This window comes from Musa acuminata, chromosome BXJ1-3 (genome assembly GCF_036884655.1).
Source record: "Musa acuminata AAA Group cultivar baxijiao chromosome BXJ1-3, Cavendish_Baxijiao_AAA, whole genome shotgun sequence".
Lineage (NCBI taxonomy): Eukaryota > Viridiplantae > Streptophyta > Magnoliopsida > Zingiberales > Musaceae > Musa > Musa acuminata.
In genome coordinates this window covers 38,378,510-38,448,768 of record NC_088329.1, presented here as the reverse complement: position 1 = coordinate 38,448,768, position 70,259 = coordinate 38,378,510, and the positions used below count along the sequence as shown (strand labels likewise).

At 41.0% G+C, this 70,259-nt stretch overlaps 5 protein-coding genes, 4 long non-coding RNA genes and 1 pseudogene across 12 annotated transcripts in view; 7 read left to right on the top strand and 3 right to left on the bottom strand.

The window, feature by feature from the left end:
* LOC135628422 (uncharacterized) overlaps window positions 1–783 on the top strand; it is a 2,738-nt gene extending 1,955 nt beyond the window's left edge. The window contains exons 2-3 of one of the 2 annotated variants that reach the window (XR_010492847.1): window positions 1–7; window positions 544–783. The exon at window positions 1–7 is cut by the window's left edge and continues 493 nt beyond it. This is a non-coding gene — a long non-coding RNA (uncharacterized LOC135628422). The other variant, XR_010492846.1, reaches the window with a different exon arrangement.
* A 1,390-nt stretch (window positions 784–2,173) lies between these two features.
* LOC135584709 (oxysterol-binding protein-related protein 1C-like) lies at window positions 2,174–19,100 on the top strand. Its single transcript, XM_065135051.1, has 10 exons — window positions 2,174–3,025; window positions 3,123–3,479; window positions 7,757–7,856; window positions 11,417–11,865; window positions 13,203–13,358; window positions 14,811–14,978; window positions 15,054–15,194; window positions 17,501–17,731; window positions 17,801–17,914; window positions 18,711–19,100. Exons 1-10 carry the CDS (start codon window positions 2,399–2,401, stop codon window positions 18,876–18,878), a joined length of 2,511 nt encoding a protein of 836 aa, XP_064991123.1. The 5' UTR covers window positions 2,174–2,398; the 3' UTR covers window positions 18,879–19,100.
* Window positions 19,101–22,647: 3,547 nt separating this feature from the next.
* LOC135628411 (phosphatidylinositol 4-phosphate 5-kinase 1-like) lies at window positions 22,648–27,750 on the bottom strand. The gene is made up of 8 exons (XM_065135047.1): window positions 26,300–27,750; window positions 26,061–26,222; window positions 25,696–25,861; window positions 25,006–25,116; window positions 24,681–24,874; window positions 24,463–24,593; window positions 24,293–24,368; window positions 22,648–23,729 (listed from the first exon to the last, which is right to left on the bottom strand). The coding sequence occupies exons 1-8, from the start codon at window positions 27,481–27,483 to the stop codon at window positions 23,441–23,443; spliced, it is 2,313 nt and encodes a 770-aa protein (XP_064991119.1). The 5' UTR covers window positions 27,484–27,750; the 3' UTR covers window positions 22,648–23,440.
* Window positions 27,751–29,324: 1,574 nt separating this feature from the next.
* LOC135628402 (uncharacterized) lies at window positions 29,325–34,962 on the top strand. Of its 2 annotated transcripts, XM_065135037.1 has the most exons (6): window positions 29,325–29,479; window positions 29,556–29,635; window positions 29,716–29,804; window positions 29,910–30,004; window positions 31,424–31,573; window positions 33,252–34,962. In XM_065135037.1, exon 6 carries the CDS (start codon window positions 33,298–33,300, stop codon window positions 34,600–34,602), a length of 1,305 nt encoding a protein of 434 aa, XP_064991109.1. In that variant the 5' UTR covers window positions 29,325–29,479; window positions 29,556–29,635; window positions 29,716–29,804; window positions 29,910–30,004; window positions 31,424–31,573; window positions 33,252–33,297; the 3' UTR covers window positions 34,603–34,962. The 2 variants fall into 2 exon arrangements, with proteins under 2 accessions (XP_064991109.1, XP_064991102.1); XM_065135030.1 differs by lacking the exons at window positions 29,325–29,479; window positions 29,556–29,635; window positions 29,716–29,804; window positions 29,910–30,004; window positions 31,424–31,573 and adding an exon at window positions 32,909–33,166.
* A 1,201-nt stretch (window positions 34,963–36,163) lies between these two features.
* Window positions 36,164–39,336, top strand: LOC103979225 (uncharacterized). Of its 2 annotated transcripts, XR_010492841.1 has the most exons (5): window positions 36,164–36,726; window positions 38,320–38,424; window positions 38,497–38,571; window positions 38,676–38,800; window positions 39,205–39,336. It is a non-coding gene; the product is annotated as an uncharacterized LOC103979225 (long non-coding RNA). The 2 variants fall into 2 exon arrangements; XR_010492840.1 differs by lacking the exon at window positions 39,205–39,336 and having other exon boundaries at window positions 36,165–36,726; window positions 38,676–38,924.
* Window positions 39,337–39,363: 27 nt separating this feature from the next.
* LOC103979226 (AP2/ERF and B3 domain-containing transcription repressor RAV2) lies at window positions 39,364–40,758 on the top strand. The gene has a single exon (XM_009395293.3). The coding sequence runs from the start codon at window positions 39,686–39,688 to the stop codon at window positions 40,709–40,711; it is 1,026 nt and encodes a 341-aa protein (XP_009393568.2). The 5' UTR covers window positions 39,364–39,685; the 3' UTR covers window positions 40,712–40,758.
* Window positions 40,759–42,984: 2,226 nt separating this feature from the next.
* LOC135637752 (uncharacterized) lies at window positions 42,985–45,217 on the top strand. Its single transcript, XR_010496365.1, has 2 exons — window positions 42,985–43,977; window positions 44,072–45,217. It is a non-coding gene; the product is annotated as an uncharacterized LOC135637752 (long non-coding RNA).
* Window positions 45,218–55,621: 10,404 nt separating this feature from the next.
* On the bottom strand, window positions 55,622–57,999 carry LOC135628388 (transcription factor NIGT1-like). Its single transcript, XM_065135013.1, has 5 exons — window positions 57,463–57,999; window positions 57,181–57,383; window positions 56,765–57,074; window positions 56,606–56,682; window positions 55,622–56,108 (listed from the first exon to the last, which is right to left on the bottom strand). The coding sequence occupies exons 1-5, from the start codon at window positions 57,581–57,583 to the stop codon at window positions 55,755–55,757; spliced, it is 1,065 nt and encodes a 354-aa protein (XP_064991085.1). The 5' UTR covers window positions 57,584–57,999; the 3' UTR covers window positions 55,622–55,754.
* Window positions 58,000–58,714: 715 nt separating this feature from the next.
* LOC135587065 (large ribosomal subunit protein uL24y-like) lies at window positions 58,715–65,479 on the top strand (annotated as a pseudogene).
* Window positions 65,480–66,716: 1,237 nt separating this feature from the next.
* Window positions 66,717–69,008, bottom strand: LOC108952274 (uncharacterized). The gene is made up of 3 exons (XR_001976991.2): window positions 68,871–69,008; window positions 68,123–68,272; window positions 66,717–67,569 (listed from the first exon to the last, which is right to left on the bottom strand). It is a non-coding gene; the product is annotated as an uncharacterized LOC108952274 (long non-coding RNA).
* Between the last annotated feature and the right edge of the window lie 1,251 nt (window positions 69,009–70,259).

Genomic DNA, 70,259 nt, shown 5'->3' with positions numbered 1-70,259 from the left:
TGTTCAGGTAATACATCTTTCTTGCTTTTCTTTCCATCTTCTATGCAGTTTCGATATAATGAATTAGGCTCATCTTTAAATATTGGATATTTGAACTCACTGCTTTGTTTAGCACTTGAATTAATTGATTATAATCTCTGCAAATCATCAGGAATGATAAGCATTTGACACGGGAAACAAGTCTAGCATTATACTTTCTTTAGAATCTCAAGTTGTATCATCTCATGATTTTATGATCCTACATACCCAAAATAAACCAAATATTGATTATAATATCTGGACAGGATCTATATCGAAATCTTATCATACGGTAGGGAAATTTCTCTCTTTTTTTTCTTTTAGAATTATATGTTTCTTGATTTGTTTATTGCATACTTAAGAGACTCTTTGTTCGAGCACTCTCAACATCCTGCCTTTTTTTGGCTTAGCTGTTGGTATGGTGTCACTCATTTGACATCATGATTTATGCATCTTATTTTATGCTGTATGTTGTGATTCACTTTCTTCTGCATTTGGACTAATTTTATTATGACAACATGATAGATGTCGGTACACAACAATCATGCATTTTGTTATTCAATCAATACATGGAAGCTGTCAAGGCGCAGACCAAATTATCATCACTAAGCCTTCTTTTGTATCCTCTAGTGTTGCTCAAGTTGCTCCCATTATTTATTTTCTTTTAGAAGGTTGATCGTGACATCCAGCTTATCAAAGTCCCAGATATTGTAATCATCAACAGTTTGTAATGCCTCACTAAACCCCATCAAGCTTTCATTTTAATGTCCTTTCCTCTATAGTATTAAATATAACATAATGATCAACATCCAATAAGGCTACATTTAGGAACATATTTTATTGAGGGCCCAATATATATTTTAAAATATAAATTGGTATTTGATAATTTTTTTTAATTGCATCTAGTTTGGATGTCAGATTAAAAATACTTAAATATTGATGCTACCTCTAGTTAATATTATTTTTTTTATTGTTATATAAAAATGAAAATGAATGAAAATGCTTTTATTTTAAAATTATTTTTTACTATTTATAAAAATTTTATTTATTATAAGATTACATATATTTATTTATTTAAATAAATATATATATATATATTATTTTATTTTTAAATAGGTAAATTTATTTAAAATATTGAATACAATTTTAAAAATATAAATTTATCAAGTAACACTTGCATTAATCTACAATTACTCAAATATTTTTTTTATTCTAACTGCATATTAAAAATATAAATATGTTTTCAAACGTAGTCCAAGGAATGGTGTACGATGTTGTCGTTGGGTCCATGTCATTTCAGAAAGTTGCATGTGATTATTGAATTCTCTCTTTAATAGAAATTAAAGGCCTATTCAGCTATTCTCGACCCCACATAACGATGAAAATATAGAAGACCCTTTTGTGCCTTTATTGATATGATCTAAATAGTTTTATAGTCTTTCATTATCTTTAAGATTGTGCAAATCACTCCACTAATGTGACTAATTGTAGTTAGCAATGTATTTATTTTCAAATTGACTGTCTTTTGGATCCCAAGTTTGGTTTTAATTCCCACCCGCAAGAATTATCTTCCCAAGTATTTTTAATCCCTGTAAATTGAATTAAGTACATGCTAATCCTTATTTTTATCCCACACTATAAATAGGTATAGCGTTATATTTCAACTCTTTACTGTTTGATCTCTGACACCGTAAAATGACGCGCGCTGTGAAGTACACCAGAAATAAGGGCCCACCGAAGGTGAAAGGAAACCCACCATGCATCTCGCCACGGACTCGGTCCTTCCCCCCTTTGACCGAGCTCCAGCTGTCAACCGCCGTCATCGACCAATGAGACGACGCCACTGCCGCATATGCGCATCGGATCTTTGTCGTACGCGTGTCTGAGTCAAACATCTACTTAGGCGATGAGTAAAGCCCTTCTTTGTTATTGGAATTTTCTATGAACCTTATCTTCTTCAAATAAAATAAAATATTTTTGATAGACGATCCTCGTATTATCACCTCAGAAGCATCCAACACACGTCATCATCAGCAGAAGTTCCAACAAATTTCACCCATCAATTCCATTCGATAATAGCAAATCAAGAAAAAATAATTGTTTTTCATATATATATATATATATATATATATATATATAAAGGCCCCTGCCAAATAATTATTATCATTGAGCACCGGCCGCCTCTCGAGTCGGGTCGACTCCTCGGTCTCTGCATCGCTGGGCAGAGGAAGGAGAGAAAGGTAGACAGCGAGATGAAACAACAAAAGGAACCAACCAACTCAACCGTATCACCCGCACGTGGCCGCCGCGATCCCCGTCCACCTCGCCATCTCCATCGCCCCTTGCCATTCTGTTCTCTAATAGTCGATCGGTAGATCAGATGAATCCCTTCTGCTGCTCCTCCCTCGTTCCAGTCTCACCTGCCGGCGCGACCGCCCCCTCTCCCTCCCCTGCCGCACGCCATCCCCTCGCGCAAATGCCCCTTCCTGCTCCTCCGCCACCCCCTCCCCCTCGTAGCTCCGCCGCCGCCTCTGTCGCGCCCGTCCAGAGCCGCGACCCCTCCCCCCTCCACCGCCGGAGCTTCAACGACCACAACGGAAGCCTCCGCTGGCCCTCCACCCCTACCAGCGCCTCGACCAGCCAGCAGCATGGCCACCACCACCGTTCCGCCACCCTCCCGTCCGATCTCTCCGCCTCACTTCGCTCCTCCTCCCACGACGCCCTCGACCACCGCGAGGTCCGGCTCAACAACATCGTGGGTAACGGGATCGCTGGGATCCTTCACAAGTGGGTCAACTATGGGAAGGGTTGGCGGCCGCGCTGGTTCGTGCTCCAGGACGGCGTCCTCTCCTACTACAAGATCCACGGTCCTGATCGCATCGAGGTCAGCCGGGAGACCGAGAAGGGGACCAAGGTCATAGGCGAAGAGTCCGTCCGCCGGATTTCTCGTCGCAAGAATGGTCGCTCCCATCTCCCACGCAAGCCGGTCGGCGAAGTCCACCTCAAGGTCGGAGTCCTACCACTCTCTGATCCAATTTGGATGTCTCCGTAATCTTCCGCTTCTTTCTTGATCAGATTCTTGTCTCTTTTCTTGCTTTCTGTAGGTTTCATCGATCCGGGAGAGTAGATCGGACGACAAGAGGTTCTCCATCTTCACCGGGACCAAGAGACTGCACCTGAGGGCGGAGGCGCGGGAGGATCGGGTGGCATGGATGGAGGCGCTGCAGGCGGTGAAGGACATGTTCCCGAGGATTTCGAACAGCGAGCTCATGGCGCCGGTGGACAACGTGGTAGTGTCGACGGAGAAGTTGCAGCAGAGGCTACACGAAGAAGGGGTGAACGAGGCAGCGATACACGATTGTGAACAAATCATGAGAAGCGAGTTTTATGCGATGCAGAACCAGCTTGTGCTTCTTAAACAGAAGCAGACCCTCCTAGTCGACACCCTCCGCCAATTAGAGGTGCCTCTTTTTTCTGATTGATGGACCTGTGTAGATATCTGATACATTTGTTGTTTCTCGTAAATAACTTGTTGCCTTTCAATGTCCATGAACTTAAAATGATAAACAACAGTAAACATGTTCAAAGTAAGGCAGCTTTTATGGCACTTGTAGCTCTGTGTTTCATCTCAAACAAAAAAAAAAGAGTAGCATCTTGCAGAGACTATTGAAAGCAATCTCCTTCTGGCTAGATATAGTCACATTGCTATCAAGCAAGTATGCGATATTTGGATACATGGTGAACAAGTTATTGAAAGCACTTCAGGAGTGGGGTATGCTTATACTTGGGAATCTTTTCCATTTTTCACAGTATGGACATAAATTAAGACACCCTCAATCATGAGTTTCTTGGATGGGCATAGGGAAGCCTGTCAATTGATCTTGTGCTTTGACATGGTACAGATGCACTGCAACTATCAGGCCTGTTACAACTATACATGGGCAAAACTCCTTTTTTCTGCACCCAACTGGTACTGTACAATGACCAAACTAGGACAATATGGTGTATAATGCAATCCATCCATGCCTGAAGTTTGTTAGGGGAGTAGGAATTCTTCAAAATTAGATTAAAATTATTCCTTCATCAAGGTTTGTTTGGAGCCAAAGCTGGTCCGCTTATTTTTTTCATGATTATTTATATTTTGATGCATCTTACTATTTTAATTTGTTTGGTGTTGGTGTACTTCATTTTAATTGGACATGTCTAGCTTTTCAGTAATAAGAATGACTTTGTTAGGGAATCAGGCCTTTGTTTGGAAATGATTAAGAAGTCGAATCTTTGTGGGTGTCTATAGGTCAAGTTGTTAAAGTTTGAGGTGACCTAAATTATTTCATGTGGAGTCTTGCCTTTATTTGACAAACACAAGCAACATCCAAGCACTCATGACTTACGACAGATAACCATATGGGTCAAGCCCTTAAAAACGAGTACCCATATATGAGGGTCATTGTACCGCAGTATATCGTCTGGTGCGGACAATATGTATCGGTCCAACAGGTGATTGATATGGATGGTACATATTGATTTGTTAGTATGGCCCACCGTATCATGTGTTAATATGTCACTACGATTTGATATGTATTGTACCGATAGCTGATCAGTACATCGGCACGGACCAGTAAAGTGAACCATGCCCGTATGGTGCTCTTTGAGGCTGTGACAAGAGCCTAGCCCATAGAAATGGGACCAGTCGGATCAGGATATTACTTAGACAACATTATTATAAGCTGATCTTTTTCTTCTTTTTATAAGTTCACCTGGATAGTCCAAAATCTGGGACAGGTTTTTTCTGTCTTGATGCTAATGGTTGAATCTGAAAGGATTTGTAGCTGGTATTGCTGCAGTGCTATATGACTTAGTTATGCTTCTTGTCAGTAGATCATCTTTAATTGTCATTTTTTGCTTTAGCAGGACAGAGATGAAAGTTCCTGAGTCAGTGCTGAGCAGTTAGGGGCTTGTTTGATCCGATAGATTGATATGACAAGGGTACCCATCAGCAAGTAGAGTTGCATTGAAGATAATACATAAGGATTAGGACAAATTTCACTGTCCATGACTCGCTGGAAATCGAACTTCCCCTATTTGGATCAGCAGATAACAAAAGGAATGAGAGAAGAGGAATTAGGAAATAAGAAAGTAAGTTTTACCACCAACTGTTCGGTTCTTCTTCTCCTGTAAACCATCAAACACTTGTTGAATTCAACCATAAGTGTACTTCTTTTCCCACCTAACAAGAACTCCTAGGACCTAGACCTTTAGGGTTCCCAAGGCCAGATTAAGTTAACAGCCTGTGGACTCTTGTTAAATGGAGTCCTTTTAAACTTACATAGTCCCAATTGCATCCTAACTGTTCTTTTAACATTTAAATAGAAGTGATGGGGGATCTCTTGGGGGTATGGAAGCGGCCCTAAACAATGTGTTGGACTCAATGTAAATCTATATGGTCTCAAACCGGAGTTGATTTGGCCTTTTTCATTTCTGATAAATAAGTTATTTTAATTTTCCTTTTTCGACTATCTATCTTTTCCTGATCATGCATTTCATAAAGTTACCTTCCTGGTGCATTTAGAATTGAATTTAGGTGCTTTTAGAGTTTGCGGTGATTATAAAATGGTTAATATTAAGAAGTTGTACTGACTCATTACCAAAGTCATGCCTTCAGTAATTCTTCATCAGTCAGTCTCAACATTTAGTGTAATGCTTAAGAAAATGTCTACCTATGTGGAGGCACCAGTTTGCGAATAAGTGACCACTTTGCCTTGATACTTTTATCTGAAAATAGCCAAATCATGACAACTCATCTTCTGATGTCAAAATGTTCTTGTGGGTTGTTATTCTTCAATATTTCTTGATATTTTTGAAGGTTTAAAAGTGATTCGAGCCAAAGAGCACTATAAAGTTAATGAAATTGGTGTGGTTTAAGATGTTGCAGCATGTCATATATGACTACAAGATAATGGTTTGGCATAAAACATAGATGTAGATCACACTCTTTAGTCATATATCACTCTCTTTAGAGTCTTCCCTCTACCTAAAGGTCACTTCACGCAAGCCAAAATAGTTACATGATTATTTTGGCCAAAAAACAGGAAAAAAAAAAAGATGCCTAACATAGTGGGTTTAGGGTTGGGTAAAGTAATTCAAAACCTCCATGATAAAAGATCCCATCTTATCAATTCATGCTTCAGAAAAGAAAAAAATACAAAATGTCAGTTTACAATATGTAAAATGAATTAATTTAATGGAATTTGGTTGCTAGCACCAGGGGACGGGACACGTTGTACTTTTATGGTTATCAAAGAGTTTAAAATATTAATTATTATATGATATATCCTCATCCACTTCCACTAGTAGATGAAAATTTTTTCTCTAACTTCGCAGCTGAATGGAGATTACTTTCTACTTTCTAGTTGCTGCTTCTTTATCAACGGATATTTCACATATAAGCATTTCATGGTCTATTCATCTATGGATACAATTGTCTCTGCATGTTATAATTAAAGTGGAGGTGGGGGCACAGAAAATGGCTGACCATTCTACTCATGTAAACAACGCAAATTGCATGCTTTGTGTCCTCATTATGAAGTTGAAAGATCCCCTTGCAAAATAGAAAAAAACACACACACAAATAAAAAGAACAAAGAAAACAGTATAAAAAATTGACACATACAGCTGAAATATTATGAAGGAAGGGTTTTTTATGCTTAAAAGTTTTTCAGGGCTAGTCGTGATTGATTGTGGTTGGTCAGAATTGGCAGGTCAATTTTATCATGGAACTAACCAAGTCAGACCAAATATGGAGTCTAGATCAGAATATCACGAAGTGTAAAATTTAAGGTTCCTGATGCAAGTTATTACCCATGCTTTAACATGTGAAGTAAATCTGGTTCCATGGCATCCAGATGACTCATGGTGATACAGATGTGAAGTTGAACTTAATATCCTCCCTTCTAAAGAACTAAAGAGCTTTAGGGGGGAAAATGAGAAAACATACTTTTGTATCACTTTCACCTTTTTAGTGACCTATTTGTCCTTTTTCATATGAAAGGAAAATGAGAACTGCATTTAGGTAATAATACATCATATATTTTTCCTACAGTCACTTTCTTAATGAATTTATATCTAATTTACTAATATTATGGCCTGAAGTTGGAAAGAAAAGCAAAAATAGAAATCAGTGCAACAGTTTATCTTATTAAGATGAAGGGAAAAGATTTTTGAGATCATAGAAAAAAATACTCAGTGAATAAAAAATTTCAAGAGAAGAATATAACAAGGTATTGTTTGTGAAAATCAAAAGAACCATATCTGAAAGTTGAAACAGAACATCATTTATTAAATAGTTTTTATATGTGATTTCTCATTTGGCAGATGAACAATGTTTACTCTTCATCTTACTATTTTATGATCTAGATCAGCATTTTAACAGCATTGCATCCACTTTGTGCATTAACATTGTGGCATTGTTAATTTTTGTGATCTCTGTAATCTACACCAATGACATGCTGAAGCTTGCTTCATCCTGGAACCTATTAGCTTTGAAACTTTACTGCATGGATCATTAGTCCTGATGACTATTCATAATTTCATACCCTACTAATTATTTCACAATTGTTAAATTACCATTGAATGACACATAATGTTTGTTACAGTCATTCTGAGTTTTAGTTTTCTGAATTGTGTTTTCTATTGCCATGAATTTCTACTTAAAAAATGTCCCTTCTTTCTTATCGTGTAGACAGAAAAGGTTGACTTGGAGAATACCCTTGTTGATGAGAGCCAAAGACAATTAAAAGAGCATGGGCCAGTGTCTAGATCAAGATATGAGAAATATAGTGGTATGATGTACAGTATGCTGACCTGTAATTCCATGTTAATGTTATTCACTCTAATTGTTATTAGTTGATTTCTGCAGGATTTATTTCTTAGTTCAATTTTGAAATTTGAACCTCATCTATGTTTTTCTCTTGCAAGGTCCAACATGATTCGAAGCTCTTCTTATCTCAATATTCTTGCCCTTTGAATGAACAGACATGTCCTACACTGTTAGACTTATTGCCTTTTTAAAATAACTCCATATGTCACATCTTGGATTATTATTTTTTTCATATCTGTTCATACATTCAAAGCCAAGTAGATGAACATCACTTTATTTATCATTTATAAATATTTATTACATTTCATTTATTCATCAAATCATAAGTAGAAAAATAAACATAGTGATGTTAACTTCAAGAATCATCCAAGTGGCTCTACCTAGCGGTAGAGGAAGGTCCGCTCTTCACTAGAATCCGATTTAGTACTAGAGGGAGGTTGCTCTGAAAATCAAAAACAAAGAAAATTCAGCAACGCTGAGTAGGAATCCCAAAAGTCAACTTAAAATGAATACATGATCAAAATTCAATCATCCCATTGGCGTATATCAAATACCCGAAGGAACACTCCTCCAACAGCGGATGGAGAGGCTTTATCCTACAGGATGAGTTTGTGTTCTCCCAACAGCGGATGGAGGCAAACTCATATCGCACTCCCAACAGCAGATGAAGTGGTGTCCCTCACCCGCCAAAGTGAGGGACACATTCCTCCTAACAGCGGATGGAGGAACCGTTCAGTCGTCACGTCTGACGGCCCGCTAATCCTCGAAGGGAATTGCCCTACCTGCTCTCGGCAGGGAAATAACATAATCTCAGATTGGTCATGTCCATATCGGGATGAAATAACACATTTAAAACATCTCATTTAAATATCATCAATATCAAATAATACAAATTAGCCCTCAATTGACTTGAACCCTAGTTCAATCGATCTAATTGAACTCAATTTACTATAACCTAATTGAACCGATCTCTAATCCTTATTTAACTGGTCTGGAACCACCCTAGACTAGTATAATTTGGATTAGATTAGGTTCAATTTAGGTTAAACTGACTTGATTAAGTCAATCGATTTGGAATCACCCTGAATCGATCTAGACTAATCAAGTCTAGTTTAGTTTAATCAATATTTGGGCTCAAATCCAATTACAATATTGGGCTAGATTTGGTCAGGCCATCTATTGGTCATGTGCATTACACACGACTAGGCATGCATCACACAAGGTTGGCCTAGCCCTGGCCCATGGACTGATCATGTGCGTCACATGTGACGGCCCATGATGGTTGGGTTGGGTTAGCCTACGGGCCAAGGCTTGATCTGTGAGTTGGGCCTAGCCTACGGGCTGGGCCTGGTCTACTGATTGGGCCTGGCCAGTGGGCTGTGGCATGACCTATGTGTTGCGCTTGGCCTGTGAGCAATTTCGATCCAATTCATATCCAATTTCATACAAAAACATATATTTACTAACCATTATATAAACAAAAGCATAATAACACATTAAAAGATAGATTTGAAGATAAGCTTTAATACAAGAAAATAATCTTCTAAATTCAAATAGAAATCATACTTTTTAACACATGTATAATTTCAACATATTCTAGTCAAATAAATTTTGAATCATTCAGAATAGTATATTTTAAATTTCAGATAAAAGAATATCAAAATTTTAGATAACATATTTTAATCTAACAGAAATTCTAATCCAGATGAGATTAAAGATAAGTTGTAATGTCAAGAAATATCATATATTTAATACATAAAACATGTAAATTTTTAAGATGTTTAAATCTAAAAATAAAAACCTTAAACATGGGTTAAAGAACATTATAAAAACTTCAGTTGATAGACTTTAATGCAATAATAAAAATTTTGATATTTAAAGAATTAAAAAATATTTTTCAAACTACAAAACATTCAACATTTAAAGAATCAAAATAAAAACTAAAACTTTTATTTTCAAGAAAGGTAGGGAAACCTACCTCTCGTCAACAGGATGTAACTTCTCGTTTCTCCTATTGTAGGGCTGGGCTATGTGAGAAACGAAGGAGAGAAATCCCTCCCCTTAAATAGGAGGAGGTGAGCCTCCATTAAAGGAAGTTTATTTTTATTTTCGTATTTATTTAATATAGATTATTTTTTTTAATATATTAACAAATATGATCTTATTCTATTTGGAATGCTTAATAGTTATTTCCTAATTCGTATTAACAAACAAGGAAATAGATTAAGATTTCCTAAATTACAATGACAAGTAAGGAAAAAAAATTAATTCCTAACTTAATTATTTGATTTGATTACATCATAGTTTTGTTTATTTTAGATCTCGTTCTTCCTACTTGCTACCTGCATCATTTGTGGCGATGCTATGTTCTGGTTTGTTGATTAGCATTTGCCTCCATTCACTTGAGTCCACTTCAAATGGCTCATTATTTGCAAGTTTTTGATGAGGTCTCGACTTGTAAATTCACTAGAGTGTTTATCTTTCAGTGCTGATATCTAATGTTACTATTTAAGTCACAGAGTTCTTTTTTATTTTCCTTGTTAGGTGCTGAGAGTTTAAATCACAGATTACTTATTTTGCTAAAAAATGCTCATTTTTGTAGCTATTAACTAGTAACAAGTTCCTATACTCTGTGAATGGCTGAACATGTAGATTCGTTGAGATTATAGAATGATCTTGGTAAAATTTTGTAGATGGGGAGATGGCTAATTTTGTTGGCAGGAGAACTTCATTCTTAAAGTTCCCCACCAAGACTTGCTGACCAATACAATGCCATCTTGTTGGTCATTGACATTCAGGAGTCTGATCTCAAGTTGATTGTATTATTGCAGTATGATCTGTTGTCTATCTTGCAGTGTTTGTGAATGTCTTATTACACTGGTATTTAGGAATGTACTCTGCAGTCTGCTAGATATCATCAAGAATAATTTTGCATACTTGCATTGTTTGGCTTTGGCAACATTATCATGCTTCCTCACTATAAGTACTGACACATTACAATTTGGTAACATTCTTTTGCTTGTTATATTAGTTTCTCCAGGAAGCAGCTTTTTTGTCCACATTCCTGAAAGAACACCATGAATTTGTTCACTTTTCAACCGTTTGCCTATATTCTTATCTGTGCCCTACAAGTGCAAATGCTTACAACAACAGAAACCTTGACAGGGTAGTTTCCAGTTGGCTTACTTTGACAGCTAGTTCTCCTTCATTAATTTTTCATTTTTATACTTGCTACCTATATTGTGAACCTTTTCACTTTTGCTGACTGGAATTGCAAATTTTAGATTAATTTCAATAAGGAATCTTTCTGCACTGATGTCATAATTTATTTTCTGGTCTTTTATAAAATCACTCTTGGCTTAAGACAGGTAGACTTTTAACTTCTATAGCTTCTTCACTTGGTCCCCGAGTTGTTTACTTGGTTTATGTTGGTAATATAGCATTGTCTTCTTTTCTTCATTTGATGTCAATTTCTTGGAGATATGTAGTTCAGTCATATTCACCCATTAATTATTTCTCCAGACGGGAGTGCAAGTGAATCTGATTATGACAATGAAAGGCCAGATGCTGCTGAAGAGGAGACTGATGAAGAAGACAATACTTTCTTTGATACGAGAGATTTTCTTTCATCAAGTTCTTTTAAGAGTACAGAATCTGACTTCCACAGATCTGAATTCGATTCTGATGATGAGAATGATTATGGTGTTGGTTCTGTGGGTGCTAGTGACTCTTCTATGAAATCTGTGGAACCCAACTATCCCAATGTTAGGAGACGTGAAAAATTGCCTGATCCAATTGAAAAGGAAAAAGGAGTGAGCCTCTGGTCGATGATCAAGGACAACATCGGAAAGGATCTTACAAAAGTTTGCCTTCCTGTTTATTTTAACGAACCATTGTCATCGCTGCAGAAATGTTTTGAGGATTTGGAATATTCATACCTAATTGACCGAGCATATGAGTGGGGCAAAAAGGTATGTCTTGAAATTTATTGATTCACAAAGGAGATATTGATTATTTGTAGACTTTGGTTACTTGAGAAATTTCAGCTTTAGTTGCATTTATCATCAATTTATTTGTTTATAATTTCATACGTTTTGTCAATAGATTTTCGATGAGATACATGTTGAAGCAAAGTTCTTTTGTTGGCATAAATTTGCATTAGTTATTGTTTAATTATTTCTAGTCTAAACTGGAACACTGATGTTAGACCAATTTATATCAACATATGTTTTATGATGGACAAGTTTATTTGTGAAGTAAATTAACTTTGTGTATGGCCTGCCCACCCTTCGTGTCTCAATATTAACAGCCTGCTTAGACTTGTATGTGCATTTTGTCTTCAATACTTGTTCCCACAGTTTTCAGTTCCTTCTGGGAGCTAAATGGTTAATGGACAAATTACAATGTCAGGAATTTGTTTCCATTTTGATGTTTGTAAATTCCAAAAGGAAGAATTTATTTCCGTTTTCTTTTCTTTTCTGTCAAGCTTAATTATATTTCTGCATTACTGTGAGTTTGTACATCTCAATCTAATAGCTGTATGTTTACTCTAATATTTAATTTGCATTGCCAGGTTGACATTGATAGGAGAAGCTAGAAATTTTCCTGCACCACTTGGATGTTGAGTTTCAAATTAAATTACTAAATCAACTAGGCTCCACTATTATGTAATCATGTGGAGTCTGGTATTATCTTGCTAAATATTGTCTTTTTGCTACCATTCTTTTACAACTTCATGACTTAAATATGTGCTTTTCATTAGCACCTTGCCCTATGTCACATAATTGTACATGTTTTGCATCAGCATACCAGACATATGAAACTTGTTAAGTGAATTTTATCTGACGAATAGATGCCTTTATTTAATGTACCATTTGGTGTAGGTTGAACCATTTAGTTATTTTTACCACAGTGAAATTTATGCCTAAGCAGTGACGTGGTCTATCATCTGACATATTTCACACTTTTCCAGTTCTAGACAAACAACCATGTTGCAAATTGAAAGCGGCATGCTTTACAACAATATATAGAATTTTAATGAGGACATGTTAGTTGCTATGGAGGGAGAAAACCTGGACAGAATTCCATACACAATGAAAGAACAGAAATGTTGCCTTGTTTTATTATGTGTTGGACAAACACTTAAGGTCTTACATATTCTTGAAATTGAAATAACTTGCAGCACTCTTTCTTTTAGGTTTTTCAGATGCAATAGAATACATGAAAGTATTTATGGTGCAGTTTTTCCTGCAAGGCCTCAATTCGCACTCGTATTTAGCTTGATATTTGGTCTCTAATATAATGTTAGGGGAATGGTCTTATGAGGATACTCAATGTTGCTGCATTTGCTGTTTCTGGATATGCTTCAACTGATGGCAGAACCTGCAAGCCCTTTAATCCACTTCTCGGGGAAACATACGAGGCTGACTATCCAGACAAAGGCCTCAGATTCTTCTCTGAGAAGGCAGGTTAACATGCAAATTCATGTGTGGATCTCATAACTATATGTTTAGAGTGATGAGTTGCAATTGATCACATTTTTCTAGTTTCATATGTTATATTTAGCTCTTAAACTTTAGTTTGTTCTCATGGATGGGCGCGTTTTCATCCTTTTGTCTCCTGTTTTGCGTCATGTTTGTCTGATATATGGTGGCTTTTGAAAGGGACATAGAACTTCTTGAAGGTCATTGAACTGTTGATTTATAGCTGAATACAATATTGTTGTTGAATTTTGTGGATATTGACAAATAGCATCCGATAAGGCAGAGTTTATTAATAGCTATTTATCATTGTCAGAAAAAGTATGGTCGTTCCAAAGTAATTGTATTATAAAGGTGCAAATTTAGAATGAAAAAATGTCATCAGGTTTACTCTTAGTATGGATTAATGCTAATAGATTTTTTGTGTGTGTTTACTGAGATTCATCTCACATGCCAGAGAATGCCGAGGTTTATTTCATTAAGATTTGAAACAGTTGGAGTTTAGAAAACGGTAAAGTGGGTCAAGGGATGCATCATTGTAAACAAGGTGAGAAATAATTGTCTGCTAGTAATAGCATATGTGATTCTCATAATAAACCAACCTGGTATATTTCTGCATTTTCTTATTCATTGAGAATTTGAATGGGTTGTTGACCTTGTTAGTGATTGTAGTTGGTCCATATGGGAGCATCTAAAGACAAATTGAAACCCTCTTCTCTTTTTCTGTGTATGTTCATTTTTGGGGGCGTAAAATAGATGCTCAAAGACTCATATGACAGAAGGATTGTTGCATTGTGTATTTTTAGAAGTTAAATTAGTAACAAGCTCCAGTAACGGATAAGTTCCTTTTTTTTGTCAGTGTCATGATAGGTTTCTTTTTTTTTTTAAGCAACCAACATCCAATAAATTGATAAAACCCTCTAACCAGAGATAAATAAGTTTCCAAATTTTTTAACATATCTGTCCTGCTGATATGCAAAACCTGTAAGGTTGATCAAACTATCTAGATGATACTGCACAGTTGAATTGATTCTAATATCTGTGAACAAGGCATAAAATAGGTCAAGACATGGAAGCCAGCGTGTACTGAGCATTGATGGATAATCAAATTAAGTATTTTGGTCTCTGCCCTTCTGTTTTTGTGGCCCTTGTAATGCTTCAATCTAGTAGGATCTTTTGTAACTACAGTTTTGAAGCCCATTACTCAAAGATAATACTGCTCTTGAGATTTTATTGGTATCTCAAATCAATATGTTCATTGGATGCATGTTTCTTCATGCTTGTTACCATCAGAAGTTATATCATACTTGCTCTCAATTGTTATGTTCTCATGTTTTCCCCTTCTGAATTGTTCTTTCACTACATTTTTATAAAGCACTTTTTCTTTGTTATGTAAGATAAACTGTTAATACTATTATTTTATTTACCACTTATAGGTCAGTCATCACCCCATGATTGTTGCATGTCATTGTGAGGGAAAGGGATGGAAGTTCTGGGCAGATAGCAATTTGAAAAGCAAGTTTTGGGGTCGTTCAATTCAGCTTGATCCTGTTGGTGTACTGACCCTTGAATTTGAAGATGGTGAAGTTTTTCAATGGAACAAGGTAATGGTCTTTGCATGAAATATTTGAAATCTGATTTTGGTTTTGCATATAGAACTTTAAAATATGCTATTTCAGGTGACAACTTCCATTTACAACCTCATACTGGGAAAACTTTATTGTGATCATTATGGTACTATGCGCATACAAGGAAATCATGAATATTCATGCAAACTAAAATTTAAGGAGCAGTCAATAATAGACCGTAATCCTCATCAGGTAATCAGATTTTCCTCTCGTTTTCTTTTATGATGGTGAACATGGTATCTTGCGTGTCTTTTTTCTCTGTTGCAACAATTTTGGGTTTCATTTAACGATTAGCATACCTTCAATGTTGTTTTCTTCAGTTCTAGTGCTAGTTGCTCATTTTTGTTTTCTTTAATGTATCTACAATTAGAATTTTTTATGTTTTTGATTTAAGTTTTATATTTGCACTTGTTTTATGCAAGATTTGTAATTTCGTACTGTATCGGAGTTTTGAGTTCAACTCGGTACGGTACAAGTATACTGAGCGATATGCCTCGGTATATATATATATATATATATATATAATATAATATAATATAATAAAAGTTAAAAAAATAAAAAAAGGGGTGACGTCTCATCGTTTCTTCTCCCTGGGTGGGGAGAAAAAAACCTCGAAGCCTCGGCAACATCGCCGAGGTTTCTTCTGCCCACGTCGAGGCTTCTTCTCCCTGCACACATTAGGAGAAGTCGCTGACGACGCCAAGGCCTTATCACCTCAGACGAGGAGGCAACATCTCATTTGCAGCGTTCGACGAGAGAGGGCGGCGACGGATCTCCAAGTTCTCCCTTTTCTTCTCCCTCTTTTTCCTTCTCTCTCAACTAATAGCACCCGGTAGTGGGCGGCGACGGTCGAAATCGACTGTCACTGATCGATTTCAGGTGGTAACGGGGCAGAAACAGTCCCAATCGATGGTACCGCCCGGTAGCGGGTGATCCGCGTGCGGATTTGCTGGCGGATCGGTATGGGTGGTATCATTCGAAATTAAAAACCTTGGTTTTATGCAACATGTTGGTCAAGAAAATCATAACTTGAGAGGAAAGTACATCAGCAGTTGGCCTTCATTCAATGTCTTATGCATAGCCTGCAAAAATTTTGGCATATGTTTCTTCTACTGTTGTATTATATAATAGGGAGCATGGTTCTTTTCCCCAAGTGTTTGTCATTTTTTCTATAGATATCAAATTTAATGATTGTATTGGTCTATAGTTTTGGTTTCTTGGTTAATTTACTGAAGAAAGATGATCATTTATTGTTTATGATCCCAACCAGATTTTAATTGTTCCTGCAAAAATTTTGGCATATGTTTCTTCTACTGTTGTATTATATAATAGGGAGCATGGTTCTTTTCCCTGAGTGTTTGTCATTTTTTCTATGGATTTCAAATTTAATGATTGTATTGGTCTATAGTTTTGGTTTCTTGGTTAATTTACTGAAGAAAATGATCATTTATTGTTTATGATCCGAACCAGATTTTAATTGTTCGACTTCAAATATGGTTATGTTGGTTTCTAGAATATTATTCATTGTTTGAATTATATCACATTTGAATAAATTAAGCATCAATTTAGGAATTTTCTCCATGTTGAAAAATTTTGGACCTCACAAATTTTCATTTGAAAAGAATGGCTTGTGTGTTTTTATCCTTCTCCAACTTTTTTCAACTATTTCATCCATATGTATCTATCTTCCTTTTTCCTTTATTCCGGATTGTCTTTTTTTTCCTTTTTATTCCAATGTTTGTTTTATTGTCCCATAGGTTAGTAAGGGTTCTTGAGCAAATAAATCCAGGCAGGCTGAGCAGTGTTTATACTTGGTAGAAGTCTAGGAAGCACAGATACCGATATGGACATGTGGATACAACAGAATGCAGGCGTGTTATGAGACAACACCCTTAAAATAAAAAAGGGTAGTATACGACATGGCATGAATATGGCTAAAAAATATATTTTCTATGCACCTACAAAATAATAAGTAAAACATTACATTTACAAACCAAAGCTAACAATTAAATAAAACAAAGCTTACCTCTACACCAGTTAACGTATTGGTTGATAAGGATTCTACACACTAAATCATAAAACATATTAAGAAGTAGTAATTATTCAATTATATGGAATTAGTATGAACTTGTATATACATATTCATCAAAAAACAAATTATATGCATGTGAAATAGATTGGAGCATGAAATGATTGTGCCAACCGTTGAACCTTGTCAACTCAGTGTCTGAGCTGTCCAACTACAACAAAGTTTTAGGAGTATGACATTAATTGGCTGTCTATTACATGTTTTGCATGTGTCATACACATTTTAGTGTCAGACAAGTGCCAGACATGGATTTGTAGCTTATGAAAGTCACTGGTTCATAGGTTTATTGGGGGATGCCTAGTATTATGGTTGCACTCATTCTAGTGGATTCATAGATTCTTATTTTCTAATGCCATCATTTGCTTTTCGTTTAGTGACATAGTAATTGCTAAATGTAAACTAATTGTAGGTGCAAGGTATAGTTCAGGATCGCAATGGGAAAACTGTAGCAACACTCATTGGAAAATGGGATGAGAGTATGCACTATGTGTACGGAGATTGCTCTGGAAAAGGCAAAGGATCTGAACTATTGTCGGAAGCACATTTACTCTGGAAACGTAGCAAACCACCTAAGTGTCCCACCAGATACAATCTGACACGCTTTGCAATAACAATGAATGAACTCACCCCTGGATTAAAGGTGAGAATGTTGTTTTACTGGTTAAAACCTTTTTTTTTATTTATGTATTTTGTCTCAATTGTGTGACAGGAAAAACTTCCATCGACTGATTCAAGGCTAAGGCCAGATCAGAGGTGCTTGGAAAACGGGGAATATGAAATGGCAAATGCTGAGAAGTTGAGACTGGAACAGCGACAACGTCAGGTTAAGCTTGGAATATCTTCTTTTTTCTTCTTTTCTCTTTTGCTGAATCTTTAATAGATCAATTCAACCATGAAATACCTTTGCAACTAAAATAGTACGAAGCCTCAGTTCCATGGCAAGGTTCCTCTTTTGCAACTAAAATGACTTTGTCACATAAACAACCTCTTTGCTTACTAGGGCAAGCGTTAATACATTAACCATCGGACATACCCCACACTGGTTGGATCCTTTTTGGGCACTAGACTGCTCTCTCTGTGTTTGCAGTATACGTTGGAATGATTGCTTTTGGGAAGTCATTGGTTGCCAGACCTTGTTTGTGAAAATCTGCTCAATTGTTTTTTTTTATTAGAAACTAATTGCTTGGTGCAATATTTTAAGTCTTAGGGATTCTTTGGTATGAGGGTTCTTGCATTGATTGCTTGATGGTTTCCTTCACAAATCTGCTCAATTGTTTTTTTTTTTCTTGGAAACTAATTGCTTGGTGCAATATTTTAAGTCTTAGGGATTCTTCGATATAAGGGTTCTTGCATTGATTGCTTGATGATTTCCTTCACAAATCTGCCCTATACTAACACTCAATTTAGTTCAGCCCTGAAACTTTCAGAAGCCATTTTCCGCAAAAAGGGCATCTCTGGGATGTTCCATTGAATTGCAATTGTCTTTGCTAACCTTGAAAATAAGGACCAGTTCATGTCCTTATGTTTGGATGCCTTCGGTGCTCACAACTTTTTAAGTGGTATATTGAACTCACTCTCTTATAAGCTTTCTTTGATGGAACCATAACTATGTGATGCAGGCAAGAAAGATGCAGGAAAGCGGTTGGAAACCTCAGTGGTTTGCAAAAGACAAAGAAAGCGATACATACCGGTACTTAGGTGGTTACTGGGAAGCCAGGGAAGATGGCAAGTGGGATGGATGTCCTGATATCTTTGGTCAAGTCCATGTTGATCCGACAATAGATTGACTAGTTGTTCAGAAAGCAAACAGTCTCTTCTCTTTTAATTTTTTTTCCTTTTAAATACCTTTTATTTTCCTTTTTCTTTCTCTCTCTCTCTCTCTCTTTTCTTCTTGGTGGGTTATACTTCCCATTTTCGAGCAACCAAAATTCCATACATAGTGTAAACAGGGAAATGGTAAACTATACTGCTGCTTTTAATAATAAGAAAAAAATGAGCATTCTTCCTAATATTTTTACCGATTCTATGAAAACTTGAATCGGGTAGAAAGTTCATCAAAATGCAATTTTGTATCTGCTATTAATAGATTGTAAAAATCACGAAGAATTGTCTGTTATTTGGTGCTGCATTAATTTATGTGTTCATGTCATTTAACTTCGCTCCTGCTCTTTGTTCATGCATGTGTTGCAAAACCTACACACGACATAAAAGCCAGAGCAAACATCTTTCAATGGTTGTTTCTCCCTGCGGTCTGGTATGCCTTCTCTCACACTTTTAAATGCTTTAATCTTTTGGCGTTCTCATTACTCTCCTCCTTACCTTTGCTCACTGTGAAGTAGTGATGCGAGAATAGATATAGATCCTAATTGTATGATAGATACATCAGCAACACTTTTGCCCATCTTCTCCCTGCTCGTGTAGCATTCACAGGTCTTGTCACCTCGAATCCGCCAACCGGGGCTCGACAACGAACCCTGGACGGCCAAATCTGAAGCAACCTCAAAGGATGGGTGCTCTCTTGGAGGTGACGACGGGGCGAGTCTAAGCATCGCCACAGCAGTGTTAATTAATGGGCGGGACGTCCAAAAGAAGATGGCAGCCGGCATCGACTACCACAAAAGGAGGAGCGAAAGCACGACTCTTTCGTTCTATCCATCTACCGAACGGTCTCAGAAGGAGCGGCGGTCAGGCTGCAGCTGTGTCCGGTAATGAATGAGAGAGAGAGAGAGAGAGGGGTGTGTTGCGGTTATCGGTCATTGTCGGTCAGACCAATTCCCCCTTCCCCCCTCCTTTCTCACCAGCCATAAATAATGTGTTAGGATGAGGAAATCAAATTACATAAGATTTAATTAAACATCAATCTGCGTCTTCTTTAAAGTTTAGCGGGAAGCTTAACAGATAGATGGCAGCAAAGTTAAGGGGAGGGGGACATACAAAGCAAGCCGAAAGCTACAATTCAGCAGTCATTTTCGATGGGCCAATAAAAGGTGACAACTTGGGAAGTGATAGCAACCTGCAACGTGGGGCTGTTATAGTCCATCACTCTATTCCTAGTACTCTCTCTCTCTCTCTCTCTCTCTCTCTCTAATAAGAAACCATTCGTCGTTCTGAAAAGCTACAAATGCAAATAATCATTTTCTTCCCACTTGTTCTACGAATGCAATAATCGAAACTCGTACTGTCTCGTCTTTTCCAGATTAGATGCACGAATCATTTCTCCACATAGAAACAACTACATATCAAAACTAATTATTTTATAGTCAGAATAATCATTTAATATTTTTTTTCTTCATTTATCGTAAAATACGAGAATAAAAAAAATCATAATGTCTCAAATATTTGGGATAGATACTTGATTTTATTTTCCCTGTTTAGATTTCAACCATGATAACCTTTGCATGTACTTCAAAATATTTTCGAGGAGACTTCTAATAGTGTGTGCACAGTCATATAATATTTAAATAAAAAGTATTTTTTTGAAAAAAAGAATAGTAGAATGAAAGATTAGTTTCGATCGAATGCTTTTTTCCATCAAAGTATTATGGATAAGCATTTTTTGTTTTTCTTATATTTAAAATAAAAGCATATTTATTGGTGGCTTCTTAGTATATTGGTCGACTCGCAATGACGCAAGAGGAGGACTCTTTAACGGCGACAGCCACCCATCAAGTGGATTTGGAAGGTCGGGTTCCTGTCTGAGCTCCGATAGGCTTCAGCATTTGAACTCTCACATTTTTGGTCAGGCACGCTTCTCCGTTCCGTGGGACCCATGCGAGCGAGGCCTTTTATTGGTGGGATTGGTGGACTGCTAGTGTCGCATCGTGCACGTGGTCCGGTGGCGACGCCATCGTCTCGAGATGACGCGTCCGACCAACCGCCGCGGGGCGAGGAAGGAGTCGGCCGACCACGTCGGTGGACGGCCGGGCGCTGTCGGAAGTTGGGCGGCAGCAAACGAACAAACGCACAAAAAGGTTGACATCTTGCCGCACAAGTCCATAAGCCAACAAAATCCAGTTGTTAGCTTCGGGGTTTATGCATCGACGAAACGAAAACAAATTCTCAATATATATATATATATATGTCTCTTTCTGCTTTTCCTACTCTTTTTCCATATTTGTATTCCCCGAGCAATATTTGAATGTTTTCTTAAATGGTACCGGAATCATTGACTAATTAATGCTATAATAGTCTATCCCAGAAATGGAACCACGAAAAGTCAATAGTAATATCGCAACAATTACCTGTAATTGAGCCATACATCGATGCTTAAGATAAAGTAGTTGTCTTGAATGAACGAGGAGAGCATCATTTTTCCTTGTCAGTGAACCTTTATGTCGTAACTAAGATGTCAGTACGACTCGATCTAATTCCGGATGCGTAAGGTCGCCCATGCGGATGCTCAAGTCATGTCGACGTCGGGTCAAGTTAGGTTCAAGCATCATCTCTCGAGTATAGTTCTCCCTTGACAGGTTGCTGTTGTTTCGTTATTGGTTCCTGCATAAAAATCGAGATCAGGAGAGAGATTTTTCGACTCGACCCCTCTAAAATTCAAATCAATATTGTAGAGTTAGGGGAGTTGAGTGTCCCCTGTTCAAGGAGGGTTAGCTTTTATACATGTGAGGATGAGATATCCATACAGAGTTAATTAACTACGATCGATTTATTAACTTAAGCTTTTGTACGAGCGCCGATCGATCGGATTGATGCCACACGATATCATCCCGAGCTTTTCAGGATGACTATACAGTGATAATATCATTCATGGGGAAGGGCAACGAACGGCTGTCCGTCATTCAAAGCTAGTCTTGCATTGCATGCACGGCCAATCACAACGCGGTCCTCTTTCCTCGTCGAGAGGATGGGATTAATTAATACCTGTTTAGTACTATTACCTGGGCTTATTTATGTGAAGAATCTCGAGAAATAGCAGGGAGGGTTGGAAGCAGGAACGGAAGCGGGCTGTGGATACTGTACCAGCGTAAGATGGAGGAGACGTGCCATCAGGTCACAGAGTTTACAGAGGTGGTGTTCACAAGCAATCTATAAACAAACATTATTTTAGCTTCCAACCCAGTACTGGGTTTAACAGTGGAAAAGAGACATGAAAAAGGAAGTACGGCAAAGCTTGAGACCTGACACGGCCTTTGACCTCGATACTGGCTCTACAGAGAAGCGTAGGTGAGAGAGGAGGAAGACAGTCTGCTAAATAATGACTCTTTTGATTCACCAAAGATTCAAGGATGATATATTACGGCTGGCTCTGTTCTTCTCTCCAAAGTTCAGTCCGGTCAAACACAGGGAAAGCTGAAGGACCAAAAGGATAAGAAAAGAAAAAGAATTCATAGGAGATATTGAATGACAGCAAGTGAAAGAGAGAGAGATGAGGAAGGAGAAAGTAGAGAGAGGTGATCGGCTACAGCATCTTCGTCGTTGCACTTTTTCTCTGCTTTTGATGCCCATTTCTCCCCTCGCACCTCTTTTTTCCACTTCCAATGCTCTCTCCCCCCCCCCCCCCCCCCCCTCCCTTCCTTGTCATAAGCTGTGCGACGAGGGAGCAAAGCTTGGTTGGGAGGGAGACATCCAGTACTGGAAAAAGGAAAAGATAAACAACAGACATTAGCAGCAAAGAAAGCAGATAAAGAGGAGAGTAGCCACAGAACACAGCATTATGAGGGAGACTTTTTTGAGCTTGATTTAACCATGGTCATCATCATCCTATACTATACTATATGTACCTGTCTTATTCGATGCCTTTCTCAACCTTCTCTTTTATCCAGGAAGCAAAACTGATGTTTTCTCTGTCTCGAACACAAAAGAAAGAAAGAGAAGAAAACTAATGGAATCCAGCACTGCTCACCCTCATTAACATGTCCCAAACTTACCCAATGGCTGAGAATTCAAAATTCAGCCAACCAACCACCTGTAGCTTTGGTCACTTGAAGCTCCCGAATTCATGCTACTGAAATCTGCATATGTAAATCTCTGAGCTTCAGCATTCAAGTGCCAACAGCCAGCAACCTTCTCGAATCTGATGGACGGTGAAGCTCTGGGATTCAGATTCCCAAGACCTGAGTGTCCATTGCTGAGCTTTAACATTTAACTTCATGCAGTGGCGCAACTTGAACCTCTTAGGTTCGACTTGTTGATCGCTGCACATTTTTATAGCTGAACAGAACTTTATAACATTTTGTTCCTCCTCTGCCTCCTGTAGTAACAACCTTTAATTTGCTTTCCCGGTGAGAGGCAGACTTTCCTTCATATGGCATTTTCCAAGTTTTGGAGTTTGGAAGCAACATATGTGTTGCCTGAAGATGAACATATGGCATCTCCCTTTTTCTCTCTCTTTAAATTAGTCATCTTCCATGAATATTCGCCTGATGAAATCTTGGAACCTCCTCGAGTAGAGCTTTGGATCAACTGCTGAGATGGAATTGGAATCCACCTTCAAGGATTTGTAGGCATGCTCCAGCTTCTTAGTGACATCATAGTCCTGGAGGATATCTATTATTCCAAAGTAGAGAATCACATCATGGATCTTGTCGCTTTGGGTTCCACTAGCAAGTAATGCATCAGACTCGCTTCTTGCTGTGTGCTCTGCCCTCGCTGGCATGTTTAAGCCTAGTCGAATCAATGGTTTCCTAAACAGAAAGTTATGTTGACACATCAGATACCAACACTTCAAATTAGAACATCTGAGGCATGAGAATTAGCTTGATTTGATCGAGGGCACGGTCTGGCAAAAGAAATTAACTAATCATGTAGCATTTTCACACTACAGGAAGGGCACAAATGATGTAACATTTATCCTATTAGATAGCAATGGAGAAACATACGAACGACAAATAATTTTTTTCCTGTTAAATGTCGACCTGTTGGTTATGAAGAAGCTATAAGGGGAACATAGATCACCTAATGTCCTCTAGGAACCATTTACAACTATCAATGAAGCAGTAGTCCATTGAAGAAGCTAGTAATTCAAATGCAACATCATCAGTGACCGGACTAGTAATTTAAAGGCACCATTATCTTTGCCGACGAGGGTGCACATCCAAGAGAAAGAAGACTAAAATCATAAAGAACAAGAAAATCACATAGTTGCTTCTGCTCATCATACTAAAGGAGAGAGACTTCAAAATAATTTTCTTATTTCAGTTAAGTGAAATTCTTTAAACTGAAAGAGGGGGCGATTCTTGAAACATACCGGTCATCCACTGTCAGATCCCTATCTTGACGGGTTGACTTTGAGAACCGCAAGTCAGACCAAGCCCTTCGATATTCTGATTAAGCACAATTACTAAGTTGAGACTGACCTGTGAATGCTCCATAAACAGTTTATATAAGTACCAAACATATTGAGATTTGTCAACTTACTTGGAGAAGCTGAACATGGTGATAAGCCTGTCCAAGATGCTGAAACATCATAATGGAAGTGAAGACCCAACAGGAGACTATAATCCATAATCCCCACTGCTTCCAAGAATTCACAATCCCGCTTTATTTGCCTGAAGGTAAAAATATATCATCAAATCATAAATGGTAATCATAAACAAAAATCCATCAGACATGTTAAGATTAGATCTTGAACTTACTCCAGAAGCTCTAGGTACCAAGATTTTTGCAAGCGAAATACGTAGTTGAGGTCAAGATCCTTGAGGGTTGTCATCTCATCAATCTCTTCCTCGACCTTGTCAGTAGTTCTGCCATGGGATGATCCTTTCAAGTCGAATCTTCTATGAATGTGATATTTGGAACAAAATAAATTGCCCATTACAATGAAACGCACCTGTTCTCCAGCCACATAAAGGAAACTATGGTCAACCAATGTGATATTAACTATGGTCACCCAATTGCCCGATAAAGGAAACTTATGGACAACCAAAGATGGTATAGGAACTTATATGGATGTTTGCTTACCTTCGGCCCACCAATTGGCTTCACGCAATGCACACCATAAAACTTCGTGACCAATGAATTCTTGTACCGTCGTACATGTCGGTAGTAATTGGGTAACATCCTAATAAGTACCTAAAAACCAATGTAAAAGCGAATTAGGCTTCATTACCCAAAACTAATGTATCATGAATATTCGCTAAGAGGAATGCTTTCTCAAAGTACTAGGGAACTATCTAGTTTTTATATTTACTAAGACACATGTAACTATTCATTAAATCTGAAATTTGGATAATGGGCATGCAGGATCAAGGGCATTATATCTCACCAAGTTCATCAAGAAACATAACCGATTGGATTAAAAGCACTGGGAAATTTGATACTCATCGGACAAATCAGATCCGGTATCAAAGTTAGGTTGCATTACATGATATACAACAGTATACAATAATATCCCACTGATATCAGCAAAATAAATTATGCCCTTCTACTAATTACAGCAATATCAATAGCCAAACAAAGGACAAATCCAATTTTCCTGATCCTAGTTGACTGAATACAAGAGCACATCCATATCATACTTTAAAAAATTTGTAAACTTGTATTCATCTTCTAGAATGATTTGACAAACTCAATCACTGAGAAACATGCAGAACTTTAAACCGAACATTGGAATATTCAATGAAAACTATGACACTTGGCTATCAATCCAACCTTCACTTCGGATTTCTTTACGGTCTTAATTATAAACAGATCATCTTGAGTTAGGTAGAAGGCACTCCCACTCTTCCCGGGTGAAGACAGTTCTCTCAAAGCATCATTGCCACATATAGCTAGCATGTAATCTGCCAGATCCACATTAAACAACTTCCTCAAGTGTCTGCAAGCCAAAACCACCGCAAATTACTCACACAAACCCAAAATTAAAATCCAAATCATATCATCATTGTCATCAACAAGACGACAACAACAATAATTCATAAATTTCAATTATTTAGGGTTGCTTTATGGATCCTTTTATATATTAGAAGGGAAAGCAAAATGAACTGAATTGGTCCAACTGCTAATAGGAATACCACCTGAAAACCATGGGGCAATAATCCTTCCACCGGAACTCAATGGAGTGGTGTGGCGGAGTAATCTTTGACCCCTCAGGAGGAAACCTCGTCCAGAACTTCTCCCTGGGATCAAAATCTGCTGCTCTGAGCTCTCTCATTGAACCTGGCTTCCCAACAGAGTATCTGAAACCAAAAATTCAAATATTATTTCGAAGGCTATAACAGATAACACGTAACCCGCAAGACATATATCCATCTACCTGATGCCTAATTGAAGGTTTAACATCAGATCGTAGTTCTTGTGGCCCTTCAGTATTGTCTGCCCCAGCTTCTTTCCCTCTCTCGTCGACAAGCAAGGCGGACTCGGACGCTGGTGCACCGTACCAATGGGAGTTCGATCACCCCGATGGATGGAAACCCTGTTCTTGTAGAGCATTGCAGCCTCGATTGTATCAATAATATCACATGTAATGTCACCGGCCTCGCCTTCTGATTCCCAGACACAGATCCTGGGGAAGTTCTTCTCTGCAGTGGAGCTCCTCCGCCCCAGTGCTCCTCCATCCACCGACAATCTCTTTCTTGATGCTGACACCGACGGCAGCACGAATGTTTCATCAAAAGGCGAGAATAGGCTTCTTTTTCCGGCGATCTCCTTCCGGACAGTGGAAACGGCAGGGTAGAAGGTTCCGTCGAGGCTCTTCGGGTCGCCTTTGCTCCAGCTACCGACATAGCAGCTGCCGTCGGGCCAAGTGAACACGCCGCTCCCCTTCGGCACGCCATCCTCCCAGTGGCCGTCGTAGCGGTTGCCATTGGCCCAGATGAGAGCCCCATGGCCGGATATTACGCCGTTCCGCCACTCGCCGACGTACTGGTTCCCGCTCCGCCACACGTACCGGCCGCGGCCCTCCTGTAGATTGCGCCACCAGCCGCCCTCGTAATAGTCTCCGTTGGAGTACCATTTGCATCCGTACCCGTGCTCTCGGCCGGCGACACAGGAGCCGGGGCAGGCGTTGCCCTCCGACTCGGTGAAGGCCCCGAAGCCATCCATCCTGCCGGAACGGAGCTCGCCCCTGAAGGTCACGGCGGAGGGCCACGAGAGCTTCCCCTTCCCGGAAGCCTTCCCCCGCCGCCACTCCCCCTCGTGCATGCACCAGTCGGCCCGAAGGCACTTCCCCCGTCGGTGGGGGGAGTTCCGGACGAACTCCCCGGTGCACATGTCCCCGCTCAGGAGCACCTTCTCCACCACCATCGCCTCGTCCGAGGGACCAGCGGCAGGGGCGACTCTCCGACCGCCGGGGCCGCCTCCCTGAGACCTACTCCTGGCATGTTGGTCCGCCGCCGGGGGAACCGCCACTCCAGCCGGCTTGCCTCCATCCTCCGCCACCGCGTCCCCGCCTCGTCCGGTGGCCCCTATGGCCTCGTCGTCGCATCCTAGCCGCCGCATTCTCCGATCGAAAAACCTAAACTCCTCCAATCATTCCCCGGATTCCTCTTCGGACAGGAAGCACCTCTCCTCCCCCCCAACCCCCACTCCTCCCCTCCAAGCTACGATCCACCGGGGAAAGGGAGATACGGTTCGAATCCAATAACTCAAGCAAATCAAGAACAATAAATCCCACCGAGATGAGAGAGAGCAAAGAGAGACTCTAAAGGGTAGAGGAGGAGACGCAGGCCGTTTGGCCTGCCTTCTGTGTTTTTGTGTTTTGCTTTGCTGCGGTGCCTCCGCTTTGGCTTCGAAGAACTGGGAGGAGAGGGGGGAGGGAGTAATACTGCTAAACCCGAAATGACTAGAAAGCCCTCGAATATATTGGCAAAGGACGGGATTTGTCCGGTGATTCCAAACTGTTACTGCAACGATCCGCGTTTCCAAAGCCATAACGGAAGGCGTCCCATAATATTTCGAGATTGCCCCTCGGGACGTGTGGGTCGCGTCGCCGTCATCTCCGTTGGGCAGGATGTCCGATAAATATGATTTTATTTACATTTATATCCTCTGGAAGTGGATATATATATATACATATAATGAATGTTTCAATAAAACCCAAAAAATTCTTATAAATTTTAATTTTACTTGAGTTTTCTTATGATGATAAGACTACTAAAAGCATGTTAAATATTATATTATTATAAAAATCGATATAATAATAGATAATCAGGGTTAGTATCAGTTAACCTTTTTTATAATAAAAAAGAGATTTTTAGAAAGGAACAAAATATTCGAAGGAATTTATTTGTTATAGTAAAATTTATAGGAAAAATATGCTATTTTCAAACACAACAAAGATGTAAAAGTAAAATTTCCTAATAAATAAAAGGAAATCACTGTCAAATACCATGGTTAAATGTTCTATGTAATAATAATTATTTTTTATTTTATTTACATTTATATCCTTTCGAAGTGAGCAATGTAATAAATCTATATATATCCTTAATTAATATTTGTTATATATCTATATATATAACATTTAAATATTTTAACAATTTATCATAAAATCCTATGTTCAAATTTCGCCTTGTAGAAAAAAATAACCCAATATTTTCTTATAAGATGTATTAAATATTAAATTATTATTTTTTTAAAAGCAAATAATAATATATAATTAAGGATGTATAATTTGAAGAAAATATGCTATTTTCAAATATAACGAGGATAGACATGTAAAATCGCAATGTAAATAAAAGGAAATGTAAATGGTTGAATGTTGCGCATTATAGTCATTTTAATGAATGATATGATTAGCAAGATTTGTCCGCGTATTCCCAAAGGTTGTCCGCGTCGAGAAAGATGTTAGGCATATAATTGAGAGGACAATGGGTTGTATTATTAATGGGAAGATGAGAGGATTGCGATTGCGATCGGGATTTCCTTCATAATTATCTTTTTCTTAGAGTACATCGATTTGCGCATAAACTTTGGTACTATGTGTTTTATTGCTGCGTTGGTTTAAGGTGGGTAGTGATTCATTTTGATTTGGTGAGGACGTTTTGAAATGATTGGATGGTTGGAGAGAATCAAACTCGGGAGTTGTAACACACGATCGCAATTATTAGGGAATTGGAAATTGACATCGTATATTTTAAAAGTGATAATTAGTTTAATCGATTTCAATTTTGTGTCGAAAATTAGAATGTTCATAAATTATGAGGAAATATGTCGTCTTTTTATTTTTTTTTGGTATGCTTGGGAATCAGAAGGTTCCAGAATGTTGAGCACCGACCCTGGAATTAGGAGGAGATATATTGCGTGTTGTTCCCTCGCGAGAAAGAGGGTTTTCATAAGAGATCCATGGACGGCGATCGTATGAAGACGAGGAGGCGGGGGAGATGACGATGCTTGTGGATAAGCACCTCATCCATCACTTTCGCACCAACGTGCGTTGTCTCTCCTGATCGAGAAGACCGTCGATCGTTTCATTGATCTCGCCTGCCTTTACGCACCAGTACTGTTCTTCCTCCCCAATATTTGATTGCTATTATGGTTATTTTTGTTTTGATGTTCTTGATCTGAATTTTGAGGTACCGAGGTGAAATAATCGTTGGTTTCATGCTGCTGGATGATTGAAAGAGGAGATACGGGTTGCACCTTGGATTGAGGGGTGAGAAGTCATCGTTTTCCGAGTAAGATGGGGGATTCTTATGATTATCATGATTTGTGACGATTCTATTCTGTTGACAGATTCTTGGGTCTACAAGTGCTTATTTTAGGAAAAGATGATTTGTGCAAGAGTTGAGATCGAGAAGGTATCGCAGACCTCCTAACTCGAGGTTTGGTTCTCGCTTAAATTGGACTTGTAACTGGGCTTTGATTAGTTGATACCAATGCGATGTCAACAAGAGTGACTTGAAGGATTTCCCAATGATGTTTGGTAGGATGGATTTCTGGTGCAGCTGACCAAGAAAGTGTGCTACACTGGACTTACCGGCTGAACGGTGCTTCACTTTTTCCTTGCAATCGGACATGAAAGGTGAAGAAGCATTAACCCAAGCATCCCTTGAAAATTCTTTAATTTATTTCCATGATCGACGCTTCTCTTCAATTTTTCTGAATCTTGGTAAGAATCGATGCTTATGGTTGATGGACATGAGAAATGCTTGTTTATGTGGCAACTTGAATCATCAAGTCGAATCATGGTGTTAGATATGTTAACCCAAGACTGCAGCAGAATAAGTCGATTAGATTCTAGTTTATACAATCATCTTAACGCAAAATATGTTCACCAAGGGATTAACTATCAATAACTTGAAGTCATTGGTGTAAGCTTGAAATTTTCTTGCATGCGAGATAGTATGATAGTGTGGAATATGTTGATAAACATGGATTTAAGACCTTGTTTGTGAAGTAGTTGTTATTTGTGAAACCGTTTCATTATTCTTTTTATCTTTGCTAAGATATTCGAATTGATTAATATAATGTTACACTAGTGATAGTCTTAGGTTCATGATGTATTATAATTTTTTTAAATTCTTTATAAGCTTGTACTTTTGATAATATAATTCTTGATTTTATTTCATATAAATAGATGTTAGAGGAAAATACCATTATTATTTTAGTTTATGGTTCAGACCCATGTGTAGAATGTTTGATCGAGTTTTCGACATGGAAATGTTGTGTTTCTGAAGTGAAAATATTATTTTTTCGAGGTATCATTTACATGAAGATCGAGATCAAGAGATTTTTCGATCTGATTCCTTTAAAAAATCTTAATATTAATTAGGATGAGATTGCATGTACACTTGATTTAACATATGGGTAACTTGTTTGTAATTTTCATAGAATTGATGATTATTTAAGGAATTCCAAAGATATGGTACTGGTCCATTTAACAAGTCGCCTACGAGATAGGGGGTTTACTTTAAGAACCAAATAGGCCTGAGTATTTTATTTTACGGCCCAATTACACGGTGTACCAACGTCTCAATAGAGCCTCGGCCTAGTACAAATTATTCTCTTGGTCAAGTTTATAGGTTCGAGTACCCGTGCAAGTGGTGCCCGACTAGTTGACTTTTGGGTATGCTGCAGATGGGATTCGCCCCCTTGTTAGTCTCCGCAGTGTGATAGATGTACGGACTCGCCGCTGCATATGCTTGTCTGGCCCATTTTTAGGGGTGCGGTCCCGATATGAGAAGATTTGGTTACTGCAAGCTTGAGTACCACCGAAGGATAGGCTTCTTGGTGAAGCTTATGAAGCACCAAAACAATCGAAGGACCACTTCTTCCTATATGGTCTTTTCAGATTGCAATCTCCAAATTATGCCTCTGGCTGTTTCTTTGTTTTTTTTGCTTTACATTGCAACACACAGGTGAGAATAAAGCACTAAAGAATGCCTGATACACTCGGAGATCGTCATCCGACTTGCACTAATGCTACATCGCCGACACACAGGTGTAAAGTACTCCAAAGATCCTCAGCTCCGGCTCATGCAAAGAGGACTTCTCTCTCGATGCTGCGTACCACCTTCATCTCTGACACCGGTGCTCGACGACATCGATGCAACATGCCTGCATCAGCCACTGCCCAACCATTACCCCAAAGGTTAGCTCTCCCTTTTCTTTTGTCATCGATTTCCAAAAGAAAGCCGCCTCTTTTTCTCTCTTAGCACCAATGGTCCCAGTTAAAAGGGGAGCAGGAGATCTTCCCTTCGATCTGGAGTCCTTGTCTGTGGTGATGGATTCTGTGCTAGATTGCACAAATTTTAGAGGAGTCTTTTGGAGAAGGGTAGGGGACGCATGCACAATTAATCATGCGGCCGAGTGCACGTTACACTTGTTTGATGCGTACCCTCTTCTTTCTCCCAGAGCACATGCATTATCCATTTCCTCGGTTGGATGCCATAGGCGACATCATATGGTCCTCATCGACCACACTTTCTTATCATCGACCTCTGGCCAGATTTCAGGAGTCTCAGGCACCACAGCGAGTCACTACAACCGTGGTCACATCCTTCGATTGGGCCCACATAGCCACTGGCCACATCTCCTCCTGTATTGCATCACAGCGATTCACAGAATCGTGGTCACATCCTTGGATTGGGCCCACACACCCACTGGGCGGGCGCATCACCTCGTGTATGCCGTGGTCTTCGATTGTTAGAATGGGCTAGCAAATTTACTTTGCTAGCTTTGGACCAAAGACGGTTTGGAGGAGAAAGGTCGTAGCTCCGGAGACGCCTTTGACAAGTCACAGGCCAAAGCTTGACCACGTACCACCACCGGAAGGATGCATATCAGTTTCCTTTGTCCCATCACCAATATCATCGCTCTCTTATCCGTAAACGAATCGTCCTCGGTGGTGATAACCAAGCAAAAGGACGATCCCACAGTGGGATTCCAGAGTGTCGTCATAAGGGAACAAATCTCCCTGCCGACGTGGCTCGATGCAGTTCGTTGGTAATATTTTAAGCAAGCTGCAAAGGATCTAACTATAGAAAAATGTGACATTCCAACATGAATGCATGCATGCTTTGATCCCAAATGTGTCAGGTTTCTTCAAAAGAGTGGCATCTATTTGGTTAAAGTGTCTTAAGTAAACTTACAGCGTGACTACAGCAAAGCGATTGGGCGAGATTGGGACAAACAAGTAGTGATGGATGACAGAATTAGAAAGAAGAAGCTATACTGATAAATAACAACTAATACAAGAAGGCAATTAGTTGAGGAGGAGAGGACGGAGAGATTATGGATAGTAGACGACTGGACACGGGTGATTACAACTAAATGCCTTATGAAAAGCTACTCTCAAATATGGGGGATTAAACACTTGGATTACTTAAAAAACTATTTCTTGTAAAATAGGGGAATATTTTAGGGGGGGGGGGATGACAAACCAGAAAGCAGAGGGAGTGATTCAGAGGGGAACGAGGGTGGGGAAATCGACAATATAAAGCTGGAAAGCAGGAAGGTGTGATGGCAAAGGGAGTGGTGGTGAGGGCCCTGAAGAAGCTGAAAGGTCCCGAGGGAAAAGCCTTCCTCGAGCCTACAAATACCATCCCTCCCCCCACTTCGCTTCTTATCAGCCGGCCTTATTGCCACTCCCTGGAAGCACAAACGCGACCATTCCATCTCTCCCTTTGTTTTGTGATCTCTGCCTTCCGAAGAAAAATAAACCTTTGTTGTACTCTTGGTTGAGGTAATTACAGCATGCATACTAAATGTTCGTGGGGCTGTCTCGTATATCCTTTGGATGCTTACTTATCGGTTTTGCCTTTTCTCAGTGAAGCCCGTATTAAAGTAAACCTGCGTCCAAACGCTGCGGTATAGATGATGTCGGTTGCCATGATGCAAAGCTCGTCCGCAGCTGTCTTCGACTCGGACAAGTGCAGCCGGACGGCGCCGGTGGATCGATATAGACGGCAGGACGATCCTCCTCTGGCGGTCGAGGAAAGCCACGCCCAGGAGCGGCCCGAACAATTCGACATATGGAGCGCGATCCAATCGCGGGAGGCGGCCGCCGCCGCCGCTGACCAGCCGGCGGCTCCTTACGTTCATCCTCTCGCTAGGCGGTCTTCGAGCCTGTTGAGCCAGAAGAGCCTCGAGATCTGCACGGAACGCCTCGGATCCGAGACCGGCTCTGATGGCTTCTCCTCCTTCATGGACGACCTCGACTTCCACCATCCATCTAAGCTCGCTGGAGAAGAGACAGAGGAAGAGAAGAAATATGTGCCCTTCGAGAAGCAAGCAGGAGGAGGAGGCGCCAGGGAGCTAGCGTCGGTGAGTTCCCATTGTTCAGTTGGCCGGCGGTCGCCACCGAGGTCGTTCCCCCCACCGCTGCCGTCGATCTCCCAGCGCAACGTGCCTTGCCTCCACATGAGGCCTCACCGCCTAGACGGGCGCCTCGTCATGGAAGCCGTCGCCGTCCCTTCAAAGAACTACTTTCACGCCCAGCGCGTGGACGGCCGACTCGTCCTGTCCTTGACCGACACCACCTCCGGAGACAAACCTGGTCACGCATCCGATGCCACTGAAATTACACAACCACAAATGCCAGAAGACGTCGAGCAAGATAACGAAGATACTGTAGGGAACGAAACGACGGAAATAACACAATTGGAGGAGGAGGAGGAGGAGGAGGAAGAAGAAGAAGAATTAGAGGAAACTAACCGATACGAGGAAGAGGAAGAAGAAGAGGAAGTGGAAGTGGTGGACAGGGGAACGATCGTCGAGGTGAAGGTAAGCACGCAGCCCCAGCAACAGAGCGGCGCCATGAAGGTACACCGGTCCTCGCTCGTCATCAACAAGTTCGTGGGCGGCGCTCCCCTAACCAGCATGACCAAATGCGAGCAACCTGTTCCATCAACCGTGGTACCCAGGCGGGCATCGCCGACGACGACCACTGCGGCGGCGGCGGCGTCCACGCTCAGCGTCACCACAGAAGGTTACAACGACTACGGCTACATCGGGCTGTGGGCGCCGCTCGGCGGCCACCACCCACCGCTCGACAACAAGCTTCTGTTCACTTCCAAGCGGCGGAACCGCGGGGAGTTGCTCCACGACATGAGAAGGTGCAGCCAGCTGCGCAGGCCATTGTTCATTAGGGAGCCGTGTTGCGCTGTCACCTCCACTTGAGAGGTGATCACGCAAATGCTCAGAGTCTCACAACGGATGCTTCCCGCTGTCTTCCAAGCCGCCGACGACTAGTGATTACACATAAGCTATAAGATATCGATACTACAAGCCCAGTAGGCTCCCTGTTTGGTTTCTCCGGTATCGTGGTTTGTCTTCTGCTGTCTCTTCTTTTTCTAACCACACCATTTTCCAGCCGGTGATTGAATCTGATACTATCCAATTTGATATCATTACGATTAGACTGCTCTGATATCGTTCCTAGTTTGGTGTTGGAATCAGAGAGGAACTTTTGGAATCCGGCCGCAGGTCTTGTTGTCTTCTAGTGTAATGAAATACTAAGCATGTGGTTTTTGATGTCAATCGATGCTGGTTTCTTAGTTGGATGCAACTCCATCAGCATCTGTTCCGTCTGCGGACGCACACTTGTTTAACCATTGAAATCCCACTGGATGCTTTGAGACTCGCACATGAATGGCTATTGCGGCGAGAGTACACGGGAGGATTGCGTGAACCGGAAGCGATTTCCACGTTTGGTATGCCTGGGGTAAAGGAAAAGTGCTGGGACACATGGACGTTGACCTGCTACTCGTATGATGGCCATGGACATGAAGAAGATGAAGAAGAAGGAGAACCTAATGCCTTTTGCCCCCCTCGACCTCCCATCATCTCCTCTCATGCTAAGCTTCTTTAGCGTCAGCTCTGCTCTTTCCCCCAAAAGCTTGAATCGATATGACACTTTCACAGAGTGTGGTGGAATTAAAGACTTCATAGCTAGCTTGTGTTCCGGTGCGTCTCCGCTGAGCTCTGTGCGTGCGGACCGAGACGTCACCACACCATGGCCGTGATCACCACGTAATGTTGATGGCTCGAAGACGTTCACCTCAACGCATTTGCAGATGCTGCAAGCTGGGAGAGCATCCTCCACCACATTGAGTTTGATTTCATCACCATCTTTTGTTCTCATTGCACGTGGTTACGACTGCCTGCAGCCTAGAACTGTGAGTCCGAATGGGAGCGACCGAAACAGGTGATCATCCAGTCACGGAGGAGGCAGTCTCTCCCCCGCTTCCAGCCGTACCACCATGAGACCAAACTCACCAGCTTGGACATGCATGGCCTTCTGTTGATTGAGGAATTATTTGGTTTCTGTGAGGTTGCATCACTTTTGTTCACTTGCAAACAGCTCAAAGGAATCATTGCGCAAGGTTGATTGATCGACTGCACTCGACGCCAATCATTCAGCCTGTGAGAACAAACTCCTTCCCCTCTCCGTCCCCCACGTGCCAATCATTCAGCCTGTGAAAAGAACTCCTTCCTCTCCGTCCCCCACGTGTATATATATATATATATATATTCATGTGGTTCGGCCCATTGGGCTAATGGCTGACTCCGTTAGGAAGCGGTTCGTAACCCATTGGCCCAGAACTCGGGACACGAGTTGTGATTCGAGTCTATAAATGCGAGACTCCGAGTCCGATTACTATCGGCCATACAGATTCGGGTCCGTGTAACGGAAAGATCCGAATCCAATTAGAAGGATATATAGCAAGTAGTGATCCGAATCCTATTGGAAGACATTCCCGCTCCTGGCTCGGTGTGACCCGAATCGTACGATAGACAGCAAGTCTATGAAGAGAGGCGTTGGGGACTGGAGAGGTGTTCGGCATAAGATCGTGATGCGAGGCAATCCCCTTCCCTTCTCGCCTACGCCCAACTCTCTCTCCTCCTCGCCCTCTCGCCGCCGCCGCCGCCGCCGCCCTCCTCAGGTGGCGCCTCGCGCGCTTCCGGCAGTGGCCCGACGGCTTCGTCATTTCCCAGGTCCAAACCCTAACGCTTTCTTGGCTGATCTCCGACAGAGCGGGTGTTACTGGTACCCTTCTCGATCTCATCGTTTCTTGGGCACGGAGATCTGTTGACCGTGCCATGGGGGGATTCGCCCAAACAATTCTGTTTTACATTTCAAAGAGCAGGAATATGGATTGGGGTAGAAGTGTAGGGGCATCGGCTTCCAAATGCAGTCGAGATTCTTCTTGAGGACCGTCATTCGTGTCATAAATGGACATGCTTGTTCATTCTGCATTCGCTGGAGCCGATGAGAGTAATTATGCCGGTGCTCTTAATCTGGTAATGCATCCAAGATCCTTTTATTGCTGCATTTAAGACATTTTGTGGCATTTCACCTCTGTGATCCAACAATTGGATCTATGTATACTTGGTCATAATTGTCTCCTTTTTAGTTGTATGGATTAGGGTTTCTTGAAGCTTGATTACATAGATTATTACTTGCATGACAAAGAGGAAGCATTATGCAAATGGTAGAGGGTGATGTTTCTCTGGCTAGTAACATAATCTGTCATAGTGCTATGAATAGAACTCCATCTGGCCAGAAAAGCTTGTTGGAGTAATCTTCTGGATATGTGCATTGAAAAATAGCCCTTCTTGTTGGTCACAGCAACATGTGCCACAATGATGAAGTGCATATAGGTCGAACATGAGAGTAAATGTTAGGCAAAACATTGAAGAGTTGTATTGGTTTGAAGTGCGTTTTGAAAGATTGGGAAAATGAAACGGGCTTAGGTGCTCACATGTTTGGATGTAAAGCAACTAGATTCTAGAGTGCTTTTAGTTAGCTAATTGCACCAATATGATGATGCTCTGTGCACTTATTTAATTTAATGAAATTACTTGCAGATTCTTTATGTCTGCCTTCAAAAATTTGCATGATATATCATTAATCACTATTACCAGGATCCTCCTCTTTTTTCTTTGTAATTGCATGTTTTCACTATATTTTTTTCTGCATTATGTATGATTAAGGCACAGTGATACATCCTGGTTGGGTGTGTATTTGCTGTTGTCTGCTCAGGTAGAATCTGGTTTCTGAACTGAACCGGAACGTTCGGGTTTGTTTATTTATCTAAGGTGCAAACCGACCTTTGGGTTTATATATTTATCTAAAATGAAACCCAAAGAGTGAGTTCAAAGATCGAAAGTGGAGCATCCTAAGGTACAAATACTTGAGGAGGAAAAACTCGAAAATGAACGGTAAGAGGGAGAGGGGTAGAGAGGAAACATTTTATGGGTATACTCAAGAGAGGCCATTGGATGACTTGGCAAAACTTAGGATAGTCAGAATTTGGATCCTTTTTGGGTTGACTGAATTGATTACTTGAACTCCGTTGCAGAAGCGCAAGCTGATTGAAACGAAGATAACATACATTTAATCTTGTTTGCGTTCTTCATTTGTTTTTGGTTTCTGGTTTGAAGAAACCGAAACGGAGTAGTTGACTTTCACAACACATTTATTAATCAAAATGACATGACAAAACGATCCCCCACATTTGCTAAGAATTGGCATCCTCTCTGTGGTGGTGTTATTTAAGAGCAAAAGAAAAGGGGATTAGAAGCAAAGAAATGTCACTGATTTATGATATGTTGCCCATGAACATCTCTTTTGCATTTTTTACTGGACAAGGACATCTGATAAATTTCTTGTGTCAATATACATACATACATATATACATACTTAATCTGATAAATGGATGCTTTCTTGTGCCAAGGCTAAATATATATAGTGTTAATGGGTTGTTGATAGGCTACCCAAATACATTGCACTAGGCTAGCCAGCTCTGTGATGGATTTAGCTTTTTATTGAGCATCCACTCCTTTTTGTTCTCTTCCATTTCTTGCAAGTTGCAACTTATGTACTTCCTGCAGACAAATATCTCCTCCTCTCCTTATCATAATGTGGATAAGACCGGATGTTACAAGTCTCAGTGGCTGAGAAGGAAGCGCAGTCACTTGGATGTCTGCATCTTTCAGGTATATCCAGGCCACTGCTCCTTGTAGTCTCCTGATTCATGTTCCTGAAGACCTTCCAACTTGAGGCTGAAGGGTAGCACTGTGGAACGATGCACTGAACCGTTGGATCACATACCAACTCACCAAGAAATATTTTTATGTGTGGAGGTGATTTATTTTCTTTCCTTTTCCGCATCAAATTCAGATAAATCATACTTAGCTGCTTACGTTTTTTTTTGGAGGTAGAAACTAATAATTAAAAATAATAACAGATAAAAGTCTATATCCAATTCTGGAATTCATCCACATCAGTGTGTGTCGGCAGATCATGGTGGCGAGTATCACAAGGCCAATTTGAAATTCTCTTCAGTTATTCCCAAGATGTTCCATTATTTAGGTACCACTCGTACTATCATCATGTTCTTTAGTTGCTTCTGATACATGCAATTGTCTTATTCCTTTTATTTTGATAGCTGAACTAAATGTTACGATCTTGATTTCGAGATGACTTAATTCGACCAGTCATGATCTGTCACTCCACATGCATTTTATTTATAAAGCATATCTGTTATTCTTTTTTCGATAAGATGGAAATGGAATCCTTAAGCGATAAAAAATAAAAAAAAATCTGACCATGTGCAATATGAAAAATTGAAGGCCACATCATCATGAGATAGGGGAAGTCTCAAGTCGTTAAATATATTTGGGATCACAATCACAATTAATAGGCGAAAGAATATTTTGTTTTTGTTGTTGTCGTTGATGATGATGATGATGATGATATATATGCGGTGCAAGCAGCCAAATTATGTGGAGACTGGCATGCATCGAGTAGTTGTCAAACGGCAGGCACCATGGGTCAGAAACCTCGCCTCTGCCTTCGGTACCATACATTTCCGCATACATCTCCACAGAGAGAGAGAGAGAGAGAGAGAGAGAGAAGAAGAAGCATCATGATCAGCCCAATCAGCAGCAGCAACCCGGCCTCAGGGGATGCATCTGGCCGCGTGGTCCAACCATGGTGTCAGCCCCACTGAATCCAACTTGCCTCTTCGAGGGACCCACTCTCACATCACCCACACCTATCCAACCTCTCCTGCACCTCCCTTGAATCTTCGTCCCCATAGACTTGCCAACAAGTGTCCGCCGTAAACCGCAACAAGTTCACCTGTAAGTCTATATAAGCCCTTTGAGCCCTCTTGTGAAGAATACGACCCATCCTCTCCTTCCAAAGCTCGCCGACAATCTTCTGCGCTCGTCTCTCCTGTTAACTTACTCGGCCATGGAAGGTAGCTGCGTCGATGAGGCACCGAGTCACTCGGCGAGGTGCCAACAGACGCCGCCGCATGCGGGCGAGGCCCTGCAGCGCATGGGCAGCGGCGTCAGCGCGGTGCTCGACCCGACCCCGGAGAGCGGGATGGAGGCCGTGTCCAGGAAGCTGTCGTCGTCTCAGTACAAAGGCGTCGTCCCCCAGCCCAACGGCCGGTGGGGCGCCCAGATCTACGAAAAGCACCGTCGGGTGTGGCTCGGCACCTTCGGCGACGAAGCCGAGGCCTCGCGCGCCTACGACGTGGCAGCGCAGCGGTTCCGCGGCCGCGACGCGATCACCAACTTCAAGCCTCTCTCCGAGTCCGACGACGACGAGGCCTACGAGCTCTCCTTCCTCGTGGCGCACTCCAAGGCGGAGATCGTGGACATGCTGCGCAAGCACACGTACCACGACGAGCTCCACCAGAGCAAGCGAGCCCAGGGGGGCGGCCGGGTCGTTAGCAGGAGGACGACGCCGAGCTACCTACGCTCGGCTCGCCTGATGTTGTTCGACAAGGTGGTCACCCCGAGCGACGTCGGGAAGCTGAATAGGCTAGTGATACCGAAGCAGCACGCCGAGAAGTATTTCCCGTTGGAGAGCGGCAGCAGCGTGGCATCGAAGGGTGTGCTGCTCAACTTTGAGGACGCCGGCGGCAGGGTGTGGAGGTTTAGGTACTCGTACTGGAGCAGTAGCCAGAGCTTCGTGCTGACAAAAGGCTGGAGCCGGTTTGTCAGGGAGAAGAACCTCAAGGCCGGGGACGTGGTCACCTTCTGGCGATCCACCGGGCCGGAGAAGCAGCTGTTCATCGACTGGAGGACGGACGTGATCGCGAGCTTTCGCACGATGACCCCGCCGCCTACTGTTAACCCGCTTCGGGTTGTGAAGCTGTTCGGTGTGGACATATCAGGATTGCTGCCTGTTAATGGTGGCGACAGGAAGAGAGGAAGAGAGACGGAGTTGTTTCCACCATCACAGTTCTTCGAGCAGCAATTCTTTTGAGGCTTTGTAGTGTCTTCATATCTTCCTAAGCTCTGCATGTTCTGATCTCCCTTTTGCTTTTGTTTCATGACATACAAAAAACACACACACATACATAAATAGGATGTCTGCTCTCAAATATTTCCTGTCCTCGTTCGATATTCAAAGACAAGTTTTCTTTGTTTCGAGGAACTAGAAATCCAGTCTACAAGTCTAAGACTGCAGCCTCTTTGTTCAGAAGCACAATGGGTCTTATATTTTGACTATGAAGACATGACCAAAATAATGTCCCTACCTAAAACTTCATGAAGAATCAAAAGCAGAAACACTGAAGAAGGAGAAAAAAGTCGAAATCAGAATCTAAATATAACGACATCACATTCCAACCTCTGTTTAGTTCCACATGAGAGTTGAATCGTGAGAGATAGATGCATGCATTGTTGTTAACATGTAGATGACATCTCGGACCACTTGATTTAGACACATTAATATGCCAGTTATCTCGAAGCCGATCTCTTATTAGATAAGACTGGATATGGTAAAAGGTCGATGGATATACTCGAAGGTACATCATGACATGGAAAGTTGTATGGGCTTGCTGCCTCCGGACACCCTCGGTAGAAGTGGTAGGATAACTACAAATATAGTAAGAACGGATCTAGTACTGGATGTGGTGAGAAGTTCATGAACGAGATTAGTGATAGATGAGGATACGAAAGGTCAAGTGGACGACTAGGTGGATGGAGTCGGGTTGACCATAAATATGTCCATCTTGACACTAAGAATCGGTACCGGCAAACCACAAGCATGGATGGCAATGGGTGAAGTCAGATGACCAACATATCTGGATGTGATTCATCTCCTAATTCACATTAGGTTTGAAGAAGAAGAAGAAGATGTGGAGGGTGCGATGGGATGTATCATTCTTAGTTGTCGAGTGACCAAGAATTGACTTCTAAACACTATGGAGTTGAGTGAAGCATTTTTTTTGCCACAGAAATCGCATCACATCAATAACACTATGGCTGAAAGCAACGGGGAGGATGAGGGTGAATTAACCATGACATTTGATGTTTGAGATAAGGTTTCCGGTTTGTGGTTGACTGATATGTTATTTTTAACGATCAGTTATTAGTTAGTGGTTGATAGATCAAGTTATTAGTTAGTAGTTAATCAATCGAACGTAATAGCGTATAAGTGTACTAATAGATTTTAATATGAGCTTAATGAATCGACTTTTGTATACGAAGGATAATAAGTTAATATTTAAGTATCATGTATACGAAGGATAACAAGTTACTTATTGAGTAGCAAAACTCTACTATAAAAGGGATAATTACAAATACCTTAAAAAAATATTTTTATGTCATAAAACATCTAAAACTACTAAACAAGAAAAATTGAAAGCAAACAATTATGTTTTCTTGTGGTGCATTTAACTTCAAAGCTCAGGCCTTTATTTATAGTTGCAATAAGAGATAATAAACTTGATTTTTCCGATATGGGACTACGTGTGACTTGCCAAACTAACAACTTATGCCTAGATAGATAAAATAATAAATTATTAAACGAAGATGAAAAATAAAAAAGTGCTATATAAATTAGATTGAATTCATGATTTGAATGATAAAATGACCATGAGCCCGATATTAATGTATATATTATATAATTATAAAAATATATAAATTCAAATAAAAATATTATATATATATATTATGATATATAGTGTGGGAATGCATGTATATATTATGACGTGTCATATAAAAATACATTCATCTATATGATGTAAAAGTACATAGATATAATAATTAAAATTTTATTATTACTTGATAATATAATTAAATGAAAAAGTAATATTTTATTTTAATCATGTAGAACATGAATGAAAATAAAAATAGTATGTTATAATTTATAGCCCTTTGAGATTATTATCTAAGCTATATGGCAGTGGTAACTCCACACCACAGACATACTGTCTGAGATTAAACGAAATATTACATAAAAATTCATGACAAGTTGGCATCACCGTCATCGATCTCCAATCATGTGCTTCTTTAACGGCGGTGTCAACCTTAGGTTAGAGAGGATGGTGAGACGTGCGAATTATGTGTCGTGACAATACGTACCAACTTGCACTGTCGTCTGGTTTTCCATCTCCAACTTGCAGAAACCATGAGCTCGGTCAGTCTTCCTCTTGCTTGTCTGCTGTGTCTCTCTTTGAACCGGATAAGATCCGCCCTGTAGCAAATGAGAGGAGGAAACCCAAGACTGGCTTGACCCGGTGAGAAGGGTGGCAACTGAGGAGGCGATTCAGACATGTTGTTTAGGTAAATGTCGGCTGAAACAAGGGTTCGATTTAGGGAATAGTGCAGGAGCACGGCTCATGGAGAATGAAGCTCGAGGACTATGGATTGTTGCCACAGATTGTCGAATTCTCTGAACCTGGATGGGAAGAGGCAGATGAGTTTGACAAGGCAGAAAAGAACACAGCAGAAGAAATCATCATAGAGAGGGAGAGAGAGAGAGAGAGAGAGAAGAATTTCCACTTAGTTGTATGCCACTTAGTCCAATGGATCTGTTGCATGGCACTAAAATCCAATGGAGTTTGGTGCAGTCACACATCCCATGCCATTGGCGCAGTATGAAAGCAGTTGATGAAGGTTGGAGGATACCACACTTCATTCAGTAGCTGATGGCTTTGTGCCAGTCTCTCTCTCTCTCTCTCTCTCTCTCTCTCTCTCTCTCTCTCAGTCTCTCTCTATCCATGTAGACAAGCCAAAGACGGGAATCCATGTTTCACATGGGCACACAAAGCTGTGTGATCGAGAGAAGCTTGAAGAAGGAAGAGACATGAATGAATACACTTGTGTTCTTCCTTTTCCTGATGTTCTGAGACTGAGAGAAACATAGCGGTCTTTCTTCTCATGCTCAAGTGATCTTGTGTATCCCTGAGATTATAGCTCATTAATCCTCTCTCTCTCTATATATTCAACAGCTTCATGTGGAAATGTTGGCATTCTGTACCACCATCTGAAAAGAAGAAGTTGAGGAGTTTGTCTGAACTTAAAATAGCTTTCGATCAGATTAGATTCCAATAGCTTACCAAAACTCTATCTCCCTCTCTGTCCCATACTTGTCCATCATGGATTCGAGACCAATTATTTTAGCAGAGTATTCGAACAGGTCAGAGGGAGATGTCCGAGCGCGGAGACGCCACAATCAAGCTCTTCGGCAAGAGCATCACTCTGCAGTTCGGCGGAGACGAGGAGAATGCACTGCGATCGAAGGTCTTCTCGTTGAAGCAGCTACATACATATATGGGTATGCCTTCGTGTCTCTCTCAAGAACAGAGATGATCTTTGCACCTCTTTCTAATCTCAGGATTTTCGAGAGGAAGAGACTGCTCCTGAATCACCCGACTCACAGGAAACTAACGAGCATGAAGCGACGAGGAACTCGATGCCCGATGAACGACGAAGTGAAGCAGGGAGTTGGAAGGAGAAGGCGGCGAAGAAGCCCAAGAAGATCGTTCCTTGTCCTCGGTGCGGAAGCCCCGACACCAAATTCTGCTATTACAACAACTACAACGTCGACCAGCCGCGGCATTCCTGCAGGAACTGCCAAAGGTACTGGACCGCCCAACGACGCCATGCGGAACGTTGATGTTGGAGCCGGCCGACGCAGGAACAGGAGTAGCTCTCACGATCGGCACGTCGCGCTTCGCTTTGGCCCTGACTGATGGGGATAAAAAGAGGAATAACCTTTGTATAGGAACAAATACTAGAAGACCAAAATATGCAGCGGAATAAAATGGAAACACAATCAAACAGAACACCAAGATATACGTGGAAAACCCCTTCAATGTGAAGGGTAAAAATCACGGGGCAAACTAGAGATAATCCACTATGAGAATAATGAATATACAAATCTCAATCTCTTGCCCAAAACCCTAGCAACAACCACAAGAGAATAACTGGGATACAAGGATCACGTCACTGCCCACAATATCTAAAACCTCCCCAAGTAATCACAGCAAGAGTCTACTGTAGATTTGATCTAACCTGAGATGAGAACACTGCTAGATGATTGTGAACAGTCTCTCTGCGTTGTCCTTGTCTTCTTCCCTTTCTTTCTCTTCCTTTTCTGCCTTGATCTCCTTCTTCTCTTTGGAATCCCGTGGCCTCAAAGATCTGCCTCGTTGCTGCCTTTTTATAGCCTTAATCTGCCTCTAAAACGCAGCCACCACACCTCCCTAATCTTAATTAGGGTTAGGTTAAGAGAGGGTGTGGGCTGTGGGCTGATAAAGCCCACATGGGCTGAATATGGGCCATCAGCCCAACAACCTCCCCCTTCAGCCCATAAGGGAGGTTGTCCCATGACTCCTCAATGTGAAGCCATGCCGACCAACTGTCGGCATATCAACTGTCTTTCTTTTGGTAAGGTCTTCGTCAACATGTCTGCTCCGTTGTCATCTGTATGAATTTTCTGAAGCTGCAACTGCTTCTCTTCAAATACATTTCGAATCCAGTGGTATCTGACATCTATATGCTTTGACTTGGAATGAAACATTGGGTTCTTACACAAATGGATGGCACTCTGGCTGTCACAATGCACCACATAATTTTTCTGTTTCAGCCCCAATTCTTGTAAGAATTCTTTCATCCATAACATTTCTTTGCATACCTCTGTAGCAGCAATATATTCTGCTTCTGTGGTGGAGAGAGCAATACACCTTTGTAACCTGGATTGCCATGACACAGCTCCCCCTACAAAAGTAAGTACATAACCTGAAGTAGACTTCCTCGTATCTATATCTCTGGCCATATCTGCATCTGTGTAACCTGTCAACACAGGTGGTCCACCTCCAAAGCTTAAACAAACCTTAGAGCTCCCTCTGAGATATCTAAAAATCCACTTCACCGCTGCCCAGTGCTCTTTGCCTGGATTTGCAAGAAATCTGCTAGTAACACCCACTACATATGCGATGTCTGGCCTCGTACATACCATTGCATACATTAAACTTCCAACTGCTGAAGCATAAGGAACCTTTTGCATTTTCTCCTTCTCCTCATCACTTGACGGACTCTGTTCTGAGCACAACTTGAAGTGACCTGCAAGAGGAGAACCAACTGGCTTAGCATTGCTCATACTGAATCTTTCCAATACCTTCTCGATGTATTTCTCCTGTGACAACCAAATCTTCTTGTTTTTCCTGTCACGAGAAATCTGCATGCCTAGTATTTGCTTTGCTGGCCCCATGTCCTTCATTGCAAAAGACTCACTCATTTCCTTCTTCAACCTGTCAATTTTAGACATATCTTTCCCAAGAATAAGCATGTCATCAACATAAAGTAAGAGAATAATAAAATCCTCACCAAACCATTTGATGTACACACAATGATCTGAAGCCATTCTTTTGTATCCATTTTCTGTCATAAATGAATCAAACTTTCTGTACCACTGTCTTGGAGCTTGCTTTAGCCCATACAAGCTCTTCTTCAACTTGCAGACAAAATTATCTTTACCTTTGACTTTGAAGCCTTCTGGTTGCTCCATATAAATTTCCTCCTCCAAATCACCATGAAGGAAAGCTGTCTTCACATCTAATTGCTCAACCTCCAAGTCCTGGCTAGCAGCAATACCAAGAGCAACACGAATAGAAGACATTTTAACAACAAGAGAAAATATCTCTTCAAAGTCAATACCTTTCTTTTGACCAAAGCCTTTCACAACCAATCTAGCTTTGTACTTTGGTTGAGAACAATATTCTTGAGTCTTCAACCTAAAAACCCACTTGTTCTTCAAGGCCTTCATTCCATTTGGTTGCAGCACCAAATCATAAGTGTGGTTCTTCTGAAGAGCATCCATCTCTTCCTGCATAGCAGCTAACCACTTCTCTTTCTGCTCACTCTCAACTGCTTCCTGGTAACTCTCTGGTTCACCTGCATCAGTAAGCATCACATACTCATCTGTAGAGTATCTTCTGGAAGGTTGACGTTGTCTAGAAGATCTTCTCAACTGAGGTTCTGCGGGAACTTGCTCTCCTACTTCTTCTTGCTCAACATGTCATACAGGTAGATCAATATCAGGTTCTACACCATCTTCCTGCATATCTCCCCCATCACCCTGATATACTGGAGGAGTAACTGGGTCACAATCTGCTAATCCTTCTGCAGAAGTCTTGGCTGGTGCCTTCTTCTTCAAATCCTCAAAGGTTTGATCCTCAAAGAAGATCACATCTCTGCTCCTGAACACCTTCTGCTTTTCTGGATCCCAAAGCCTGTAACCAAACTGATCATGTGAGTAACCAAGAAAAATATATTCTTTAGACTTACCATCCAGCTTGGACCTCTCATTGTCTGGAATATGTGCAAATGCGCGACAACCAAACACTCTCAAATGCCTGTAGGAAACATCTTTCCCTGACCATACATGCTCTGCAACATCACCATCTAGAGCTGTACATGGTGATAAGTTGATCACATCAACTGCAGTCCTCAAAGCCTCATCCCAAAACCTTTTGGGTAGCTTGGCCTGTGAAAGCATACATATGATCTTTTCCATGATGGTGCGGTTCATCCTCTCTACAATTGCATTATGCTGAGGTGTACCAGGAACTGTCATCTCATGTTGGATCCCATGTGACCTGCAATAGTCATTAAACAATCCCGTATACTCACCACCATTATCTGATCTTATGCATTTCAATTTCCTTTCTGTCTCCCTTTCAACCCTGGCATGAAACTCTTTAAAGACATTAATAACCTGATCTTTGGTCTTCAAAGTATAGGCCCAAACTTTCTTAGAAAAATCATCTATAAAAGTGACAAAATAAAGTGCACCACTTATACCAAGAACATCAACAGATCCACCAGGAGTTTTTGTCCTCAAAGGACCACATACATCTGTATAAACACGGTCTAAGGCATGCATTTTTCTAGACAAAGCAACACTAGCAAATGAAACTCTATGTTGTTTACCAGCTAAACAATCAATACAAGGGTTCAGATGTATACCTCTGAGATCTGGTAATACCTCTCTCTTGGAAAGAGTTTGCAGCCCCTTCTGGCTCATGTGTCCCAATCGCCTATGCCACAACTCCATACTGAAGTCTTTCTCTGTAGCATTTAACTGCTCACCATAAGCTTTAGCCTGCAACCTGTACAAAGTATGACATTTCTTTCCATTAGCTATAACAAGAGAACCCTTACTGAGTTTCCATTGCCCTCTGTGAAATCTGCTTTCATAGTCTTCATCATCTAGTCTTCCAACTGAAATTAAATTCAGCCTCAAGTCAACCACATGTCTCACATCCTTAAGTACCAACTTGCAGCCAAGGTTGGTCTTTAAATGGATATCACCCATGCCAATGATGTCTGATGTGCCATAGTTGCCCATCTTGACAACACCAAAGTTTCCAGACCTGTATGTCGCAAAAAACTCCCTCCGAGGTGTAGCATGATAAGAAGCACCTGTGTCAATCACCCACTCAAGATCCTGACACACACAAGAAAAAATATCATCAGAAGGAGACAAAATCAAATAATCACCACCCTGCACTGTAGCTGTAGTATTATCCTTTGATTCTGTAGACTCCACTTCTTTTCCCTTTTTCTTGTTCTTCTTAGGTTGCTTACATTGGTTCTTGTAATGTCCTTTCTCACCACAGTTATAGCAAACAATATCTTTTCTTGATCTTGACTTGCTCCTACCCATACGTGAACTGCTTCTAGACTTTGACCTTCCTCTGTTCTCTGAGATAAGTGCCTGTGAATCATTCTGAGATGTTGCCGAACTCTTTCTTCTCAACTCCTCATTCAACAAACTGCTTGTTACTTGACTCATAGTGACAATACCATCTGGTGCAGAATTACTGAGGGAAACCACCAGTGTCTCCCAACTTTCTGGTAATGAACTGAGAAGTAACAATGCCTGCAACTCATCATCAAGAGACATTTTCATAGAGGATAACTGGTTAGTAATACTCTGCATTTCATTCAAATGCTCAGCAATAGAAGCACCTTCTCTATATTTTAGGTTCACAAGTTTTCTGATCAAAAAAGCTTTGTTGCCAGCTGTTTTTCTCTCATAGAGACTTTCCAATTTTTTCCAAAGAGAATATGCAGAAATTTCAGTAGAAACATGGTGAAAGACACTATCATCAAGCCACTGTCTAATAAACCCAATTGTTTTTCGATCTAACCTCTTCCACTCATCATCTGTCATAGTTGTAGGTTTTGCACTATCCCCCTGCAAAGGTCCATACAAATCTTTGCAATACAAGAGATCTTCCATTCTTGGTTTCCATATCATCCAATTATTTCCATTTAAACTAATCATGCAAGAAATATTACTGGCCTCCATGTTCAAATACAAAAATTAAATCACCAAAACCCCGCTCTAATACCAGTTGATGGGGATAAAAAGAGGAATAACCTTTGTATAGGAACAAATACTAGAAGACCAAAATACGCAGCGGAATAAAATGGAAACACAATCAAACAGAACACCAAGATATACGTGGAAAACCCCTTCAATGTGAAGGGTAAAAACCACGGGGCAAACTAGAGATAATCCACTATGAGAATAATGAATATACAAATCTCAATCTCTTGCCCAAAACCATAGCAACAACCACAAGAGAATAACTGGGATACAAGGATCACGTCACTGCCCACAATATCTAAAACCTCCCCAAGTAATCACAGCAAGAGTCTACTGTAGATTTGATCTAACCTGAGATGAGAACACTGCTAGATGATTGTGAACAGTCTCTCTGCGTTGTCCTTGTCTTCTTCCCTTTCTTTCTCTTCCTTTTCTGCCTTGATCTCCTTCTTCTCTTTGGAATCCCGTGGCCTCAAAGATCTGCCTCATTGCTGCCTTTTTATAGTCTTAATCTGCCTCTAAAACGCAGCCACCACACCTCCCTAATCTTAATTAGGGTTAGGTTAAGAGAGGGTGTGGGCTGTGGGCTGTGGGCTGATAAAGCCCACATGGGCTGAATATGGGCCATCAGCCCAACACTGACGCCGCTGGAAACAACGGTGATGAGGAATCCGGTTAGCGGTGGGAGGGGACGTCAAGCTTTCCAGTTGCATTCCGTAAGGAATTAAACGAAGAAGATAGAAGATAGAAATTGTAAAAGAAGCTATGTTCCTCGTTGAAATATTCTCCCTATTTATAGAGGTTAGGAGGGAGAATTTTCTTCAACAGAGCAGTAAGATTACCTTGTACAGTTAGAAAAATCTTATCTACTATCATGACCCCACAAAATGGTGCTTTTATCAAGGATATCAATCTTGAATCGATGTACTGTAAAAAGTTTACGAGCGAGAGGTTTTGTGAGTGAGTTTGCTAATTGATTAGTAGTTTGTACATTAGAAATACATAGTTGACATCGGACGACTTGATCTCGCACGAAGTGGAAGTCGATAGTAATATGTTCCATGCGGGAGTGGAATACCGGATTGGCGCATAGATAGATAGCTCCGACATTATCATAATATATTATAGAAATAGGACTGGAATTGATGTTGAATTCATTGAGTAGATTTGTGACCTAATTGAGTTCTACAGTGATAGTGGTGATGACATGATATTTAGCTTCAGTTGTAGACCGTGTGATTGTCTTTTGCTTATTAGAATTCCAACTGATTAGATTAGCTTCAAAGAAGCTAATATACCCCGATGTGGATGTTCTATCATCAAAGTTGTCTGGCCAATCAATATTGGCAAAGGCATGAAGATGAAGTGGACAATGTTTGCAGAGAAAGAGACCATGATTGAGGGTCCCTTTAAGATATCGCAGGATTCGTTTGACTATAGACCAGTGCATAGTAGATGGTTGTTATATAAATTATGATAATTTGTTGATGACAAATAAGATGTCTGGACGGGTGAGAGCTAAGTACTGCAAAGAGCCAACAACTTGTCGATATTGAGTGGGTTTCGTAGCAGGACTTCCATTAGATAATCTGAGAGATTCACTAGTAGAAAGAGGAGTTGTAACCGTATTTGTGTCCTACATATTTGTCTTTGATAATAAATCTTGAATGTACTTTGTTTGTGAGAGGAAGAGACCTGAAGATGTATATGTTGCCTCTACGCCCAGAAAGTAGTTCAAGGTTCCTAGATCTTTAAGAGAGAATCGATCTATCAATTGCTTGATGAATGTCTGGATCTCAATAGTATTATTGCCTATGACAATAATGTCATACACATACACCAGAATATATATTGTGCCTCTAAGTTATTGTCGTAGAAATAACGATGTATCAAACTTGAAGTTGATAAAGCCAACTGAAGTAAAAATTGAGCCAAGTTTAATGTACCAGTCTCTTAGACGAAGTCCATAAATAACTTTTTAAGTTTGCAAACATGCCTTGGATACTGAGGATGAATGAAACCATGAGGTTGTTACATAAAAACATCTTAAGTTGGAGTCCCTTGTAAAAAGACATTATTAACATCCAATTATCGTAATTGCTAGCCTTTAGTGGTAGATAGACTTAGGATTAGTTAGATTATTGTGGGCTTAACAATGAGACTAAATGTCTCAGTGAAATCAACTCCAGGTCGTTGATTAAACCCTTTGGCGATGGGACATGCTTTATATCGGGCAACATATCCATCTGGGTTCTGCTTAATTCGAAAGACCCACTTACACCCGATGGCATTTTGTATATGATGAAAGGGTACTAGGTTCCATGTTGAGTTATGGAAGAGGATATTATATTCCTCACATATGGCGTTACACCATTGTAGAGATTTTTAAGCTTGAGTAAAGGTGATGGGTTCAATGGTATTATATGAGGATTCTGTGATAGCATGTAAGTCAAGGACTTGACATGGTTTGAAAATACCACTCTTGGAGTATGTTGTCATAGGATGTTTGGAGGCTACGAGATTGTGAGATTGTGTTGTTGGAAGAAGTGGTGGAGAGTCATTGACACAGGTCGGGTCAGGTTGAGATACCTCAATGTCACTTAGTCTAGAAGAAGGTAAAGACAATGATTGTGTTTCTGAACGTATTACCTCATCAATTTGAGAAGAAATGAGTGGAGTAGTAATAGAGGGAATAGACAATTGCTGAAATGGAGTAGTAGTAGAGTGTGGATCCTGAGGGGAGGAACTGAACGGTGTCATGAGAGGCTCGCATGGCAGGAGACTCGTGGTTTTTGGAAAAAAAGATAGACTTAACAAAAATAACGTGATGTGATATAAAAACTTTATGAGTGTGGGGATTATAACATCAGAAAACATTATGTTCAAGAGAGTATCCTATAAAGATGCAAGGTTTAGATATTTATGTTATCTTATAGGAGGCATAGGGACATAACCATGGATAACATAGACAACCAAATACTTTGAGTTTATGAAGGTTTAGAGGTTTGTGAAATAATATTTCAAATGAGGACTAGTATTATAGGACTGACGTAAGCATTCGATTAATAAGGTAGACTGCAGTTTGAAAGGTTGTTGTCCAAAATATTGAAACATGGAGGCCTGATGTAGAAGTGTAAGACCAGTTTCAACTATATGTCGATATTTGCGTTCGGCATAGCCAACTAGTTGAGGAGTATACGAGGGTGACTTGAGGTATTATATACCACAAATTGAGAGGTTATTAGGGCTTGATATTCACCTCCACCATTAGAGTAAACTGTTTTGATTGTAGACTGAAAGTTGATAAAGATTGTGGACACTTCAGATTTATGGTGAAGAGGATATAACCATATGTACTTAGTGAAGTAATCTACAAAAATGATATAAAATCTGAATTTGTCAAAAGAAATGATTGGAGCAGAGCCCCTAAAATCGGTATAAATAATTTCAAACGATTTAGAGCATGATATGGAAGATGTACTAAAGGGTTGTCGATGACTTTTATTGCTAAGACATGCATCACAATGCGTTATAGAACTACTTAATTTAAAAATAGGAAGAGAATAACGAGAAAGTAATTTTTACTGGATAAGGGACGAGGGATGACCAAGATGATGATGCCACACATCAATTGGAGTTGCAACTAAAGAGTGGACAGTGGGTTGGGTTATTTGTGGTGCTGACGACCATTCATAGATGTTACCTCTATTTGGGCCTTGGACTAAGGATGCCCCCGTGCTCAAGTTTTTGACAAGAAAAGAATCAGGAAAGAATTCAATTGAAGTATCGTTGTGTTTACAAAATTGAGAAACAGAAATAAAGTTTTATTTAATATGAGTGGCACATAAAACATCATCGAGTGTAAATGTTGTAGTATCAGAATTAAGCATTGTGGAACCAGTATGAGTTATAGATAGTCCTTTACCATCACCGATGATGATATATTCATTCCCGCTATAGTTGTTGTGGATAGACAAATTCTGAAGATCAGAGGTGATGTGATGGGAGGCGCTAAAGTCCACAAACCAATTGGGTTGGCTAGTAGTTGGTGTAGAGATTCGCCTGAGGCCATTGTGACGAAGCAAGGAGTCGGGGTCGAGACCGACAAACTTTAGCGGAGTGGCCGATTTTATCACACAACTAGCGTATGCCTCTTTGTTGGCTTATGAGGGCAGGACGTTAAGGCTAATGGGTATTGGAGTTGCCACTTTACGAGAAATTATGATGATGAGGATTAAGAGGGACGGGGGGGGGGGGGGGGGGGTTGGGGTTGCTTGGGACCCATAGGGGTAAGAGGTATCTTGGCCAAACCTTTTGTGATGGTCATATTGTATTGGTTCCTCTTCCTCTTGGACTTGTGACTAACTTGAGCTGTGATGGTCGGTCCGGGCAATTTGTCCTCGCACTTCAAATATGTCTCATAGTTAGTCAACTTATCATAGAATTCTTCAAATGATATTAGTGATTCATGCGTCCGAATTGCGACTATCAATTCCTTGTACTCGTCTCCGAGTCCATTAAGGGTATGGATGATGACTTTTTCGTTACATAGGGAATGACTTATCAAAGCCAAGTCATCGATGATAACTTTGATATTTTATAGATAATCAACGATAGTACTTCCCTCTTATTTTGTTTTCATTAGACTGGATAGAAGACTAAGCTTTCGAGTACGCGAACGATTTCCAAGGTTGTTTGCGACTTATACCATGCTTCTATAGCAGTCACACATAAAGATATCAATAGAGCGACGAATCCAGCAATTGAGACTTGGATAGCTTGGAGGATGAGATGATCTTAACGTAGCTATAGTTTGTGAGTTGGATTTGATACTGGACTGGGTTCTCCGAGGATATTGATCATGGCTAGTGGACAACTGAGAGAGCCGACCTAGTAAGTCGTAATAGGATATTGATCATGCCTTTGTTGCTTTAGATTAATGTTGTCGAAGGTGCGCCAAGACAGAGGAAATGACAGACGGTCGTAAAGAAAAGCCGTCGACTCAGTAGGAGAACACTGGCAGCGGTGAATGAAGCTGCGATTTGGTTGATGGCGAAGAGAACAGGCCACCGAGCAAACCAATGAAATAGGGGAAGTCCGACGTGAACAAGGGTTGCGACGGGGAGATCTACTAGTAGTGATTCGATGGTCGACGACAGAGTCTCAACAGAATCAGATCTGGAGATTGGATTAGTAATGATGGCAGGGAGGTGGTTTGCTGTTGCAAGCGGCTCTGATACCCCGCTATAGCTCAATGGAGTTGCACCGTACTGCCTGGAACTGGGACCACGCCATGGCTATCTCCTGTAGCGTCGTCTTTTCCAGGAAGCAGTTCTCCCACCATAAGCAAGCGCTCGAGGATGGATGATCCTGAGGAAGCTGCGAGGAGCTCGGTTCATGTATTTTTCTTTTATAGATCAGCCGATAAGAGAGAAACGAGGAAGGCGAGAATCAAGACCCAACACATAGGGCTCAGCCCGTGACGATCAGTAAGCTTTCACCAAGGTGAGAAATAGGCCCAGCCCGTGTAGTTAGAAATGAATTAGATGATCGATCCATCCATGAATGAATCATAAATTATAATACTTTTTAATTATTGAAATAATTAATAATATTATTTGGTCGATCTTGAAACGGGGAGATGACACATGACAACAGACTGTCAACATCTCACCAACTCATGGTCAATACCTTAGCGATACATACGTGGCAGACACATTGGATCCCATTACTTCTGGCTACAGAGAACCGCAGATCGCCGGACGATCTTTTTCCCCACAATAAATTATTCGAAACGCATTCGTGAAAGAGACTTCAAAAAACGTGCTGCTGTTCCAGCGATTATTAGAATCACGACGACATCTCTCCATCAACTCTTTTTCGTTGTTGTTTCAATGCTCCCAGAATATCCAATTGCTGGGGCCCCACGCCACGAAAGATGCGTCGCACCGTCGCTCGCTGGATTCCCTCCGACGAGGCGTCGGGTGGTTCGAATATTCGGCGGGTATCCAAAGTAGATTTGTTTCTTAGCCGACGGAAGTTTGGTTTTATCCACTGAATCGTTTACTGGGTTGGTGGACGTCTTAAGTCGGTGATTTGGCTGATGACGTGCGTATGATTAAGATTCCACTTGACGAAGAACGAGGTGGCGATGTAAGGAAGCGTAGAAATTGGTAATTGCAAAAGATGCTCGAGAATCTAACTTCAAACTATGGCAACTGCTGGATGGTACAGAAGTCAGAAGCTCGATTAAGGCCTGCAAAGGTATAATGGATATAAAAGAGTGCCAGTGGTCGCATGTGCCTTGCTGCTTGCAAAGAGTCAACACATCCCAAGGGTTGTCGAGAGGACGTCGACAATGTCATCGACCAATAATTCGGAGCATTAAAGCCATTTCAATGCCTTTCTGATATCAATAATGAGATTCGACCACCAATATCATATTCTGAATCGTGATCGTGAGAGAACTTGCTCGACACTATCTGTTCCTGATCTCAATTTACAGCTAAGAAATAGTCAAACAGTGAAGAATAAAGCAGCAGAAGGTTCGGCAAAACTCTGCATCAATAGTATGAACTCAGTATCTTCGTTTACGACACCTCGGTGAGACTAAACCATGCATCATGTATATCTTCTGTCTAATTATTTTCGACGGCACATGTCGTGAAGCTGCTCTCAGTCAAAACGGAGGTGATGCCGTCGTAGTTTGGGAGGAGGCCGAGGTTGCAAGGGACTCCGTGTTAGTGGCATCATCGTCGTCACCCCCCGTGCTGTCTTCTCCTCCACTGCACGATCTTTGGTATTGCTTCTTCGTCTGCAGCTGCTGCTGAAATCTCGGGTCTGACGGGAGCGATGCCACCGGGGCGTAGATTCCGTTCGTCGGAGCACAAGCACCATTTCCAGGTTGCGCTGCAGCTGCAACCGCGGCGGCCGCAGCGTAATCCGGCGGAGGAACCAACAACACAAACTGCGGTGCCGGGTGGCTGCTGCTCTGAACCGCAGGGCTCGGTCGTCTGGTGTGCAGCCGATATTTCTACACAGAAGCAACCTTATCAGCAGGCATCGCATCGGTAGGGATGACGGCGAATGGTGAGGGCTGTGGTCAAATGATGGCAGATCGATGTAGATCTGGTGGAACCCAAATCACATGCGTGGTTAGAGGGAATCTATACCCCATCAAGACACGAGTGGTTTGGGCAAATCACGGGGCCCACCAGGATTATTACAGCAGCGAGGGTTGACAGCGGGGTCCGTGCGGATCCAACATTGGGATGTTGATCTCGCCACATGAAATGCCGATTCGAAGAAAGATCCCTTCAGGATCCTTGGTAGAGGACAAAAGGACTACAGAACATGTAGCGTCAGATGGCCATGGGGAATTCATGGAGGAGATGACGGAACACAACGAGTGAATCGGTCGAAACGAATCCGATTCTTTGCGGAGGCATTACGGTACGCAGTGGCGCAGTGTTCGTGCAGAAACATACGATAATTTACAGGGAAGAGTGAAATGGTGAAGTTGAAATTAACCTGTAAATGGCTCTTGATCTCGTCGTTGGTGAGCCCGTCGACCTTCATCAGGTCCCTGATCTGCTTCGGCGTTGCAGCTGCGATCAACGGCACGGCACCAAGTTTAGATGCACAGCATGTGAAGAGCAACAGAGATGATGATGTTGTTGTTGGGCTTACCGTGGGAGCCGCCGAGCTGCTGAAGGGCGTTCAGGAATCGGCGGTGGAGATCTGGCGACCAGCAGCGTCTCGTCTTCCGATGGGACTGAAACTGCCCTTCCTTCTCCTTCTCCTCCTTTTCTCCTCCGCTGCTACTACCATCGCTATCACCGCATCCCCCACCCTCTCCTCTACCACCAGCACTGTTAGTGGAGCTCGCAGCCACCGCCCTGGAAGCCGGCGGTGGCACGAGGTGTTTTTCCCTCTCGAAAGGCTGGAATGCGCCGCCGATCCTCTTCGCGCTCACTGCGATCGGCTTCTTCGGTGGCTCCTGCAATCCATCAACAAATCAAAACGCATTAGCATCAAATGCACAAAAATCACAAGAAACTACTCCAAATCCATCACTTAAATTAGGGAGAAAGAGAAAAGCTCACCACTTTAAGAGACGTGTCCGGCTCCTGATTCCAGAGCTGGACGGATCTAAGCCAGTCAGGCTTCCTATCCGACCCGATCGCCGCCGCCACTGCCCCTGATGACGGCGACTTGAAGCTCGGCTTTAGAGGGATGAACTCCTCCAAAACAGGCCCATTGCTCACCCTCTCACCGTCGCTCATCTGCTGTCTCACGCTCTCGATCGCTGCACCACCATCAACCCAACGTCGCCAACCATAAAAAGAAGAGAGAATAGATCGATCGATCCACGGATAGATACATACCATGCGTAACAAGTTTAAGGCAAAGGGGCAGCTCCCGCTGGAAGACCTCGATCTTCTTGCGCTCCTCCTCGAGCGCTCTGATGTAGTCATGGCAACTCTGCACTCGATCCAAGAGGTCCATCGCCGCGTGCCGGGATCTGCCGTGCTCAAGAGAGAGATTTTGGTCGCCGGGGGGTCGGTGTACAAATAAGAAATGAGAAGACGAAAGGAACAAACTTGGAATCCAAGGAGAAGTGCAGGAGAAGAGGAGCTGAAGATGAGAATGGAATCAGGGTCGGGGCGTCGCGTATAAAAATCCATGTCCTTCCGATGGAAGGCGGCGAGGGATTGGAGGGGGAAGGTGGGGTCGGCGGCGGGACCCAACTTTAAATACATAAAGAGAAGGTCGGGGTTTGAATCGTTCCGCGGTGGGATTCCGCTTCGATGCGCTCGCGCTGACGTGGGGGTGGATAAGACCGAACCCGACGTGCGGATCTCGCTGCGGGAGCCAACGGACGGTCGAGATCCGTTTCGGCGAAAAGGTGTAGCCACGGAATCTTCCTCTTCTGGCCGCTGCAGCCGCGCCGCGTGGGAGATTCTGGAGGGTTCCGATGCGTCTTAACATGGAGGCGGCGTGTTTTGGGCCGTTTATTACACGCTGCGTTGGATAAGGGTTTGTCCTTCGCCGTGTCCAAGGGGCGTTTGCCAATTAATTGCGGTGCCGGTTGGACACAGCTTGGGCTGCCATAAGACGCGATAGGAATCTGCAACTAATTAATGCAGGTCGACGAATTGGTCTCGTGGAGATTCCAAGAGTATATTCCTTGAAATGGTATATTCCTTGGACTCTTCCATGCGGATGCTGCTCTCTCGTCGATGCCGTTGTGGTTTGGAACAACATTTGGTCGTGACATTTACTTAATTGAGATATATTGGGTAAAAGATTCGGAGTTTCTTCTTGGTTGGGCCCAACTGGCCCATTAAGCTTTTCTCAGGAAGATCTCTGTGTCCCGTGGCTTTTAGGCAAGAAGTTTATTTATTTTTATTATTATTACAGGTATGCCACCAGATCAGATCAACCAATTATAATCCTTTAAATTTTACTATACCCCACAAATCGGAGGAGATGGAATTGACCTATTCTTGCGGGGCCCGCAATGAAACGGGCGAGGCGAGCTGGCAGATTCCGCTGGTTGCTGCTCGGCGGATCTCGCCCGATCCTGAGAGGTGACTCATCGCGATGAACGGTTGTGATCCACTCTCCTTCGTCTTCTCCACCACCCCTCCCCTCTCTCTCTCTCTCGCCCCCATCGGAGCCCGCGGAAAACTGGCGATGTCTCACCTCGTCCTTCTTTTCCTCCCCTTCTCTCCCTCTTCCCATGGTACCAGACCTGCCTCGCAATCCTATCCCTACCTTCGCTGCCGGTAAGCTCATCCCCACTCACCGACGTTCCGATCGCTTCTTCCTATAAATCGACTGAGCGCTTTTCTTGATTTGGGATGGCGGGGTTTCAGCGGGCCGATGGCCGAGCCCCACCGCTTCCCGCAGCCGCAAGAGAGCACCGTCTGCCTCTTCCCAAGGTTGGAATGGGCCTCTTCCCAAACATGGGTTAGACGCTTCTACGGGCGTCACTTTTGATCAGAGTGATAATGGACGTAATGTGGTTGTCGCCCAATTGTGAGAAGCGCCCTTCTTGGTTGTTCTTGATTCACACTCCTTTAATCAGGTAGCAGATTTTGGTAGTAGTTTTCTTGATTAGTCTCCAATGCTTGCAATCTCTTTTGTCTTTATATTGGTTTCTTCCCACAGCAGAGAAAATTTTGATGTCATACATCTTTAATGATTATTTGAGATGTTATTTTTTTTTCTTTAGCTTTATTGTAAGGGCGAATTGTAATACTTAGGTAGTAACTCTCAGAAGATTTACCATGAATGCTTAGAAGAAGGAAAATTACTGTAAATTGATTCACCTGATTGACTTATAAATAGCAAGTGTGTGGAGGAGGAAGCTGTGGCTGTTTACCTGCTGGTCATGCTTCCTGTTGGCTTGATCCGCAGGTGAATGGTGATTAATAGTGAGTGGGTAGCACAAGTAGCTTCCTTGAGTGAAATGATCTGGAATTGTTTAGGACCTCTTATTTAGATACAGGGATGGTATTTCTGGCTCAAGATACTATGAGTTCAGAGTTATTGCTAGTGGCCAAACATCAATCTGGTCTATTGGGGATAATTATTAATGAATTTTCTTAAATGTGACAAATAGAGTTATATGCTAGGCCAAAGGTAGATAGTAACAAGGCAAGAAGCTCAAAAACTATACTAAATACAAATTTGTATTGATGCCATTTGCACAACCTCTCAGAATGTGTATAACCTTATTCTTATAGTTGACACTTCATTGTAGGAAACGATATAGCTACAATGGCAGAGTATGATTTTTATGCCAATATCTGCAAGTAAAGTTTTCATTATATGTATATTATTTTTCAAAAGGACTTCTCTTTCCTTCTTCTATTGCTTGTTTCAGAACATGCTACAATTTGGTATTCTTTTCCAGTATACACCCATCCTTCAAAATAATATCATATTCCATTAATGTTCTCGAGAATCCATCTTTCTGTGGGTTTTGCATGCCACTGTGCAGTTGGTAAGAGTGATAATTGTAAATGATGCAGTGTTCTTAGCCATATATTTCTTTAGTTACAACTCAGCAATATTTCTTATTGAATATATATATATATATATATATATATATATATATATATATATATATATATATATATATATATATATAATTTATTTCAACCTGCATTTAGGGCCTGGCCAGGCAGAGGATCTTGTTCGGCACTCTGGTTCTGGACCTCGGGGTAGATAGATTTGTATCCCTTTTCTCATTGGTCTGAACCTCCTGACAGTTGCTCACATATCAGTGCTACTAAGGCAATGATGCATTTATGTGACTTATAATTTTTCTCTATTCATATTTCACTATGTTTATGACTTTTCCTATTGTTAAATGCCGTCTTCTATTTCACCATGGAGAAATGAGACAGATTTGTCTATTCTTGGTTACAGTTTATTCTTAAGAAAATATTGCATAGAGCTTTTGTAGGTTATTGTTCCTTATATAACTTGCAAAAAGATATTTTCTAAGACTATTATTCACTGTTCGGATATTACTGATAATGGCCTATGTAGATTCTGTACATGTCCTTGTTAGTGTTACTTTTGTCAAATTGGATTAGCCTACATTAAATTCTGGGCATTCAGATTTGTGTTTTCTGCCTGAAATTAGGTGTGGTTGCATCTAGTCTGTTTTATTTTCTCATATTTCTAACATACAAGGACTTGGGAAGTCCTTGTATATTAGCTGTATAAGCTTATAAGTAGAAGGCTTCAAAGGTGTGGTTGCATCTAGTCTGTATTAGCTGTATAAGGCTTCAAAGGTTATATTAGCTGTATAAGCTTGTAAGTATCAGCTCATTGGTCCACACCACTTCCTGATTGCCAATGCTTTATAAAAGTGATCTTTTATTGTACATGTATTAATATTGATAATCCCTCCTGAAAAAATGTTACAAAAGTCTGCTTTGTGTACCATACCTATCATTCATGTTCTCTTCAACTGAAGCTTGTAGTCTATGTTGACAGTCTGAATTCAGCTTTATGGAGTTGATGGTGCCAATTGCCTGGAGCCCTGTACCCGGGAGACTGTAATAGCAGATGAAAATATTAACTATTTGACAATAAGGTTAACATAAATCGTTGTGTAGAAGATAAAACAAAAGTTGTTAATGTAGATTAAGTCATATAGTAAATTTTCTCTGGATGCTTCACAGGGCTATATTCTATGTATCTGCCAATTTGAGTGATATAAGTTGCTACTTGGGAAGCAGATCTGTTCCTCACAAGACCATATTCTTTACACCTTTCGTCTGTCAAGATTTCAATGATTACATCCACTTTCAGTTAAACTACATTCACTGGTTTAGTATTTTTTAACTTGCACATGTGGCATGTGTTCATCATGTCTCCTATCTTATGTGCTTGCAGTTAACAATCTGGTTCCAATTCTTTGGGAGGAAGTTTGCCATCAGATCTAGGTCAAGGGTCTCTTGTAAACTTGTGAGTTGATTTTTCATATTCATTTATAAAGATAAATTGAGTCTTTTGCTTCCACTCAAATCCTTTTATCTGTGAAAGTTTAACTGGCTTTTGATATCTTTATATTGTCTATGGGGATAGTTTTTTTTTTTTTTTTTTTCTTGCTGGAGTCAAAAAAAGAAAATAATGATGATGTCTCAAGATTTGTATGATAGATTTACGGTTCATTTTCTCCTAATTTATCACTAAACTGTGTTTCTATTCTATTCAGGATCTGTCGTAGTGTTTGATAGCTTAGGTAAAAGTAGTAGTGTACCTTGATAGATATGCTCTCCAAGTAACTTTTAAATCGTCATTAGCGATCTTTAGCAGTTCTAAAGCCCTTTTTTTATTATTGTGATCATGACTTCTCCATCAGTTCTGTTCTCCTCATCTGCTAACTTCGTAAATATGATGGGATATCTAATCTGCTAACTTAAATACACACTAATTTGCCCACAAGTCTTAACCCCACTTCGCTAATGTGTCTAAATTAGTGTGTATCTCTTAGAAACTATGAGACAAATACTTATTACGACATTAAAAAAAATGCATAAGCTGTGCTAGGATGATTTAGTGCGTGAATTAGATTAACAAATTGAATTTTTGAACTGCTTGTAGTTGGTCCTTTATACTGACTTCTCTCCCTTCACCTTCACAAATTTGGTTGCTAATATTTGTCTTCTGCAACAACAAAGGTAGCCAGAAAGCCAATTCTGGTTAGTGATGTGGGCCGAAAATAAGAAGAATCTAAAGCATAGGCAGAGATAGAAAAGGATACACTGACAAGCTCTTGATGAACTTGCTCGTGTACATGGTGGAATCAGAGAATAAGTTATCCTTCTATGCACCTCCTTTTGCTCGTGTGGCTCTTAGAATGTTCTTTCTTGTAGTATCTATCATCAATGCATGCCTGCCTGTTCTCATTTCATGTTTAGGAACCATAACTTATTTATTATTATTATTATTATTTTTGAAGAGTAATATGTGAAAAATCCATGACTTGGGCGTGTTTAATTAGGTTTATGTTGGCCATGGCGGATCATGATCACAGCCCTTACCAATGCCATGTCAATTGGGTGTCGATAAGTAGACCAACAACACGTTTACTGCACGTGCGTATACAAACATCATGGTTTTTTTTTGTTTCAAGAACAAGGGTGTTGAGGTCATTTAGGATTTCCTCTCTCCAAACACCCCTCCCCTCCCTAGGGCTCCTCCTCGACCTTCGATATAGACCCTCGTCCCGTTTCTTTCTTCTTTTGCCTCCGCCGCCGGCCACGATGAAGTACAACCCGCGTGTCTCAAGCTCCCGGCGGAAATGCCGAAAGGCGCACTTCACTGCGCCATCGAGCGTCCGGCGCGTGCTGATGAGCGCGCCCCTCTCGGCTGACCTCCGCAACAAGTACAACGTGCGGTCGGCCCGGTGCGCAAGGACGACGAGGTCCAGGTGGTGCGGGGCACCTACAAGGGCCGGGAGGGCAAGGTCGTGCAGTTGTACCGCAGGAAGTGGGTCGTCCACGTCGAGCGCATCATCCGGGAGAAGGTGAACGGCGCCACCGTCAACGTCGGCATCAACCCCTCCAAGGTCGTCGTCACCAAGCTTAAGCTTGACAAGGACCGCAAGGACCTTCTCGACCGCAAGGCCCGCGGCAGCGCGGCCGACAAGGCCAAGGGCAAGTTCTCGGCCGAGGAGGTCGCCGCCGCCGCCGCCGCTGCGCCATCGCTCCAAGAGATCGACTGATCTCATCGATCCGATCAAGGATCGGCCCGATCGGTTCGTCCCTCTTCACCCACCTACTAGATTTATGTCGTTATGCACTAGCGTTGCTTTTCTGATATCGATGAGATGTTCTTGATGTTGAGATCTCGAAAAGAAGTTCTTGAACTTTTTCTTCGTAGATTTAATTTCGTACGTTCTCGAGTCTTTCTCGGTAGACAAGTGGGTATGATGTTTCTTCTCTTTTATGTTCTATGTGCTTGTTTTTCCCTTCTTAGATTCTTGATTCCTATTTTCTGATATCGATGAGATGTTGAAATCTTGAAAAGAAGTTCTTGAACTTTTTCTTCGTAGATTTAATTTCGTACGTTCTCGAGTCTTTCTAGGTAGACAAATGGGTGTGATGTTTCTTCTCTTTTATGTTCTCTGTGCTTGTTTCTTCCCTTCTTAGGTTCTTCTTGGTTCCTATTTTTATGATTACGGAAGTTCTTCATAAGGCTGTCTAAGTTTATTCTTGACCGTTTATTAAACGTATTAGGGATTAGTATATTTTGGTTGAAATTAATTGATATGCAGATAGTATCTCGTGAAGCCTAGAGCCTCCTATCAGAGAAGTGCTTTGACCCAATAAATTATGTTGAGAGTAGTATAGTCTTTGCTTTATCTTCTGATCGGTAGTCATCGGGTATGGGCTTTGTTGAATTCCGATGTTTAGTCGTTGCTGTTTCTTCAGATTTTGTTGGGCTGCTCTTAGAATTGGTCGGTCATGTTGGGAGGATACTAGATACTTAATTCCTCACCTACTCGTGTTGCATTTTTCAGGATGGTAAAAGAATGAACACATAGTCTTTCTTGAAATCTTGAGTCTGGCAGAATAGTGCTTTGTCCCAAGAAATTATCTTGAGAGAGAGTTATTCTTGAAGTTTTGTTTTGGCTATATCTTTAGACCGGTCATCGTGTGTCGTTTGGTCATAATGTTGGGAGGTTACTGGATACTTGTCGAATTCTTATTGCTAGTTGTGCTGTACGTTTTAGATTGTTCGATGGCATAAGCAGATAGTCTGTCTTGAAGTCCAGAGCCTGTCAGGGTAGTGCTTCGACCGAAGAAATGGTGTTGGGAGTGGTCTTTCGTGATGTTTAGTTTCAGCTTTTTTGTTGAATTCTGATGTTGAGTCGTTACCAATTGTTCAGATTTTGTTGGTGTTGTTTTTTTTTTTATGTTGGTCATAATGGGTAGATGTTATTAGCAGCGATTTAAAAAGGCGCTCGGGCGCTCGCCTAGGCGCTCGGGCGCTCGCCTAGGCGCTCGGGCAAGGCGAGGCGAGACCCGAGCGCCTCGCTAATCTCCCAAGCGGCGCGCTTCAAACAGGCACCGCCTGGGCGCTCGCTCGAGCCCAGGCGCTGGGCGCTTCGGGCGAGCGCCTGGGTTAACCAAGGCGATCGAACCAGGATTTTAGCTCTGGTTCGGTCTTCGATGGTTAGTTGATTCAATCGAACTAACTAAAACTGCTATAAGTGACAACGGAACCCTAACCCACGTCGTTGTCGCTTTCGATCTCAATCCCGCTGGTCGTCGTTGTCGCTGCTTGCAAACGCTGCCGCTATTTATTTGAAATTATTAATTTTCAATACTGTTAATAGATTTTCTTAATTTAATAGTATATTTTAATTTAAAATTTTAAATAATTATATTTATTAATTATTTTATATATTTTTTATATTTTAGCGTCTTGCTTCTCTCGGACAAATGCCTACATACTCATCTTTTCTTCAGATTTTGTCAGGTTGTTTTCATATTGGTCGTAATGGGAGATACTCATCAAATTCTTGTTCTTTAGTTGTGCTGTATTTTTTATTTTTTAAGATTGTTAAAAAGAAATAAGCGTTGTTGCTGTTTCTGCAAATTTGGATGGGTTGATTTTTAGTTTGGGCATATTGGGAGGTTACTAGATATCAAATTCTTTTTCTTAATCGTGCTATATTTTCCAGATTGGGAAGTAAAATAAGCAAATAGTCTTTCTTGAAGTCTAGTAGTGCTTCGACCCATGAAAATAGTCTTTGTTGATGTTTAGTTTCCAACTTTACCCTCGGATTTGATGTAATCATGGGAAATTGTAATGCTGTTGTATTCTGGATTGGTGATAATGGTTGGGTGGAGGCTGATTATTTGATGATTTTTTTTTTCTCTCTTTAGAGTTGGTTGCATGAAGTAGCCTCCGTATGTGACGGGCTAACTAGACTAATTATGATTGTGTTTGGATTACGATCAATTATCTTGAGCGGGATAATGATTTTATCAAAACATATTTGTCAAGTCAAGTTTTTGGTTAAAATCAAAATAATTTTTAATAAATTTATTAATTTTTTATTAAAAATTATTATAATTTTAATCCTACGTTTTATTCATTAATTCTATTTGAGATTGGTTTAGTTTTTATTATTGAATCTTAATTACATTAATTAGATGGACGTTGTTTATTTCAATATTATTATTATTGAAATAAGTGAACTTGTATTAAATTTTGTAGTGAGTAAAGTTTAGCAATTATGATTTATATCCGGTATCATTTTTCTGAATATGTCGTGCTTTGCGAACAAATGAGAGAATGTTCGAGTGGCACCCCCGCATTGTCATTTTCATAAAGTGGTAGAATAAGTTGAACAATCGATTGTTGTGCCCCAAAATATTTTTGCATTAATAAGCCGTTATTCCCTCAACCTTATTGTCAGTAAGACGCGCCTCCTTGCAGTAAAGAAAGTATTCTAATCATACGCAACATTGTTTAATCGATTACATCTTAGAAAACAAGAACCCACATTTTAAAAATGAGTCCTTCAAAATTTCTTAATTTTTCAAGACCTTTTCAAATCCCTGAAATACATTTTGACATAATTTTTTTCTAAAATATTATAAATTTATTTAAAAACATTATAACTATAAAAATAAAATAAACTCGAAATGTTCAAAAACTGAGACACACAAAAGATAAAAGAAACCCACTTATACTTTTATCATCGATTCATACGGATCAATCCAAAACTGATCCACTCTATGGATCGGTCCACTAGATAGAAGTGATCTATTGTTGTGCCGTGTCAGGATGATGGCACAGTTTGAGAAATATAAAAGAGGGAAAATAAAAGAAAAAATAATTCTTGCAATTCGCCCAACATGCATCCTGAATTACACTGCAATGGAGATTACAGAAGGCAAGAAGACAATTGCAATCCTATAGAAAACGTGGCCTGACTAGGTCACGTATCAGCAAATCATGTAAAAAGAACCTAATTCAAATGATTAGAAGCAACAACAACAACATACTGGAACAATCCAAATTCATACTGCAGTCCTCTCTCCCTACAAATCGATGAAATGGTTCTTCTATATCACTAAATATGCAGTCATGCATGTGAAACTTTGATTCTACCGTGTGACTAATTGAATATCCGCCACTATCTTTACCCTGGAGGGAAGTAGCGCATGCTATGAAGCATTACAATGTGCATACTATAACTGGAACAAGAGCAAGATACAGGGTCCAAATGGAAGAATCATAGATGATCAATAAGCAAAAGTGTCTTTCCAAAACAGTGCACGTTGATGTCAACCAAGATGTATCAGTCGTATGCACTTCGCTACGTGAGAGCAGAACTAAGAGTGCCAAAAAAACCAAGGCTAAGAAAACTTCATCCTAGATGGTAATGTTGATGACGTTAAAAGATCCTTTCAGCCAAACCAAATATAGTCCTATAGACTAAACAAGCATGAAATAAATAAATAAAATTAGAACCAGTTTTAATATATAAGAACCGATAATCAATTGGAGTTTTTGAAATCTCATAATTGCAAAAAAAAAAAAAGGAAATTCAAACTTATACGTTGATAAGTGAACACTAAAGAAAGTTCTTTATTGGATTTCTGTACCTACTTAAATTTCGTCGAGTATAATTGTTTCTTGAATTATTAGGCATTGAATTTTTTTTTTCCGCACATGAATTCTGGAAACTAAAATGTCACTGTTGTTCTTTTGAAGCCCATTAAAAGAACTCAGCTCCAACAAAGCCATTAAATGCTTATTTGACCGATCGAATTCATAAATAAAAAAAGGCTAACAACTAATAAAACTGAAGTTGCAGGTTTCTTGCTAAAAGACATCGAAATTACCTCGACATGAGAAATTGAGAATAATTTTCTTCATCTGAAATAAATAAACCATTGTCGTCTTCATCTCAGCCGACTCTCCGTAGTCCTTCGAGAACCTTCCTACAAAACAGAGTTCGAGCATCACATTATCAGGCTCAACAAACTACCAACTTGAAAGGATTCGATTCGAGTCGGATGAAAACAAATTGCATCACGTTCTCTTCTCAAAAAGAAAATAAATCAAAATAGATCACGTCACCACGCGAACACATTAAGATCAATTGAAGAAAGAAAGACGAGAACGATAAGATCAGAGTAAGAAAGCGGATGAGAGAGATGAAAGCAACATAACAACTCCAGCGAGAATGAAATCATTTCCGACCAAGTCATCTTTCAACCGAATCACTAGAGGACTCCAAAAGCCCCTTCAAGAACCTTCTTACGAAACCAAATTTCAGTGTCTCGAAGCAAATGATGCAATCACCACGGATTCAGAAACTATGAACACAACACAAAGATTCAACTGAGATGAAACCAAATTCTTCCCACACGCTCGAGAAACTCGAACAAACTTCAAACAGAAACCCACCAACGACGTCGCAAGAGAAGAGGGGGAAGATCGAGGGAAAGAAGGCGACCTAACAAATTGAGCGAGAAAGAAATCGATTCCAACCTGAGGAGGGCCTCCAAGAAGGGGTCACGGAGATGGTAGAGGAGCGAGCGAGCGAGCGAACGAGCGAAGAGCTCTGCCATCACTAGAGAGCAATACGGAGCGGGTCTGGTTCCGGAACCTTCTCTTTTGGGTCGGCTTTCGATTCTTCGCCTGGAAGTGGTAAGGGATGGAACATAGGGGCTTCAAAGATCGTGCAAGAGAAACAGAAGCAAAACAAAGGAGCGGATCAAGAAGAGAGAGACGTCTCGCATCACAAAGAAAGAACGCGAAACAGATCACATCACCACGCGGAACAGATTGAGATTAAGATTCAGAATTCTTGGCAATTCAAGAAAGAAAGAAAGAAATCCATTAGAAAACATCACGAGACAAGAAGGATAAGATCAATCGAAAAAAAAAAAGCCGAAGAGAGAGATGAAAGCGAGACAACAACTCCAGCGAGGAAGAAATCACTTCCGATCAGGTCATATTTCAGCCGAACCTCCACAAGGCTACGGGAACCCCTTCAAGAACTCTCCTCCTACGAATCCAAATCCGAGTATCTCAGAGTAAACGATGCAATCACCGCGAATTTAGATAGAGACCACGAACACAACATAAAGAATCAGCTGAGATGAAACCGAACGCTTCCCTCGCGCTCAAGAAACTCGAGCAGACTTCAGAAAGAAACCCATCAAAGACATAGTAAGAGAAGAGGGAGAAGATCAAGAAAAAGAAGCGACCTAACGAGGACGAAATCGCTTCCTACCTCAGGAGGACATCCAAGAAGGGATGACGGAGACGGTAGCGGAGCGAGCGAAGAGCGCTGCCACCACTTCGAAGCAACGGAACTGGTTTGGTTCTTGAACCTTCTGTTTAACCAGCACGGCTATCGAGATGGAACATCTGGGCTTTAAATATCGTGCAGGAGAAATAGAAGCAAAACAAACAAACGTGCTATCGCCTCTTCCAATCATAAAGAGTTCTGTTGGGACCCACAACTCCGCGGCAGCTGCGTGATCCACCCCGTTTATAGGCAGGGAATGGTGTTGCCTCACGGTCGCCGACAGGTGATCGCCACCCTACACCATTTTATTACTAAAATATTCATAATTTAACTATAAAAAAATCCAACAAAACACTTGTGATTATATGAAAAGATAATTTTATCTATAAAAATTTTTAAAATTATATTTTTTTAAACCCATCATCATGTTCGTCTTATATCGTCACTTATCTTTATACTATGATCATAACCATCGTCGTCTTTGCTGACCCTACTCTTGCATATATCACTTATGATCCTTGTGCGAGGAATGAGAGGGCATGAGTGTTGTCACTGTCCTGGTCCCCCCCGCCTCCCTATACTTGGTCACCCTACGTTTGGTTTTCGTTAGAATCGCTATCATCCCCCTCCCCTCCCTATACTTGGTCACCCTCCGTTTGGCTCTCGTTAGATTCGCTAACCTCTGTGCACATAAGAGTAGTGCATGAGCAACCAATGAGGCAATGCAGGATGGAGTCAACTTGTCGACATGGCTAAAGGTAAAATAATTTTTTATGAAAAATAAAAATTGTTTTAAGAAATTTTGTCTATGTTGAGATGCTCTCCAATAAATTCTTAAATTAGTGAGTTTTTTCAAAAAAATATCATATATATATATATATATATATATATATATATATATATATATATATATATATATAATGCAAAAGATGTTGTTAAATCGTGGATCAATTCCAGTACATATTATCTTATTCATATAAATCAATCTGTAATATATCTCTATATTTTTCGATATATCCATGTCCTTTGCTTCACACACCCAAGATGGAGTAACGCATTCCAATACAAAAAGGACGTGGCCACATAGTAAATACTATCTCCAGAATCTTCATTCACGAGCTCAACCTGAGAGAATCATGGCTACTGTGGCAGCTGTTGGCAGGACTCAGTACCAGCCATCCAAGTTGGTGTACTGCTGCTACGCTACAGTGAACCATTGCTTGGTACTCCCATGAATCAATGCTCTCCTGCTGCAGCTTTCAGCATCACATGATGATGACAAGCATTAGGCAGCAGTGTTCTTCACAAAAGAGAAGACCTAATTGTTCCATAACCAAGTGACTGACATCATATTACCATGGAGTAGAAAAA

Coding starts and splice junctions, on each gene's coding strand:
- LOC135628402 (XM_065135037.1), top strand. CDS start 33,298: ATGATGTCGGTTGCCATGATGCAAAGCTCGTCCGCAGCTGTCTTCGAC.
- LOC103979226 (XM_009395293.3), top strand. CDS start 39,686: ATGGAAGGTAGCTGCGTCGATGAGGCACCGAGTCACTCGGCGAGGTGC.
- LOC135584709 (XM_065135051.1), top strand. CDS start 2,399: ATGAATCCCTTCTGCTGCTCCTCCCTCGTTCCAGTCTCACCTGCCGGC. Junction 17,732..17,800: donor AACTCACCCCTGGATTAAAG/GTGAGAATGTTG, acceptor ATTGTGTGACAG/GAAAAACTTCCATCGACTGA. Junction 17,915..18,710: donor TGGAACAGCGACAACGTCAG/GTTAAGCTTGGA, acceptor TATGTGATGCAG/GCAAGAAAGATGCAGGAAAG.
- LOC135628388 (XM_065135013.1), bottom strand. CDS start 57,583: ATGGACCTCTTGGATCGAGTGCAGAGTTGCCATGACTACATCAGAGCG. Junction 57,384..57,462: donor CCTTAAACTTGTTACGCATG/GTATGTATCTAT, acceptor ATGGTGGTGCAG/CGATCGAGAGCGTGAGACAG. Junction 57,075..57,180: donor CGGACACGTCTCTTAAAGTG/GTGAGCTTTTCT, acceptor GATGGATTGCAG/GAGCCACCGAAGAAGCCGAT.
- LOC135628411 (XM_065135047.1), bottom strand. CDS start 27,483: ATGCGGCGGCTAGGATGCGACGACGAGGCCATAGGGGCCACCGGACGA. Junction 24,875..25,005: donor AGCCAATTGGTGGGCCGAAG/GTAAGCAAACAT, acceptor GCTGGAGAACAG/GTGCGTTTCATTGTAATGGG. Junction 24,369..24,462: donor ACCATGTTCAGCTTCTCCAA/GTAAGTTGACAA, acceptor GTGCTTAATCAG/AATATCGAAGGGCTTGGTCT.